Genomic DNA, 72089 nt, shown 5'->3' on the forward strand with positions numbered 1-72089 from the left:
AATGTGTCAACCCCCCGGCATACATACTTATATACATGGTGAAACACCATACACCGCACACATTATATACACGCTAACATTTTTTTTAAATTAATTAATTTATTTTTTTATATTAATATACTGACCCTAACTCTGTCTAAAATAACCCATCACCACACCAGGCCAACACCCCACCCCATGTCCTCTCATGTCCGCTTAGTCCTGGTGTTGGCCTCCACCACCTCATCCTAAACCTCCCACTCAGACCCTCGCCCCATGTCCTCTCATGTTCTGCATAGTCCGGGCCTGAGTAGGAAAATAAATACCACCCCCCTCCCCACTACCCTCAATTCTCCCACCCAACCTTTCTAAACCCCTTTCACTATCCCTCACATATTCATAGCAAAGAAACACCAAAACCAAAACCCGAAAGCACCAAGTTCGCCTCCTGCAAGCCTTTATACTGCCTTTACGTATTAAAAAACAAAAACCTGAAGTGCACTACCACCAGAAGGAAGGAGACAGGAGACCCACCCGACCCCCCCCCCAAAGCCAGGGTCCACCCACGCCGACACATTCCCTATCTCTTCCCCTATCACTTTCCCCTATTACTGTCCCTTCTCTTACCCTACATTTAATCTAGCCCTAAACTTACCCTCCTTTCCTTATTATTCTCCCTATCGCTTCATTTTATGTGCCAAAACGAGGGCGAACCCCCCCCAGACAAGCCGGATGAGCCCCCCCCCTGAAGGCCGATATCCTAAGGCTCCCTAAATGAAAAGCCCCTCCATAAGCGAGAGGCTTTGGGTGCTCCCAGTCTATCGACCTCCAAAGAACGCACCTTCACCAGGTCACCGATGATATTCCCTAAGACCTCATCAACCCTGATGATTTTGCTCTGCGTAGATACTAAACACCGTGCATTCCAAGTAAAGTGCCTAACCACTATGCTAACTAAAAAGGAAGTGTTACGGTCCCTACCACCTAGGTCTCTGAACATCCCATAAGCCCACCCGGCATAGGAGAGGTTGGCTAAGCCGGGCCAGCCGATGGAGGTACCCACCCTTTTATATACCTCTGCATTAAAGGGGCAATGAAGCAGGAAATGCTCCATACTCTCCAGTGTATTGCTACACTCCTCCCGAGGACATCCTCTGTCATCAGTGTTTCTGTACTTCAGATTGCCCCTTACGTACAGTCTCCCATGGAAGCAGCGCCAAGCCAGATCCCAAAACTTCTGGGGATTCCTCACTGAATTTAAAAGTTTTAATCCCTCCCCGAGGTCACTACTTGGGCAGTCTTTGAGTGCCAGGGGCTTCTGGAAGTGGGTCATCAGAACCCTTCTGTCGAGAAATTTTCTCGGCATGGTCCCAATCTCCCACACCTCCAGACCCCACCGGCGCACCATCTTCAAAACCAGGGTGGCATAAGACGGGAGATGCCTGTGGGGTGTACGCAGGTCTTTCACTTGGCCTCCTCTCTCCCATTCCTGGAAGAAGGGCTGAAACCACTCCCTGCAGTAGAGAATCCACCAAGGAGCCCTCTCTTGTCCGAGGTTTGCTAGATTAATCTTAAAAAAAGTCTTCACTAGGAACACCACTGGGTTAACCATACCTAACCCTCCTAGTCTCCTTGGAAGATACGTGACTTCTCTCTTAATTAGGTTAAGCCTGCTCCCCCACAACAGTTGGAAGAACAGGCTATAGACCCGAGCCCAGAGAGGTTCTGGCAAGATGCACACACTGCCAAGGTAGAGCAACATGGGCATCAGGTAAGCTTTGGCCAAATGAACCCTTTCTCTAAGGGTTAAAGACCAACCCTTCCATTGGCCGACCTTCTGGGCAACTAAGTTTAGCCTGCCATCCCAGTTTTTCTTGGGATAATCACCCGTGCCAAATTCCACTCCTATGATCTTTGCAGATCTCCTCCTCCCAGCCAGAGACTCTCACACTTGTCACAGTTAATCTTGGACCCAGATGCCCGCGAGTAACATTCCACTTCTGACATCACCCACTCCGCCTCTGCGAGGAGACGAAGATGGAGACGTCATCTGCGTATGAAACCACCGTCTGGGTGGCTTCTGGCCCTTCCAAACAAATCCAGATCCCCGCCAATGGTCCACGGTCAACCCTTCTAAGAAAGGGGTCAATCGCGAACACATATAGCAAGGGACTCAGAGGACAGCCCTGGCGGACACCAGACCCAACCTCAAAGGGGGTTCCAACCCAACCGTTAACCAGTGCAAAAGTCTCTGCCCCAGCGTATAAGGTCTGGAGCCAATTGACAAACCCACCCGGCAGGACCGACCATAGATACTCATGATTCACCCGGTCAAACGCTTTGGCCTGGTCCAAGGACAGGACGTACCCCTTCCACTGGCCAGAATTTCGCCGCTCCACTGCCTCTCTGACACTAAGGACAGCACTAAATGTGCTGCGGCCTGGAACGGAACAATGCTGGACAGGTGAAAGGAGCCGGGGTGCAAATTTCACCAACCGATTAAACAGCACCTTGGCGAGAACCTTTCTGTCCGTATTGAGGAGCGCTATGGGACGCCAATTCTCAATACGAGTCGAATCCTTACCCTTTGATAGAACAATCAAAGCTGACCTCCTCATTGACCTCGGCAGAGTGCCCGAGGATAGACACTCATTAAACACTGATGTCAAGATGGGAACTAGGGTTCCTTTAAAGGACTTATAGAATTCGGATGTTAAGCCATCCGGCCCTGGCAATTTTTTCAAACCTAGCCCATCAATCGCCAGCATTACTTCCTCTTCTTTGATTGGATCTATCAAAACATTAAGAGAGGAATCCTCTCCTGACTCGGGAACAGTTTCAGCCAGGAAAGCCGACATCTCCTCCCGGTCTGGATCCTGCTTACCCAAAAGGTGAGAGTAGAAGGATCTAACGATCTCCAGAATCCCTGACTTGGATCTCTTCAGGGACCCTGTACTGTCTATTAGTCCAGTCACTATTTTACGACTCACTGACATCTTACAGCTTCTGTAGGGGTCGGGCGAGCGGTACCTCCCGAAACCCCTCTCAAGAACCAATGCGTGCCTATCATACTGACACCTCTTGAGCAACGCTTTCACCCCGGAGATCTCCATCTGGCTCCCTCCGGCCGAGACCAGACGTTCGAGTTTCCTCCTCAGTTCCTGATACAGGCGGTACCTGCTCATGGACCTGAGGCCTGAAAACCGGCGGAAAAATCCTGCCACCCGATATTTGAGCAACTCCCACCACTCTGACTTAGTGCCACCTAGATTCAACAAAGGTACCTGGTCCTGAAGAAATCCTCAAAGGCCTGTCTTATCTCTGCTTCTTCCAGGAGAGAGGAATTAAGCCTCCATATACCTCGTCCCATCCGGAGGGATTCTGCAATGTCCAGAGAAAACAAAATCATACAGTGGTCAGAGAATTCCACCTCAACAACGGACACTGGTGAAGAGATGGCTTCCTCCTTCAAAAAAAACCTGTCTATCCTAGACCTACAACTACCTCTTTGATAGGTGAACCCGGGGTGACCTGGGGTATGCCTAATGTGGATATCCACAAGGCGAGCCTCGCTAGCTATGCTATTTAAGGCCACGCTATCATAGCCCAGTCTATCTTTGGAACCTCCTCTATCATGGGCTCTAACGACAGTGTTAAAATCCCCTCCAAAGATGACCTGTCGACTAGAAAAAAAGGAAAGGCTTAATCCTCATAAAGAGACTTTTTCTGTCCCACTTTGTTTGGGGACCATAGATGTTAATTAGCCTTATTTCTTGTCCCTTCATAAGAACATCTAAAATCAGGCACCTCCCCATTTCTAATTCTATCATCCGTCGGCATTTTACCAGTGCAGTGAAAAGAACCGCCACACAGCTATATGGCTCAGCCGCAAGAGACCAGTAGGAGGGTCCACGTCGCCAATCCCTCCTGGCTTTTACGACATCTGCCAAAAGTGACAGTCTGGTCTCTTGCAAAAATAAAACGTCAGCTTCAACTCGGCTGAGAAAATCAAAGGCTGCAAATTTAGCCATATCTGACTTAATGCTGGCGGCATTAATAGAAGCCAGCGTCAACGGTGCGGGTACCGCCATCCTGGATGATAAAATTAGACGACTTTCTTCTTCCCTCCCCTGTCATGATCTGAAGAGGACCCTCCAGACCCTTTCTCTTTAGTTCTTTTTTTGGAGGTAGTGGAGTCCATCTCCTCCTGGCGGACCCCCCCCACTCACTCACACTCCCATCCTCGTCCCCTTGTCCCAGGTTGACCCCTGCCCCAGAGGCCTTTGTACCTCTCGGGGGAAGGGGTCCAGCACCCCCTGAGACCCCTACCTCGCCCTCCTCCTCACTTTGCTGAGGAGCTGGAAGATCCACGAGGGCTTGGTAGCGGTTGGGGGAGAGCACCAGAGGGGTGCAGATTTTACCTTCCGTGGCCGGGGCTTGGCCAGGTGACTTTGGCCCCCTCAAGATCTTATCCCAGATGTTTTTTTTAGGCTGTACCCTCTCTTCCTCCACAACACTTTCATATTGGGAGGATTGAGAGTCCTCAGCCACTTGCTCCCTCTGGATCCTCCTGACCTCCTCATCCAGCTCAGCGTCCCCAAGGGCATCCGTCTCCAGGGCAGGCTCCGGGTTCGGGCCAGAGGTCCCCCAGTTACCTGGGCTTCCCTCAGCTCCCTCTCCTTTTGCCTCTTCTCCAGCCTTCGATGGTAGGAAGGCTGGAGCCCTTTCCTTGATGTCTTCACTTGCCCTTTTGCCCCGCCATCTCTGCATGCCTCCTCACCCGCAGGAGCCACCCCACTCTCTTCTCCTGCAGGCTTGGCGACCTCATTGACCACGGACCAAGTCACCACACAGGTGACACCTAATCTGGCCACACGATGTAGCTAGATGACCTACCTCCCCACAATGAGCGCATTTCTGCACCGTGCAGGCCGCGCTCAAGTGTGAGGGGTCGCCACACCGGTGACACAGCCTCGGCTGTCCCTGGTAGAAGACCAGGATGCGATCCCTCCCAAGGAAAGCAGAGGATGGACACAGTTTGCCCCAGATGCTTAAGTTTCACCATAAACGTCCAGGCCCCCGACCAGATGCCAAACTCATCCAGATTTTTCCTGGGCATCTCCGCTACCTCTCCAAAGCGACTTAACCAGGTCATGATGTCAACACAAGAAAGTGACTCATTACGGGTGAGAACGGTCACCTTCTTGAGACCATTCTGGCGGGATATTGCTTGTGCAGTAAAATCCCGCCAGCCGGGCTCGTCCTTCACCAGCTCATAATTCCCCCAGAAGACCTCCAGGCCTCCTGGTTGAACAAAGCTGATGTCAAACTCAGCTGAGCCATGAGGGTGTATCAGGGCAAAGATGTCACGTGCCCTGAAGCCCATCCCCAGCAGCAGCTCCACCACCGTCTTTCTGGGGGGACAGATCTCATTGCCGCGCCACTGGAGACGGACCACATTCCTCCTGACCACAGCCTGCCCGGATGCTAGGAGTGGCCACTGATCGCCTCTTTTCTCTCGGAAGGAATCCAACCCGTACCTGTCTATCCAGAAAGATAGGTCCCTCTGCACACCCCCTACTGTTAGGGACTGCTTCCCCTCCCTTAAGGCCTGCAGGAGGCGCTTTTGCAAGTGACCTTCCCCAGGGCCAGAGGACGAGGATGGGTGGGCTGGTGGTCCTCCCCCCACTACCCCAGCATAAGTCCTGCTTGGGGCACTGGGAAGAGGAGCACCAGGCCCCCCCACGTCACCAGCTGATACATTCACCCGCGATCCTACCATTCTCTTGACCAAGCCAGGTTCTTTATTTTTTTGCTTTTCCGTTACCTTTCCTGCCCTGACCCCAACTCCCACCTCTGCATCATGAGGTGCAGCTATGGAGGGGCCGCCAGCTGACATAAGCAGCACCCCCACGCAATCCTCCGCGTCATCGGTGTCCATATCTCTTGCCAGGGCAGGAAAAGACACTCCTTTATCTGCAAAAATATTTTTTCCCATATCTTTATTTTTACTTTTACTTTCTTCATTAACTTTATCAGTGATTTTCCCTTTTGCAGGGCTGCTTTGCAGCGGCCGTTCTGCGCTTATTCTTGCCAGGCCACTCCCCTCCTCTGCGCCGGAGTGGCTGGCTCTGCCCCTTGCAGAGGCTCTGACTCCGCCCTTATCCGAGGCATCGGGTGCCTGCAGACCTATCACGCTGGCTGGTCCTGGTGTGACAAGACAGGCCACGTTACAGGCACCCGACCCACGGGACCGCGCTGCAGCCGATTTCCGGTCCGCCCCCTCCTCTGATGAATGGCTCACCGGTCTCAGGGGCTCGCCGTCCGCCGGGTCTGGGACCACGCCCCCTGCTGCGCTCCGGCTGCCAGCACCGCCCACTTCACAGTGAGCGGCGTCCGGCGCCATCTTGCCCGTCCTCACTTCAATCTTCCCGCTCTCCCGCCCCGACTCCACTGCAGAAGCCGAGGCTGGGGGGTTTGCGGGACCTGCACTCTGGACCAGAATCTCTTCTGACCCGGAGTGCAGGGGAGACCCATGAACATATACGAGCCTCACCTCTTGTTTTAGCCGTCTCTCCTCCCTCTGCTTCTGTCTCAACTTCTTCCTCCTTCGCTTCTCTGCTGCCGCACCTCGCACTTCCTCCTCTGGGGGCAGATCCGAGCCAAAGCTGAAGTTCTCCAAAGACACGTAGGACTCCTGATCCCGTATCTGTGTTAGAATCCTGGGGGGATGCTCCCCCTGCGACCCGGAACTGGACTCTGGCAGGCGTGCCATGTTGGGAGAGATCTCCCCCCTCACCATGAGCTCCCCTGACTCGCGCGGTGCCTCTGAGTCTGACTCACTGTCAGGGACCGGCACCGGCATGCCAAGGGTTTCTCCCACGGTGCTCTCCATGCTGGTCTCCATGCTGGTCTCAGCTGCCTTCTCCTGCTGCTTCCCCCCTCTCTGGCTTGCGTCAGCCATTGCCTGGAATCTATCTTCATTCGAAGACTCCCCCTCCTGCCATTATCATTCCCCTCCGCTCCTCCACCTCTTTCACTTCCCTTAGCAGGGCACGGACCTGTGCAGTGAAATTTGCCCGCCTGCTGCCTGATGACTTGGCTGCCCGCTGCCGGGCCATGGTCAGGTCACCACGGATTTGCTGCAGGGACCTCCCCAGATCTTTGTACTCCTCCATGTGGGCCACCAGACGCGGCGTCTTCTCCTGGCCTCAGTGACCCCCACTCGGACGGGTCCCTGCAGCCTTGTTGATCCATTCCCAGTTGTCCTTCTCCTCCTCTCCTCGCAGCATGCTGCGATGCCCCAACCATGGGAGAGGATGAGGCCACGCTGTTACTGCCTCGAGATGTCCTTCTCTCCCCCAGGACTGGCTCCACTTTCCCAGCCGGCTGGGATGTCCCTCCACCCCCCACTCCGGATGGTGGAGGACCGGGACTCCATCTCCAGATAGAGCCCCCCATCGGGGCACTTTGCTAGCCCAGGCAGGTGTAGTAAACCTGGGCAGATGATAAAGCAGAGTCCCCGGGACGGTATATGCTCCAAGCACAGTGCACCACACCCAAAACACTCCTCTCTCCTCAGAGATCAAGCTCGTTCTGGCACCTGTCTTAGCCTGAATCTACCGCTACTGTCTACATTGGCTCAGGTACCCTTTCTGAACTATAGACATTGCATTGTACCTGTTTGGCAAGCTGCTATCCCGCTACACTGTATGGCCCAGTGGGTCCACACCCCGCGCCCTGATAGATACTATCTACAGATTACATTGTGTGTGGCACTATCTACATATGGCACTGTGCGTGGCACTATCTACAGATGGCACTGTGTGCGGCACTATCTAAGGATGGCACTGTGTGGCACTATCTAGAGGGGAGCAGTATGGGCCCTAAATACGGAAAGCATTGTGTGGGGCAATATTTACAGAAGACATTATGTGTGGCACCATTTACAGATTACATTGTGTGTGGCACTATCTACAAATGCCACTGTGTGGGCAATATCTACAGAAGGCACTGAGTGGGCACTATCTACAGAGGGCATTATATGTGGCACTATATACAGATGGCAAAATGTAGGGCCCTATCTACATATGGCACTGTGTGGGGCAGTATCTTCAGATGGTACTGTTGTGGCACTATCTACAGGGTGAACTGTGTGGGACGCTATCTACAGATAGCGCTTTGAAGATACTATCTAAAGATTACATTGTGTGTGGCACTATCTACATATGGCACTGTGTGTGGCACTATCTACAGATGGCACTGTGTGGCACAATCTATAAATGGCATTGTGTGTGACACTATCTACAGATAACACTGTGTGGTGCACTATCTGAGGATGGCACTGTGTGTGCCACTATCTAAGGATGGCACTCTGTGTGGCACTATCTACAGAGAAGCTTTGTGGGGCACTATCTACAGAAATCTTTGTGTGGGCACTATTTACAGTTGACATTGTGTGTGGTACTATGTACAGATGGCACTGTGCGAGGCACTATCTACAGGTGGCACTATATGTGGCACTATATACAAATGGCAATGTGTAGGGTCCCATCTACAGATGACACTGTGTGTGGCATTGTCTACAGATGGTACTGTGTGGGGCACTACCTACTGGGTGAACTGTGTGCGCAGGAATTTCTGGGCCCCATACAGCCAAGATGTCTGGGCCCCCCTCCACTACCAGTTGTGGACAACGGAAAGTGTGGCGGTCATGTTTGTACGTTATATGCGTTAACCGATTAATGCCCTGGATTTTGTTCAATTTAGCCATAATGTATCCCACTGTATGGCATACAGTGGGCTACATCGCCTGGGGAGTGGAGCTTTCCCACGGCTGGAGTCCCCAGGAAGATCTTCTACTAGCGCTTTGCCCAGGGACTCTGCGGCTGTTCCTTATGTCCATATATGTTAGGCTTCGTTCACATCTGTGTCGGGACACCATTCAAGGTTTCGTCTGACTTTTCCGTCAGGGGGACCCATGAATTGAAACCAAACTGGAACAAACAGAAACCATAGCTTTCCATTTGCATTACCATTGATTTCAATGGTAACGCATCAGTTGCATATGGTTTCCGTTTGTCCCCGTTCTATAAGGTTTCCGTTGTTTTGACGGAATCAATAGCGCAGTTGACTGCGCGGTTTTGATGTGTTCTTTTTAACTGCACCTCAAACGCTACATTTGAATATACCCTCCCCCGCACAAAAACTATAACTAAACTTTTCCCTCATATAACATCTACAGCAAAGCCCCCTATCCTACACAAATGAACTACAAGCGTCTCTTCACACGTCGAGGTCAAATCATGTTTTTTTAAACAGTTTTTGTAAAACTGCTTTATAACCATGTCATTTGCCATGGTTTTGCGAATATCTCTGCAAAAAACCCAAAATCGCAATATGACCGTAACCTGTGAGTATATGCTAAATAAGTTCCAACACAAAAATTATTTAAAGGCTACAGCCGCTAAACTTTTTTTTTTAAATCAAAATGTGTATTAGCGTGTCAGTGTGTTTTGTGCAACTTTTCAATTACATTTTATTCAAAATTATTTTTACTTTTTGAGATACAACTGCTTTATATCAAGTACAGGCCGGACCGGGCAGAACGCCTTAGGGGGAGGTCACCATGATCAGGGATGTAGGCAGGGAAGGAGTTAAGGGAGTTAGGAGGGGTGGTTAGGAGGTAGTGGGGGGCGGAGGTTAGTCGGGCGAGGCTAGGATACTTAAGGGTGGCAGAGAGAAGGGACGCCGCCATTACACCTAGCAGCACAGGAAAGCTTGTCCTGTACTGCTTTAAGCATGGATGCACTACTCACTCAGCTCCGGGCGGCAGTGGCAGAACGTGGTATGGCTTGGCTGGCGGAGGGGCTGGGGCTTTCTGGGCCGCAGTCGGCGGCGTCGAGATCGGCGGTGAGCGGACGAGGCGAGGAGCGAGGGGAGCTCTCTGGTCAGGCGGCAGGAACAGAGGAAGCATTGGTGCTTGGATCCGGGGCACAGGCGGTGATGACATCTCCTCCCCGGCGTCGGTCCCGTCGCACGAGGCCTCCGGAGAGGTTGAGCCCGGAAGTCATGCCGCGAGCCAGGCGCAGGGTAAGGAGCCCCACGAGGGAGCAGGACGGCCCGATCTGAGAGGAATCCTGGAAGCCGGCCTGGCTCAGCGGAGGTGGGGGGGGCAGGCGCCTGTGCAGCGGGGACCGCCCTCTGCCTCGAGACGACGGGATCCGGGATTTGCTGTGGGCCGTGCTGGCGATGATCCAGTCGGGCGACCCGCCTGTCCCCAGGATAATGTCACGGGTTCCAGGCATGTACCACGGTCGGTGGTGACATGGCGGGCAGGTGGGCGGCTACCTGCGGGCCGCGGGATGGACGAGGCCCCCAACAGACGGGCGGAGAGGCCCAGTTCATCTGCGCTAGTCAGGAGCGTTTCCATGGAGGGTCGTGGATGTCAGTCGTGTGGCGCTTGTCCTGGGCCGGCTGGTCAGGACGAAGTTGACGACTGGGAGTTCGGTGACCAAGAGGGACGTCGGGATGGATCCTTCGCCACGGCTAGTGGGGACACAGCACCTTTGCAGCCCGGTGAGTTGATGTCTCCTTCTTTTTCGTTGCCTGCTATATTTCGGTCCCCGGGGGTGGGAGATGGGGGTTTGCTTGTGCCTACGGGGTAGCCGGGGTGTAGCGGGGGGAGTCCTGGGAGTGCGGTTGGCGAGGGGGGGGGGAGATTCGCGAATTGTTGGGTTGTGTGCAGGAGCTTTTGGTGAGATGCGGAGGGGGGGCATTGGGTTCCCCGTCCCCGGTTTCAGCGTGGGTGGGGCCGTCGGTGGGGCCTGCAGTGGTGGATAGCATACCATGTGGAGCTGGGGGGGTGTCTAGGGAATGGGGTGTGGCAGTGTCGGTGCAGACGGAAAAGGATGGGGCTGTGGATGAGGTGCGGTTGGATGATAAGGCGAAGGGCGAGGTCTATGTATGTTTTGAGGGCCCATTGGGGACGAATCTGAAGACGGAAGTAAGGGAAAAAATATGGAAAGATGAATATGTGGAAATTTTTTCGTTATTGCCGTTGGAGAAGTTTAATTTAGATAAAGGGAAATGGTTGGAAAGCAAAAAGGAGAAGGAAGAAAAACGTTGGTATCGGTTGATTCCTCAAACTTTTGTCAATTGGTTGCAGACGTTTGCGATTTTGGCAAGCGTAATAGGACAGAAAACGCCTGAACATTGTTCTGGCCTCTTCTGTTACATGGATGCTATTGGGGAGGCTCATCGAGTTTATGGCGGGCAGACATGGCTGCGCTATGATGAGCAGTTCCGACAGCGGAAGGCGGTGCGACCGGACTTTAGATGGGATAACAAAGATATTGGGTTATGGTTGCGTGTCATGGCTCCGGTGCGATTTGGCCAGTCCTTTCCTGGGGGTGGGGCCGGGTCAGCAGGCCCCTCCTTGGCTTCTGGGGGGGGGATCAGGTGGGGCAGGAGGAAAATCCGGGTTCTGCTGGCAGTTTAATGAGGGCCAGTGTAAGTTCGGACCGGGTTGCAAGTTTAAGCATAGCTGATCCTCTTGCGGGGGGATCTCTCAAGGGGCCGTTAAATGTTTTCTGGAAAGGAAAAGGACGGGGGGCCGGGGGCGCTTGTCAAGGGCCTGACGCCGGTGAAGTGGGAAGAGATGGAGCCCTTCCTAAATAAATTCCCTGATAGTTCCAGGGCAGTTTTGTTATTGAATGGTTTTCAGGTTGGTTTCCGTATCCCTGCCCCTGCACATAAGGTGCCAGGTACCTTTCGTAATTTGCGTTCAGCGTTGCAGTATCCGGGGGTAGTTGTGGATAAGTTTCGGAAGGATGTGGAATTGGGGCGTATGGCGGGTCCGTTTGAGTGTTGCCCATTACCGGATTTAGTGGTGTCGCCGCTGGGGGTGGTGCCCGAGAAGGAGCCGAATAAGTTTCGGCTCATACATCATTTATCTTACCTGCGGGGGCGATCGGTTAATGATGGCATTTCTCCGGAACTTTGCTTGGTGGTTTACACCTTGTTTGATGCGGCAGTGGCGTGGGTGCGCCGTTATGGGGTGAGGGCTTTAATGGCGAAAACGGATATTGAGTCGGCTTTTCGCCTCCTCCCTGTGCATCCTGATAGCATATGGCTGTTAGGGTGTTATTGGGATGGGGCTTATTTTGTAGATCGCTGCCTCCCTATGGGGTGTTCGATTTCCTGTGCCTATTTTGAGGCTTTTAGTTCCTTCCTGGAGTGGGTGGTTTGCGATGTGGCGGGGGTCTCGTCGGTGATACATTACTTGGACAATTTCCTGTGTGTGGGTCCGGCCGGTTCTTCGGTTTGTTCTACTTTGTCGAGCACGATTGAGTGAGTGGCGAGGAGCAGGGCCGCCATCAGGGGGGTATTACTGGTACTCCCGTCAGGGGCCCGGCCACATGGATGAAGAAAAGGGGCCCGCCGGGCTGCCGTCGCCCCCCCCATGGGACTGTTGCCCCCCCACCGCAACGCTCACGGGCCCCCCCCTCGCAACGCTCGAGCCCCGCCCCTAGCAACGCTCACGGCACCCCCTGCATACCTGTTGTAGCTTCACTGGAAGGTGAAGATGCAGCATGTGCTGAAGCTCCGTGTGGAGATCCCGCCCCCCAGCCAGCTCCTCTACACTGCCGAACGGACCTGCAAGCTAGTGAGTATTTTCCCCTATCCTTGCTGCTTCCCATCCCACTGACCCCGTTTGTAGTATGTATAAAGTTGATTAAAATGTTTTTTGGTATTTTTTCGTTTTCCTAGCGTTTTTTTTGCCGCGATTTTCGTAATCGCGGCAAAAATGGCGCAGTTTTGCCGCGATTATATAAAAAACGCGGCAAAACCGCGTGATTTGTGCCGCAATTACGAAAATTGCATAAAAAAAGGATACAAGAAATGAAAAGTGCTGTTAGGCTATATTCTCACAGTGCGGTCAAATCACGTTTTTGCCGCAATTTTGCCAAAATTGTGGCAAAAAAATGGGATTTCACCGCACAGTGTAACTAGACTAAGGCCTTATTCAGACGGCCGCGTTCGGTCCGTGACATACGGAGCGTGTATCGGCCGTATTTCCCAGGCTGACCACAATTCATGGAGCCGGACTCCTAGTATCATAGTATAGTTATCAGTGTTGCTGGGAGTCCCTGCCTCTCCGCGGGAATACTGTCCCATACTGTAATGATGCTTTCAGTACGGGACCGGGGACAGTATTCCGACGGGAAGGGAGGCACTATGATCATAGATAACTGTGATGCTAGAAACCCGGCTCCCTGAACTGTGGTCGGTCCGGGAAATATGGCCGATACACGCTCCGTATATCAGAGACCGAACATGGACGTCTGAATAAGGCCACTTACTTGCCTCCTATTTTTGGTGCGGATTGCGCACAGAAAATTCACTACAAATGACAATATAAGGCCTTATTCACACGAATGTGTTATACGCCCGTGCTACTAGCGTGATTTTCACGGGCGTCGCACAGACTTATGTTAGTGAATGGGGCCGTTCAGACTGTCAGTGAATTTCACGCCGCGTATGTGTGCTGTGTAAAACTCATGACATGTCCTATACTTTGCCCGTGTTTCGCGCAGCACGTACCCATTGAAGTCATTGGGTGCGTGCAAATCTTCCGGGTGACACGCGTGATTCGCGCTACAGCTGGTAAAGAAGAGAAGGGAAACATAAAAGCCCCTCCTTCTTTACTGTGTTGTAACATCAAAACAGAGCATGGTGTGTTGTTGTTTGGCCTAGCAAGCAGGGTAGCCCGCTCTATGAATTATCAAGGCGTCACAAATAGGCTTCTACCTGGCTAGTTACGTTGCGCCTCATGACTTACACACTATTCCTCCATGTTTCACACACTTGCATCCCATTATTCATTTATTTTTTAGGCACTTTACTCATTACTGCCCCCTATATTTCACTCACATTATTACACTTGCACATACACTATTCATTTATTATTTCTTACTACACATCCCATGCACCACATACCACTCCCCTCAAGACTAGTGGGAGTGGCTATTATTATTTAAAGCACCTGCTCACTCGCCTTCATCAGCGTTTCAGACCTGGCTGTGTCCATTTGTAAGTATGGCCTTTTTCGGTGTTTGTGCATAAATGTCCTTGTTTTTATCTGTTTTGTCTGTACATCAGGAGCTTTTCGCTCCAGTTAGGGACTCGCAAGTCTGGGGATCCTTGTCGTGGATTGCGAGCTTGCGTCCTTTTGGCCAAAATGATCACTAATACCCCAGGTATTTTTCATTATTACTTATATTCGCTTCTTTTGGACACAGCCAGGTCTTTGATGCTGGGAGAGCATGGTGTGTTGTTGTTTGGCCTAGCAAGCAGGGTAGCCCGCTCTATGAATTATCAAGGCGTCACAAATAGGCTTCTACCTGGCTAGTTACGTTGCGCCTCATGACTTACACACTATTCCTCCATGTTTCACACACTTGCATCCCATTATTCATTTATTTTTTAGGCACTTTACTCATTACTGCCCCCTATATTTCACTCACATTATTACACTTGCACATACACTATTCATTTATTATTTCTTACTACACATCCCATGCACCACATACCACTCCCCTCAAGACTAGTGGGAGTGGCTATTATTATTTAAAGCACCTGCTCACTCGCCTTCATCAGCGTTTCAGACCTGGCTGTGTCCATTTGTAAGTATGGCCTTTTTCGGTGTTTGTGCATAAATGTCCTTGTTTTTATCTGTTTTGTCTGTACATCAGGAGCTTTTCGCTCCAGTTAGGGACTCGCAAGTCTGGGGATCCTTGTCGTGGATTGCGAGCTTGCGTCCTTTTGGCCAAAATGATCACTAATACCCCAGGTATTTTTCATTATTACTTATATTCGCTTCTTTTGGACACAGCCAGGTCTTTGATGCTGGGAGAGCATGGTGTGTTGTTGTTTGGCCTAGCAAGCAGGGTAGCCCGCTCTATGAATTATCAAGGCGTCACAAATAGGCTTCTACCTGGCTAGTTACGTTGCGCCTCATGACTTACACACTATTCCTCCATGTTTCACACACTTGCATCCCATTATTCATTTATTTTTTAGGCACTTTACTCATTACTGCCCCCTATATTTCACTCACATTATTACACTTGCACATACACTATTCATTTATTATTTCTTACTACACATCCCATGCACCACATACCACTCCCCTCAAGACTAGTGGGAGTGGCTATTATTATTTAAAGCACCTGCTCACTCGCCTTCATCAGCGTTTCAGACCTGGCTGTGTCCATTTGTAAGTATGGCCTTTTTCGGTGTTTGTGCATAAATGTCCTTGTTTTTATCTGTTTTGTCTGTACATCAGGAGCTTTTCGCTCCAGTTAGGGACTCGCAAGTCTGGGGATCCTTGTCGTGGATTGCGAGCTTGCGTCCTTTTGGCCAAAATGATCACTAATACCCCAGGTATTTTTCATTATTACTTATATTCGCTTCTTTTGGACACAGCCAGGTCTTTGATGCTGGGAGAGCATGGTGTGTTGTTGTTTGGCCTAGCAAGCAGGGTAGCCCGCTCTATGAATTATCAAGGCGTCACAAATAGGCTTCTACCTGGCTAGTTACGTTGCGCCTCATGACTTACACACTATTCCTCCATGTTTCACACACTTGCATCCCATTATTCATTTATTTTTTAGGCACTTTACTCATTACTGCCCCCTATATTTCACTCACATTATTACACTTGCACATACACTATTCATTTATTATTTCTTACTACACATCCCATGCACCACATACCACTCCCCTCAAGACTAGTGGGAGTGGCTATTATTATTTAAAGCACCTGCTCACTCGCCTTCATCAGCGTTTCAGACCTGGCTGTGTCCATTTGTAAGTATGGCCTTTTTCGGTGTTTGTGCATAAATGTCCTTGTTTTTATCTGTTTTGTCTGTACATCAGGAGCTTTTCGCTCCAGTTAGGGACTCGCAAGTCTGGGGATCCTTGTCGTGGATTGCGAGCTTGCGTCCTTTTGGCCAAAATGATCACTAATACCCCAGGTATTTTTCATTATTACTTATATTCGCTTCTTTTGGACACAGCCAGGTCTTTGATGCTGGGAGAGCATGGTGTGTTGTTGTTTGGCCTAGCAAGCAGGGTAGCCCGCTCTATGAATTATCAAGGCGTCACAAATAGGCTTCTACCTGGCTAGTTACGTTGCGCCTCATGACTTACACACTATTCCTCCATGTTTCACACACTTGCATCCCATTATTCATTTATTTTTTAGGCACTTTACTCATTACTGCCCCCTATATTTCACTCACATTATTACACTTGCACATACACTATTCATTTATTATTTCTTACTACACATCCCATGCACCACATACCACTCCCCTCAAGACTAGTGGGAGTGGCTATTATTATTTAAAGCACCTGCTCACTCGCCTTCATCAGCGTTTCAGACCTGGCTGTGTCCATTTGTAAGTATGGCCTTTTTCGGTGTTTGTGCATAAATGTCCTTGTTTTTATCTGTTTTATCAAAACAGAGTGTCATAATGATGCCGGCTGCGCGAAAATCACGCAGCCACGCACCATATGCTGATGCCACGCCGAACTTTTGCTCGCGCAAAACGCAGCGTTTTTTGCGCGTGCAAAACTGACAAGTTCGTGTGAATAAGGCCTAAGGCGATATTCAGACCAACGTGTGTGAAATCAGACGTGAAGAACGGCCGATTTGCAGCCGTGCGGGACCCGTTTTCACAGACTTGAGTCTATTGAGGGATCCGGGAAAACGCACAAAAATAGGACATGTCCTATTTTTTTACAGGCCCTTCACACGGTCCGTTAGAACAACGACCATGTGAATAACCCCATAGAAATACACGCAGCCGGGTGACGGCCATTAAAAAAAACGTCCTTCACACGGACGATTAACACGTTAGTCTTAATAAGCCCTAACTCATGTGAATGGGGTTTGTCAAAACCTCATGCACGTGCAGCATTTCACCCCACAAATATTTTTTTTTCAGCTTCCCAGTACATTATGCGGCACAATAAATGGTGCCATGAAAAACTACAACTTGTACCGCAAAAAACAAGCCCTCAAGTAAAAAAAATGATAGCTTTTGGAAGGTGGAGAGGAAAAAACAAAAGTTAAAATCCCAAAAATGGCTGAGAAGGGAAGGGGTTAAGTAAGCTGCATGCCTATTAGGGTATGTTCACACAATTAGCAAAAACAGTCTGAAAATACGGAGATATTCAAGCGAAAACAGCTCCTGATTTTCAGAAGTTTTTTAAGCAAACTCGTTTTTTTCGCTGTGTTTTTTACGGCCGTTTTTGGAGCTGTTTTTCTATAGAGTCAATGAAAAACGGCTCCAGAAACGTCTGAAGAAATGACCTGCACTTCTTTTTCGCGGCCGTTTTTTTACGCGGCCTTTGTAAAAAGAACGGCCCATCGGAACACAACGCAGTTTTTTTCTCATTGAAATCAATGGGCAGATGTTTGGAGGCGTTCTGTTCTGATATTTCAGACGTTTACGGCCAGAAAAACGGCAGAAAATAAGCTGTGTGAACATACCCTAATGTTGGAGAATTGTAACGTATTTCATCCTTTACAATGTAAAGGGTTAATTTGCGGTAAATCCCCAGCAAATTCTGTAACGCACACATTGAGGAATTTGGTGCACAAAATCCGTATCAAAACCGCAGGTAATTCCACAGGTAAAATCTGCACCTAATAGTGCGTTTTTTTATAAGTTTTTAGGTGCGGTTTTTACTTTTTGATGCGGAAATAGCTGCAGATTTTTTTATTTTTTTTAAACTAGTCAGAAACAATTCGCAAGCGGAAACGCAAGATAAAGTGACATGTATCATATTTTCAAATACGCACCGCAGGTCAGTTTTTGTGCAGAAAATGCGACATGTAGATGAGATTTCTTGATCTCATTTACTTTGCTCGTCCTGTATTACACTACAGATTTGGCGCACGAAAATACCCATGACAAATCTGCACGTAATATGCATCGTGTGCATTTGGCCTAACAAAGATTTTTTTTAACTCCCACTAAGGCCCTGTTCACACATGTTGGATTTGATACAGATTCCGATGACATGCCGATGATTCTGCATCCCATGCATATGAGGTTTCCGCAACCCAGTTCACATGCTGCGAAAAATTTTCCACGTGTATTTTTGTCTGCACCATGAAAAGAAATCCACCGCAGCAATAAGTAGCATGCGACTTATATTACATGGAAAAGCCGAGGATGAGCAACTGTGAATGACAATGGGACTTAGGCCTTGTTCACACAGGTTTTTGCAGGCAGAAACATCTGCCTTGAAATTTCTTCAGGCTTTCTCTGCCTACCATTGATGTCAATGGGAGGTAGGAGACGGAAATGCCTGAAGAAAGAGCATGTCGCTTCTTTCTCTCGCGGGAAAAAAACGCTCCGCCTCCCGTTGAAATCAATAGGAGGCGATTTCGGACGTTTGTTGCCGCGGTTTCCGCTGAAAAAAATGTGGCAAAAAACTGTGTGAACAGGGCCTTATTCTCGTGCGGATCTGTACACGCTTGTAGCATCTGCGCCAGGAAATCTCCTACCTTACAGTATAAACAACGTAAACGATCATTCACAGGGCTCCATTATGTCCTTTTAGCCTCCGTCGGGCTGGTAGACGTCGGTTTACCTTATTTTTGAAGGATGAAATGGCATAGTAGACTTTGTTATTCCGGAGTCCCCAGGCAGCATCACGAGTGCTCTACCCGTGGACTTTGTAGCTGGGAAATCTCCTGACATCACTGTCCATATATGTAAAGTGACATCAGAGGATTCTCTAGGGCCGGAATCCCTGGCGAGAGTGTTGCCGACGCTTTGGCCGTGTACTCAGACTTTGCGCAGCTTCGGATGTCACTTTACGTATATGGACATCAGGAACAGCGCCATAGTCCCTGGGCAGAGCGCTAGTAGAAGGCTCCAGCTCTGTTCATGGGCAGTGACTTCAGGAGTTTCCCCTGGGCCATTCCCCAGGCGACGTATCCCACTGTATGCCATACAGTCGGATACGTTTTAGCTAAATAGATCAAAATCCGGAGCATTAACCGGCCACTGCCGGCTCCATGGTTTCCTTCACTGTAATTGACATCGGCACCAAAATCAGTTAATGCGTATAACGTACAAACGTGAGTGCCACAATTTCCGTTGCCCACCCCCGGTAATAGAGGGGGGCCCCAGACATCTTGGCTGTATGGGGCCCAGAAATTCCTGATGGCGGCCCTGGCGAGGAGGTTCGGTGTGCCTTTGGCCTGGGACAAAACAGAGGGGCCTAGCTCCTGTCTGGTCTTTTTGGGAATCACCATTGATTCTGTGAGGATGGAGTGTCGGCTCCCAGAGGATAAATTGGAGGCTTTAAGAAGATCTCCTTGCGCGCATTGCAGTCTTTGTTGGGAAAGCTCAATTTTGCTTGTAGGATTATGCCTATGGGTCGGATTTATAGCAGGCGGCTGTCGGGAGCGACGGCGGGGGTGTCGGCCCCTCATCATTTTATTCGTCTGACTAAAGAGCTTAGGGCGGAATTGGCAGTTTGGTTTGAGTTTTTACATTGTTATAATGGGAGGTCCTTGATCATGTCCCCGGTGGTGGAAAGTGCGGAGTGGGAGTTGTTTACAGATGCGGCGTTCTAAGACGGATCAGGGCGGTCGGGGTAAGAGAGTGGTGTTGGGGGCGGCCAGGGTGGTCAGGATGTGCCCGGTCGCATGCTTTGCGGGGTACAGAGAGGTTTCGTCAGTAATGAGGGGACCGTTGTTGTGTCACGAGGACGGGTCCTTTTGTCCCGGTACCAGTTTACGTGGGTTTTTCAGAGGTTTCTGCGGCAGTTGGGATTGGAGGATTCTTTGTTTTCCCCCCATTCATTTCGTATTGGGGCGGCGACGGAGGCAGTGTCATGGGGGTTGGGGGAGGAGGTGGTGAAGCGGATCAGTCGATGGGATTCCCGTCGTTTCCAGCTGTATGTGCGCCCTCAGTTTTTTGTGATAATAAAGTCTTAATCCCTCCTCTCTTCTCTCTCCCTCCCTCTCGTTTTCTCTCCTCCTCACTGTGCAATCACATCCGTGCCTAGTTTTGTTTTAATCATTTGGTTTTCATTTTCCACGTCCCTCGGGCCGATTGGTGTGGATCGTCGGACATTCGTACGTTCACTGGGGGGCGGAGCGGGCTGATGTTCGTCCGGACGGGCGGCAGTTGGGTTTTCGGCATGAGGAGGTAATTGTGCGGTGGCTGGGGAGTAGAGGGATGGTGTGGAGTCGGGTGTTGCCTAACTTGCATAGGTTTGCGCAGATGGACAGAGCCCCGGATGTCTTGGTTTTGCACATCGGGGGTAATGATTTGGGTAGTCGTCCTTTCCGGGAATTGATTAGGGATATTAAATATGACCTACTCAGGTTGTGGTCCAGTTTCCCGGGAGTTAAGGTGGTATGGTCGGAGATTGTACCGCGTAAAGCCCGGGTCAAGGTTAATAGGGCAGTTTCGGGTTTCGTGGTGAGAAACGGGGGGTCTTCGTGCGTCATTACGACTTCGAGGATGGCCTGGGCAATTATTGGCTAGGTGATGGTGTGCACCTGACGGCCGTTGGGATTGACCTGTGGACTCTGCGCTTGCAGGAAGGAATTGAAAGGGCCCTCTTGTTGGGTGGGGGCTTGCATACTTAAAGGTGTCTAGGTATGTTCGTGTGGCGGATTGGGGGTCCTTAGAGTTGGTGGAAAATTACTGTGGGGGGGGGATTCATCGGGGGGATGGTCCCTCCCCAATTTTATTATGGTTGGTAGTCTGGTCAATTTGGGCTCCTGCTGGGTGGTGTCCCGGGGAGTGGTTGCGGTTTAGGTCAGCCAACTGCAGGTATAACGGTTCCCCTGAGCCAGTAGGGTGACAGCTGGGAGTAAAATACGATGCAGGTGAGCTGTTTGGTGACAGAGTTTTGTAGCTCCAAGGACTCCCCTTCCATTGTTATTATTATTTGTAAATTTTTGTCTTATTCTGTTTGTTCGTAAATAAAATGGCTGCTGTGGCCAAATTTATCCAACCCAGGTGTCCGAGTTTTATTATAGGGACTGGGGGGGTTGGTAAAGGGGATGGCCAATAATGGGGGAAAAGGGAGTGGGTGAAGTAACATGTTCCCGGTAGGAGTGTACGCACTCTACAGTCCCCTGATTAAGTACAGGCCGGACCGGGCAGAATGCCCTAGGGGGAGGCCACCATGATCAGGGTTGTAGGCAGGGAAGGAGTTAAGGGAGTTAGGATTGGTGGTTAGGAGGTAGTGGGGGGCGGATGTTAGTGGGGCGAGGCTAGGATACTTAAGGGTGGCAGAGAGGAGGGACGCCGCCGTTACACCTAGCAGCACAGGAAAGCTTGTCCCGCCCTCCCTCCCTAAATGTTTTGTTCGTCTGTGTATTGGCAATTTTGGTATTTCGCTTTGTTGCTCGTTGTTTTTTCCACAGGTACCGTAGGATGCTGTTGAACGGTTTCGCGATGTCGCAGCAGTTGTATGGCGGATTGGGGGTCCTTGGAGTTGGTGGAAAATTACTGTGGGGGGGGGATTCATCGGGGGGATGGTCCCTCCCCAATTTTATTATGGCTGGTAGTCTGGTCAATTTGGGCTCCTGCTGGGTGGTGTCCCGGGGAGTGGTTGCGGTTTAGGTCAGCCAACTGCAGGAATAACGGGGCCCCTGAGCCAGTAGGTTGACGGCTGGGAGTAAAATATGATGCAGGTGGGCTGTTCGGTGACAGACTTTTGTAGCTCCAAGGACTCCCCTTCCATTCTTATTATTATTTGTAAATTGTTGTTTTATTCTGTTTGTTAATAAATAAAATGGCTGCTGTGGCCAAATTTATCCAACCCAGGTGTCCGAGTTTTATTACAGGGACGGGGGGGTTGATCAAGGGGATGGCCAATAATGGGGGAAAAGGGAGTGGGTGAAGTAACATGCCCCCGGTAGGAGTGTACGCACTCTACAGTCCCCTGATCATGTATACAAAGCAGTTCTATCGTGCGCTGAAACCTGTATCCTTCAGGTCAGTGGGACTGAGAGGTTCAGTTACAGCGGATCCTGCGTGTCTCTGGCACGCAGGATCGAGCTGTTAGGCTGGGTTCCCACGGGTCGAATACGCTGCATAAAAATCACGCAGCGTGTCCGACCTGGAACCCGCAGGACATTCCATCCGAAAAATCGCACCACAATGTGGTGCGGTTTTTCGGATGGAGATTCTCCTGCGCAAATAAGTGCTCATACTTACCCCCTCCTCTGACATCCGCTCCGGCCTCCCTGGATGACGTAGCAGGCCATGTGACGCTGCAGCCTGTGATTGGATGCAGCAGTCAGATGGGATGCAATGTTATCCCAGGAGGCCGGACTGCAGGAAGAAGGACATGATTTAAATTCTGCACCGCAGGTCAATTTATTAACGCTTATGCTACGGGTTTATTTCCGCATCCTCTTTGCTGCTACTGTAAATGCTGCGGAATTTCCTCACAGAATTCCGTTGCGGAAATTCCGCAGCGTTTAGCTACGTGGGAACCCAGCCTTACTGATCACATCGAAATTATAAACAAAGATGTGATCGATAACCGCTTAATCCGACCGCTGTCACTGAACATGTCAGTCCCACTGACCTGACGGATTCAGGTCTCAGAACTAGATACAGCTGCTCTATATACAGGATATAAAGCAGCTGTATCTCAAATAGCAAAAATAATTTTTAATAAAATGTAATTGCACAGTTGCACCAAACACACTGATAGACATTTTTATTAAAAAAAAAAAAAAGTTTTTAAAGGTTTACATAGCCTTTAAACAGGATCCTCTGATATGTCGGACCGCATGTCGGCCGCATTTCCCGCTCGAACACAGTGCAGGGAGCCGGGCTCCTAGCATCATAGTTATGTACGATGCCAGGAGTCCCTGCCTAGCTGCGGGAAAACTGTCCTGTACTGTAATCATGTTTTCAGCATGGGACAGGGGAGACAGGGACACCTGGCATCGTACATAAATATGATGCTAGGAGCCCGGCTCCCTGCACTGTGTTCGATCCGGGAAATGCGGCCGACATGCAGTCCGTATATCATGGACCGAACACGGCCGTGTGAATTAGGCCTTAGGCTGGGTTCACACAAGCGTGTGCTTTTTGCGCACGCAAAAAACTTGGCATTTTGCCTGCGCAAAAGTCACTTAACGCTTTTCGCTCAGCCGCCATCATTATGACACTCCGTTTGGATGTTTGTAAACAGAAAAGCACGTGGTGCTTTTCTGTTTTCATTCATCCTTTTCACAGCTGTTGCGCGAATCACGCTGGTCGCACGGAAGTGCTTCCCTGTGGAATTTGTGGTTTTCACGCACCCATTGACTTCAATGGGTGTGTGATGCGCGAATAACGCCCAAAGAACGGACATGTCGTGACTTTTTTTTTTAGCTGAGTAAAAATTACGCACATGTCTGCACGGCCCCATGTAGCAGTTACAGTTAGGTTCCCCTCCTCCACAAAAAAAACAAAACGTTTTACACAAAATTCCCTCCCCCACATATAGTATTTACAGTTAAGTCCCCCCTCCCCCACAAAAACAATTTGTAAAGAATCCCCCACACATAACATTACAGCTCCCAAGTTGCAGGCAGAAGGGGTTCTGCGTGGCACTGCTCCTCTCCAGCTCTTCCTTTTTCCTCCCTCCCCTGGACCTGTCTTCTGGCTCCCTCCACACGTGACACGGAGCTTCTGTTTCCTGCTCATGCAGCATCTTCCTCTCAGGGCCCCAGCGTAAGTTACTTCAAAGTAAAGATTGGCCCGTTACATTGCAGGGTCCGTTTCTTTCTCCAAGTAACTAACGCTGGGGCCCTCAACTAAATGTTTAAAGTAGCAGATGGGCCCCTTCTTTTCATCCTTGTTGCCGGGCCCCTGACTTGAGTGCAAGCAGTACTGCCCTGATGTGTGTGGGACCCTATCTACAGATAGCACTGTGTGAGATACTATCTTCAGATTACATTGTGTGTGGCACTATCTACATATGGCACTGTGTGAGACACTATCTACAGATCGCATTGTGTGTGGCACTATGTACAGAATACACTGTATGGGCACTATCTACAGAGGGCACTGTGTGTTTCACTATCTACAGATGACACTATGTGGGGCATTATCTATAGATGGCACTGTGCGTGTGGCATCTATTGGGGAGCTGTGTTGGTACTTTTTACAGAAAGCACTGTGTGGCACTATCTACTGGGGAAATTATGTGTGGCACAATCTACAGAGGTACTTGGTGAGCCACTATTTACAGATTGCACTGTGTGAAGAATGATCTACAGATGGCACTGTGTGTGGTACTATCTATGGACGGCACTGTATGTGGCACTACCTACAGATGGCACTATGTTGGGTCATATCTACAGATGACATTTTTTTGGGCACTATCTACAGGGTGAGCTGCGTGTGGCACTATCTACAGACGGCACTTTGTGGGGCCTTATCTACAGATGACACCATGTGGGGCCCTATCTACAGATGGCACTGTGCGGGGCACTATCTACAGGGAGCACTGTCGGTTGTACTATCTGCAGATGGCAATATACAGAAAGTGCCAATGTTATAGCACTATTTACAGGGGGCACTTGTGTGGCACTATCTACAGATGGAACTGCGTGTGGAACTATCTACAGGGTACACTGTGTGTGGCACTAGCTACAGCAGGAACTGAATCAGCCAATATCTATAGATTTTACTGTGTGGTACTATCTACAGATGCCACTGTGTGGGTCACTATCTACTGGGAGTACTGTGTGGAGAACTATTTTCAGACAACATTTACAGATGGCACTTTATAGGGCACTATTTAAAGGAAGCACTTTATGGGGCACATTTTGCAAATAGCACTGTGCGAGACAATATCTACAGATGGCATTGTGCGTGGCACTATTGACAAATGGCACTGTGTAGAGCACTATCTACAAATGGAATTGTGTGGTCGCTAACTACAGATAGCGCTGTGTGGGGCACTATTTACAGATGGAACTTTTTGGGGCACTATCTACAGATGCCACTGTTTGGGACACTATCTACAAATGGCAACGTGTGGCACTAGCTACATAAGGAACTGAATCTGCAAATATCTATAGATGGCACTGTATGGTACTATCTACAGATGCCACTGTGTGGGACACTATCTACAGGGCTCACTGTTTTGGGTACTAATTTTAGATAGCACTGTATGGGACAACATCTACAGATGGCACTGTGTTGTACTATATACAGATGGAACTTTATCGAGCACTATCTACAGTGGGCACAGTGTGGGGCGCTTTCTACAGATGGCTCTGTGTGAGGCACTATCTACAGATGAGATTGTGTGTCGCACTATTGGCAGATGACACTGTGTAGGACACTACCTACAAATGGCATTGTGTGTGTCGCTATCTTCAGATGGCACTGTGTGATGTTCTACTTACAGATGCACTGTGTGGGGCAATACCTACAGATTGCACTGTGTGGTACTAGATACAAATGGCTTGGTGTGGGGCACTATTTAAAGGAAGCACTGTGTTGGCCACATTTTACAAATGGCACCGTGTGAGGTAATATCTACAGATGGCATTGTGTGTGGCACTATTGACAAATGCAATTGTGTGTCGCTATCTAGAGATGGCACTGTGTGGGCAACTTTCTACAGATTGCACAGTTTGGGGCACTTTCTACAGATGGCACTGGGTGTGCCACTATCTGCATGGGGCTTTGTGTGGCACTATCCAGAGGTGAACCTAGCCCCTTTGCTGCCTGAGGCGAACTATAGAAAGGCGCCCCCCCCCCCCCCACAAATCTATCCAAGTAACCACAGCCGGACGTTCTGACTTTCTGCTGAGTTCAGCGGCCCAGCGCGGATGGCATGATGCAGTCACGTAATTGTGCTAGGCCGCTGACGTCAATAACGTGCTATTGGACTGTTGTATACCGCAGGCCTAAACCAGGCTGTGGTCTACGAGAGAAAACGGTGGGGCAGGGAGTCAACGGCCCAGGGCTGGCTGGCACATTTTAGCCTGGAGGCAAGCACACAGCACTTTCCCAAGAGTAGCGGCCCATTTTGGGGGCATTGTGCAATTGCTGAATTTGTCCTCCCTAACACCACCGCTATAGAACTGCTACATATCAATGGAAAAATCTTCCACCAGAGGAAAAAATGTTTCCCAATGGTGGAGTAAAAGAAAGCTTCACCCGAGCATGGGACCTGGTACTCTGCCATGTGGAAAAAATGTTCCCTCTGGCGAAAGACTTTTCAGTTGACAGGTAGCAGAGTCTGAAGGGGAATTATTAGGGTATGTTCACACGACAGCGTCCGTAACGGCTGAAATTATGGGGATATTTCCGCCTGAAAACATTCCCTGTAATTTCAGCCGTAACGGCAGGTGCAGGCGCTTGAACGCCGCGTCCATTACGGACGTAATTGGCGCTGCTATTCATTGGAGTCAATGAATAACGGCTCCAATTACGGCCAAAGAAGTGACAGGTCACTTCTTTGACGTGGGCGTCTATTTACGCGCCGTCATTTGACAGCGGCGCGTAAATATACGCCTCGTGTGAACAGACAAACGTCTGCCCATTGCTTTCTGCCCCGGGGGATCTAAATATAGCTGAAAACGTATGTAAAGGTGAGAGTGACTCACCAGACTGCGTGGGCGCTGAGTTCCCACCAGCCGGGGCGACGGGACCCCCACGACGACTATCCTCCCTCGGCACTCTTCCATCCTCACCCGCCTCCGGACATCTGGGGCCTGATGCCGCGCCGCAGGCTCTACAGCCAACCTGGACTTCCGAGTCGTCACGCGTCGTCAGGGGCCGTCCCGGCATCCTCCATCAGCCGCATCCTCCACAGTTCTCCGCTGCATCGTCGCCGATTGCGGCCTGCGTGACCGACCAGGGACGTCGTCCAGATGACAGGCGGGCCGTCCGACTGGTGCATCGCCAGATCGGCCCGCCGCAGCTCCACGAGGCATCGACCTGGAGACAGGAGGCTTTCCCTCCAGCCTGGGATCCTGTGCTCCTCTCTCCGTAGGGCCCGACCGGCGACCGGGATTCCTCACGGACCGGGACCTCCGCCCCCTAGCGGTGGAAGCAGAAGCCTTGCCCGAAGGGTCCCTTGAGGGGCTCCCAAGCCTGCGCCGAGCCCTGGATAAAGCGTCCGAGCTAAGGCGCTCTGGATGCTCACGTCCCGGCAGCAGACGTCCCCGCCGTCTCCTCCAGCCCTGCAGACAGCTCCAGCTCCGAGACCACCGGACCAGTCCGCCCGAGCTCCTCTTCTAGCCAGGCCATACCACGCTCTGCCACAGCCTGCCGCTAAGGCCTGCATCACGCCTCAGGTCAGTCCCATGTGACAAGGGCTAACCTATTTTAGGCGTGAATGGCGTGAACCCGGCACTCATCCACCTATATGCCCTCGTTAACCTCGCCCCTTCAAAGCCACGCCCCCTTTTCCTTCCTCCCTCTCACCACTTGAACTTTTAACCTCCCTCCTTCTCCCCTGCAACCCTGGTCATGTCTGCCTCCCCCAACCATTTCATGTAGTGTCTGGCCATTTCTTTTCAATTGACAGACAACTCCTGCGATGACTGCAGTGGCTGTCGCTCTTAGATAAAATGGCGCCCGTCTTCCCCCTAGAAGCGAGGGTCGCTGTGGGTCCCTGTGAACCGTGCATGGCAGAGCACAGTTCAAAGCTAAAATGTCTCCAGCAGGAGATAGGAAAGTAGGGATGGGAGCCGACCCTATGCCCTGAGTGCGCCATATAGCACCGGTGTATGTGTCATGCAGAAACACGTACACAGGTGCTAATAAAGATGACTGCCCCATCTTTATTAGTACAAATATATGAATAAATACAGTTACATTAGGGAACATTAAAATAGTTAGAAAAAATAGGCTCATAACTTAAAACACAAAAAAAAAATACAAAAAAACCTTCCTTAAGGGTATGTTCACACTGACTTTTTTGCAGGCAGAAAATTCTGCCTCAAAATTCCGTTTGGAATTTTGAGGCAGATTTTGATCTGCCTGCACGCCGTTTGCCGCGCTTTTCGCTCGTGCCCATTGAGCGCAACGGGCAAAAACGCCGCGAAATACACTTTCTCTGCCCCCCATTGATATCAATGGGAGGAAAGAGATGTAAACGCCCCCAAAGATAGGGCATGCCGCTGCTTTTTCCCGCGAGACGGTTTTTCCGCTTGCAGGAGAAAAAAAGCCTCCGCCTCCCATTGAAATCAATTTAGACCGTTTTTTGGCGCGTTTTCCGACGTGGTTTTGATCATTGGGGGTCTGAGCAGTTAGCACTCCCTGATCACTAAAACGAAACAGCAAAAGTGCTCAGGTGAGCGTTGTGCCGCTTCGTTTCTTATTGGCTTTCGTGTGTGTGTGTGTGTGTGTGTGTGTGTATATATATATATATATATATATATATATATATATATATATATATAGAATCCAAAAATCAGGCAGCACTCCAAAATATAAGCAAGGTAGAAAAAGTGAAAAAGTGACACTTGAAAAAGACTCCTGTGTTGAGCTGAAATGTCGTGTTTTGTATGGACCAATAAAGCACCTTTTTCTACCTTGCTTATATTTTGGAGTGCTGCCTGATTTTTGAATTCTACTACAGCAGGTCTGTTAGCCCTGACCTGGGCAGGTCGGCACCCACATACGATTTACAAGGCTGTGCAGCTGACATTTGGATTTGGATTTTATATTTTTATATATACCGTATATATCGGCGTACAAGACGACATTTTACACCCTTAAAAAAATGTCAAAATTGTGGGGTCGTCTTATATGCCGGATATTGTCTACATTAGGGATGCACGTTGCAGCCGCACAGCTCAGTATAGTACACATGAATGTATGGGAGCGCGGCTGCGGCTGTGTAATTCAGCCACAGCCCCGCTCCTGAGTCATGATAAGTTTGCGGGGTCAGGATGATGCAATGCGGCCAGCGCTGCACTAATGAGCGGCGGCACTGGAGACAGAACATGGCGGGCGCGCTACAAAACACCCCCATGTTCTGTCTTCAGTGCCTGAACTGCTGCTCATTAGTGCAGAGCCGGCCGCATCACCTCATGCTGACCGCGCGCGCACTTCCTGTCAGGAACGGGGCAATGGCTGTATTACACAGCCGCAGCCCTGCTCTATAACGGCGGAGATCAGAGAAACCGCTCATCTCCGCCGTTATTCCCCTGAATGCTGCGATCACAGCTTACTGCAGCAATCAGGGGAAAGTGAGAAGGGGGGATGCCCCTGGATCGCGTCACAGGGAATTCCTGTGACGCGATCGAGGGCCATACCATATATGGGCAGACAGCCCAGGGTCTATTGACGGACCCCAGGGCTGTCTTACCATATTTCATGTTGTTAGGACATACCCAAGTATGTCCTAACAACTGCCTGTGTATTATCCGTCCACAGGTTAATGTACTGGCATATATCTGATATATGTCAGTACATTAAAGTTTAAAAATAAAGTAAAATCAAAGTATTGTTAAATTTTAAAAAAAATACACCTTCACCTTTTTTACAATAAACATTAAAATAAGTCTCAATACATAAAATACACACATTCAGTAATGGCGCGGACAACAATGTTTTTGCATCATTTATGATGTGTACGCTGTAAAAAAATGAAATAAACACGGCTTTAATTCACTTATTAATGTGAGGCGCGAGGTGCGATGAATTTACCCTCCATGTTCCTCACATTAATAGTAATTAACCCCATCATGTACCTCGCACATTAACCCAATATGACTGAGAAACATGATGGGATTAATTACTATTAATGTGAGGCGCGTTTAAAATTCATCACACGTCGCGCCTCACATCAGAAAACGGAAGAATTTTTTTTTTATTACTGTTGGCAAAAGTATCGAAATTGGTATCGAAATCGCAATACTAAATGAAGTATCGGTATCGAAGTCCAAATTCTGGTATCGTGACATCCCTAGTCTACATATTGTCTACACACAGGTTGTGTGTTACCTTGTGAGCCTGCAGTCCGGTACACAGGCTCCCGGGATGCACGGAATCCGCCACGGATCTGAGGGAAACCGGTATTAGCCGCCAGGGAACATCTCTGTAAGATCCTCTGGCCCGCCCTTTCCTCTCATTCCCTGCCTCTCAGATCTCGCGCGATGAAGCAGCCTATCTGCGCATGCGCGAGTTCAAAGAGACAGAGAGTCCTGGGTCCTGCCGCCGATGGCCATAGTGAAGCGCTCCTGCACGAAATGGTGAGTATATCTTAAATTCTATATTTTAAGAGTAAAAGTTGGGGGTCGTCTTATACGCCCAGTCGTCTTATACGCCGACATATACGGTATATATATATATATAGCGCACACACACACACACACACACACACACACATATATGTACATACATACGTTACACGCACGCACACACGCACGCACGCACACACACACACACACACACACACACACACACACACACACTATGGCCTCACCGCACTGGTTAGTTGTGCATTGGTGTATCATTAGGATTCACGGATCCACAACAATTCACCATTATTGGCAAATCCGGACCGTAAAATTACTTGTCTTGAGTTTTTGCGGTCCGGATTTGCAGCCCCCATACGGATCAGTGTAAACCACGGTCGTGTGCATAGGGCCATAGAAATGAATAGATCCGCAAATATGCGGATAAATTACAACTAAGGAAAAAACGGTCAAGAAGAGGCTGGACGCAGCTGCAGGCTTAAGGGAAGCCGACATGACCGTCCTGGTAGGGAAAGGGTTAATGTTATGAGGTGAGGGAAAGTTGAAGGAGCTGAAGGAGGGACGGGGAGGAGTTAAGGGGGACGGGGGGGCCGTTACTGCGCTTCCCGCTGTTTCTCGGCATTGAGCCGGAAGCAGCGGGAGGAGTAACACACAGTAAGCAAAGCTCCCCGTTGCCCGGTTTTTTAGTAATGGCAGAGGCCCTGATTTTAGAGCGGCTGCGTGCCGCTGCTGTGCACCACGGTCCCGGATGGCTGGAGGAGACCGTGGCTGCATTAACGCGGATCCCGGACGCCGTTTCGCCACGCCGGGCACGGCGTTCGGGGTCTGTTGTAATGGACAGGCTCCCCTCCCCCGGCCCCCTTACGAGCATGGCTATGGCGGCGGGGGGGGAGTCGGCAACAACCGCTCCTGCGCTGGGCAGGCAGAGAGCGGTGCCAGGGGTGACGGCGATGCAGGCTGTGTCGACCCGTCCCTCTCGGCGGTCCCGACCTCCAGAGCGCCTTAGTCCGGAGGTAGTCCCGCGGACACGGCGTCGCAGAGGGAGCCCGATCCCGGACGCTGCAGGCCAGGCAGCTGGGAGGACCGCCCCTTCCCAGGCCCTGCGTCCTGGCAGGAATCCCAGGCCGCGACGGGGTCCGGCGGTAAGCAGGGAGTCGCAGGCTGGGCTCCCTGTCACCCCTCCCCCATCAGATGGAAGATGTCGAGAGCAAGGTACGGCCGCCCCGCATGGTGATGTTCCGGCCAGGGGGCAGGCTTCGTCAGGATCGTCTAGACGGGCGACTAGATCTGCAGCGACGTCGAGGCAACAGGTCCGGTCGGAAGTCTGGGTCCCGGCGGTCGGGCGGCAGGTTGCCGGCCCATCGGTCAGCGCGTCCTCATCCCCTTTCCGAAGATGTCGTTGGGAGGGACAGTCGTCGGCGAGAGAAGAATTGGAGGAAGGTGAACTGGACGTGTATCGTCGAGGTCAGGATGGTCCGGCTGACGGGAACACAGCGCCTGTGCAGCCCGGTGAGTGTATAACTCCATTATTGTCTTATCCAGCGATTTTTATGTCGGGTGTCGGCGGGGGGGCTGCTAGCATAGCATCGGGGGCCGGTAGTGGCGCGGGCGGACGCGACGGAGCGGGTTTGGCAGATTTAGTGGGTTGCTTACGGGAGCTGGTGGGGCGCCTGGATAGGGCCGCGGCGCCGGTAGTAACGGAAGTGTCCCCTGCGGTAGTTTGGGAAGGCCCCAGGGATGTGGGATCGTTGCAGGCGCGTCCTGTGGTGGCGGTTAGAGAGGCGGTCGCGGTGTCGGTACAGACTGAGGCACAGAAGGACGGCGATCGAGTGCGCATGGATGATCGTGCTCGGGGGGAGGTGTATGTTTGTTTTGAGGGTCCGTTGGGGGCGCATTTAAAGCAGGAGGTGCGTGATCGGATCTGGAAAGATGAATATGTTGAAATTTTTTCTCTCTTGCCGCTGGCTAAATTTAATTTGGATAAGAGCAAGCGGGATGAGAGTAAAAAGGACGAGGAGGAACGGCGGCGGTATAGGCTTATCCCGCAGACGTTCGTTAATTGGTCGCAGGCGTTCGCCATATTGGCTAGTGTGATAGGGGAAAAGGCGCCGGAAAATTGTTCGGCATTATTTTGTTATTTTGATGCTATTGGGGAGGCTCATAGGGCGTATGGGGGTCAGGCGTGGCTGCGATATGATGAGCAATTCCGTCAGCGGAAGGCGGTTCGGCCGGCGATTCGGTGGGACCAGAAGGATATTGCTCTCTGGTTACGGGTTACGGCTCCGGTTAGGCAGCCCTTTCCCGGGAGCGGTGGCCAGGGAGGCCAGTCTAGTCAGAGTGGACAAAGCGGCGGGGGAAAGGCGGGGTTTTGCTGGCAATTCAATGAAGGCCAGTGCAAGTTCGGGGTCACGTGCAAGTTCAAGCACGTGTGCTCCGAGTGTAATGGTGCATCACACGGGGCGGCAAAATGTCTGCGGAAAAAGAGGTCAGGGAACCAGCACGGGGCTGGTCAAGGGGGTGTCGCCGGTGAGGGTGGAAAGGATGGCCCCTTATCTAAGTGAGTATCCGGATAGGGCGGCAGCTAAGTTGCTTTATGAAGGGTTTAGTGTTGGTTTTGTTATTCCTCCGCCTCCTTATGAGGTTCCGGTTACGCGGAGAAATTTAAAATCGGCTTACTTGCAGGCGGAAGTCGTGTCGGAAAAGTTGTTAAAAGAAGTTTCGTTGGGGCGCATGTCGGGGCCATTTGGGGAGGCGCCGGTGAAAGATTTAGTTGTGTCCCCTTTGGGTATTGTCCCTAAACGCGAGCCCGGAAGGTTTCGTTTGATTCAACATTTATCGTATCCCAAAGGTTCGTCGGTAAATGACGGGATTGATCACGAGTTGTGTTCCGTAGTTTATACCTCATTCGATAAGGCGGTGGGGTTAGTGCGGGCTGCGGGTCCGGGGGCGCTGCTAGCAAAAACCGACATCGAGGCGGCGTTCAGGTTGTTGCCGGTCCATCCAGAAAGCCAACGGCTGTTGGGTTGTTTTTGGAATGGGGCCTTTTACGTGGATCGGTGCCTTCCGATGGGGTGTTCTCTTTCTTGTGCATACTTCGAGGCGTTTAGTAGCTTCGTGGAGTGGGTAACGAGGGGAGTATCCGGGGTCGATTCGTTGATCCATTACTTAGATGATTTTTTGTGCGTTGGCCCGGGGGGTTCGCCGGTTTGCGGTAACTTGCTTCATGCCCTGCAGAAGGTGGCGAGGGATTTTGGGATCCCTTTGGCGCCGGAAAAAACGGAGGGCCCGGTAGCGACGATTTGTTTCTTGGGAATCGAAATTGACTCGGTGGCAATGGAGTGTCGGCTCCCGGCGGATAAGTTGGGTGCTTTGAGGCTGGAGGTGCGACGGGCTTGTAGAAGGAAGAAAATGTCGCTGCGGGAGCTTCAGTCGCTGCTGGGGAAGTTGAATTTCGCATGCCGGATTATGCCGATGGGGAGGGTGTTTGGTAGAAGGCTGGCGGCGGCAACGGCGGGAGTGCGGGCGCCGCATCATTTTGTGCGGCTCAAGGAGGAGCACCGAGCTGATCTTCAGGTTTGGGATGACTTCTTGGGCCAGTACAATGGTCGCTCGCTATGGATGGCCCCAGCGCAGGATACGAGTGATCTGAATATTTTCACGGATGCGGCTGGGGCGGGTGGCTTTGGAGCTTACGGGGGAGGTCCGTGGTGCGCAGGTCAATGGCCGGCTAGCTGGGTGTCCAGTGGATTGACGCGGAATCTGGCCCTGCTCGAGCTGTTTCCCATCGTGGTGGCGGCTACCATTTGGGGGGACAGGCTCAGGGATAAGAAGGTCCGTTTTTACTGCGACAACATGGGGGTGGTGCTTGCCATTAATAACATCACGGCGTCCTCTCCTCCGGTAGTTCAATTGTTGCGACATTTAGTGTTGGTGTGTTTGTCGTTGAACGCGTGGGTGGTGGCGGTGCATGTCCCGGGTGTACGGAATTGTGTTGCTGATGCTCTTTCTCGCTCGCAGTGGGACCGGTTTCGGCAATTGGCCCCGGGAGCGGAACGTCTCGGTTTGGCTTGTCCGGATCATCTATGGGATCTGGTATCGGTCCCGTAGAGCAGCTGTTACAAAGGTCTTTGGCGCGCACGACGTGGAGTGCTTATGCTGCTTGTTGGAGGCAGTGGGAGGAGTGGGTAAGAGAGTTGGGTGATGTCAATACGGATAGAGACAGGTTGGTGGCACTTTTGTATTGGTTAGGGGATGCCTGGGAGGTGGGGTTTTCAGTAGCGAAGGTGAACCGGTTCATATCCGCGTTGGCGTTTGGGCTTAAGTTGCGGGGCTTGCGGGATGTATCGAAGGAATTTCTGGTATCGCAGGCTTTGAAGGGGTTGCGCAGAGGTAGGTTGGAGGCGGATAGTAGAAGGCCGGTGTCGTTTGCTTTGCTTGGCTTGTTGGGCGGTTCATTAGCATCGGTATGTCGTTCTTCAGATGAAATAGATTTGTTTCGGTTGGCTTTTTCGTTGGCGTTCTTCGGAGCATTTAGAATAGGTGAGTTGGTGTCGCCAAGTACTAAACAGGCAGGGGGGCTGAGATCTGGGGAGGTGAGCCTTTTTGCAGATCGGCTGGAGGTATGGTTGCGTAGATCAAAAACTGACCAATTAGGGAAGGGAAAACTGATAGTTTTGTTCGCTCTCCCGGGGTCGGTCATGTGCCCAGTAGAGTGCATGCAGGGTTTTACAAAAAACAGGGGGTCTCCAGATTTGCCTTTGTTACGTCATGTGGACGGGTCGTTCTTGTCCAGGTTTCAGTTTGGAGCTGTTTTTAAAAAATGTTTGACGGCGGTTGGGGTTGCGGCAGGCTCATATTCATCTCATTCCTTCCGGATTGGCACAGCAACGGAAGCAGGGCGCTGGGGGTTGGATGATGAGGGGGTGAGGCGGATTGGTCGTTGGGAGTCTAAAAGGTTTAAGTCCTATGTCCGCCCCCATATGTTGTAATTTTGTTGTTTATGCTTGCGAACGTTATATGGTGGTGCCTAACTGTGTTTTCCGTTTCAGATTCGCCTCCTTGTCTGGTGTGGTTGATGGGTCATTCGTACGTGCACTGGGGGGCTTTGAGGGCGGACGTCCGCCCGGATGGTCGCCAGTTGCGCATTCCGCGACAGGATGCGGTTGTGCATTGGCTGGGGTTTAGAGGTATGTCGTGGAACAGGGTGTTGGCGGAATTCCAGACATATGTGCTGCTTGATAGGGTTCCGGAGGTTTTAGTGTTGCACGTGGGTGGGAATGACTTAGGAGTCCGCCCTTTTCGTGAGTTGGTGCGGGATATCAAACATGATTTGTTGTGTTTGTGGGTATCTTATCCCAAGTTGGTGGTAGTGTGGTCGGACATAGTCCCAAGGAAGCATTGGCGGTTAGCTAGATCGGTGGAGAGAGTCAATAAGGCTCGGATAAAAGTTAACCGGGCGGTGTCCCGTTTTGTGGCGAAGAACGGGGGCATTTGCGTGAGGCATAGGGATTTGGAGTCAGGATTGGGGAATTTCTGGAGAAGTGACGGGGTTCATCTGACCGAGGTTGGCATTGATATTTGGAGCTTGGCTATAGCAGAAGGCATAGAAAGGGCGGTGGTGGTGTGGAGGAACTCACAGGCTTAAGGTGGTCAAGGCCTGTTTCGCGGTGGCGGGGGGAGTCCTTGAGGCCAGTCAGTACAAAATGGTGGGGGGGTCGCATCGGGGGTATGCGTCCCCCAAAAAAGGTACATGGTTGAAGACTTCATCGGGTGTTATCCCTTTGAAGTGGTCTTCTGGTAGAAAGTATGTCACTTGAAGGCTTCATCGGGTGTTATCCCTTTGAAGTGGACTTCTAGTGGTCGGTATATCACTTGAGGGCTTCATCGGGTGTTATCCCCTTGAAGTGGACTTCTAGTGGTTGGAGCCATCTGCAGAGGTGAACGGTGCTTCCGAGCTGGTTTACGGCTGGAGGTAATTAGTGGTTTGCAGATGGCTAATTCGGTGTGTTCTTGAAAGGAACATCTGAAGGGGCTTCAAGGACTTCCTCTGCTCGGGTTAATGTTAACGTTTAATTGTTATTTATGATTCTGACCCATGTTGGGTCATGTGAATTATTAGGAGGAATTCTCTGGTGGATTCCTAACTAGTTATCCGAATGTTTCGGATTTAAATTGTTTTTATAAAACTGTGAAATTAATAAACGGCTGCTGTGGCCATTTCACATCCAACCTCGGTGTCATGTGTCGTTACTAAATGGGGGTGGGGGATAGTATGGTCTAAGGTTAACACACGACTCTACCTAGGCAGGTCAAGAAGAGGCTGGACGCAGCTGCAGGCTTAAGGGAAGCCGACATGACCGTCCTGGTAGGGAAAGGGTTAATGTTATGAGGTGAGGGAAAGTTGAAGGAGCTGAAGGAGGGACGGGGAGGAGTTAAGGGGGACGGGGGGGCCGTTACTGCGCTTCCCGCTGTTTCTCGGCATTGAGCCGGAAGCAGCGGGAGGAGTAACACACAGTAAGCAAAGCTCCCACCCTCCCACCCTTGTTTTGTTACTCCTTAGGTCTTATGTACGTCCGTCTATGAGCGTTGTGTTTTATTTTGTGTGCTTATTTAACATGTTTTTCTTTTTTCCGGAGTAGGTTCTGTTGTCATGGCAGCTGGCGGGGGGAGTCCTTGAGGCCAGTCAGTACAAAATGGTGGGGTGGTCGCATCGGGGGTATGCGTCCCCCAAAAAAGGTACATGGTTGAAGACTTCATCGGGTGTTATCCCTTTGAAGTGGTCTTCTGGTAGAAGGTATGTCACTTGAAGGCTTCATTGGGTGTTATCCCTTTGAAGTGGACTTCTAGTGGTCGGTATATCACTTGAGGGCTTCATCGGGTGTTATCCCCTTGAAGTGGACTTCTAGTGGTTGGAGCCATCTGCAGAGGTGAACGGTGCTTCCGAGCTGGTTTACGGCTGGAGGTAATTAGTGGTTTGCAGATGGCTAATTCGGTGTGTTCTTGAAAGGAACATCTGAAGGGGCTTCAAGGACTTCCTCTGCTCGGGTTAATGTTAACGTTTAATTGTTATTTATGATTCTGACCCATGTTGGGTCATGTGAATTATTAGGAGGAATTCTCTGGTGGATTCCTAACTAGTTATCCGAATGTTTCGGATTTAAATTGTTTTTATAAAACTGTGAAATTAATAAACGGCTGCTGTGGCCATTTCACATCCAACCTCGGTGTCATGTGTCGTTACTAAATGGGGGTGGGGGATAGTATGGTCTAAGGTTAACACACGACTCTACCTAGGCAGGTCATGTGCATGAGGCCATACTGTACGTATGTACATACACACTCTGATACATACACAAAGATATATATGTATATATACACACACACACACACACACACACAGTACGTACATTACATACTCGTGTGTGTATATTATATATATATATATATATATATATGCACACACACTAGACACACATACAGTACATACATTACAAATACAGTACACACTACACATACAGTACAGACATTACATCCTCACATATATATATATATATATATATATATACATTGCACATACAGTACACACTACACATACACATTCCACTTACCTTTTGTGCAGGCTGCTACCTATATGGATCTTCTCTCGCCATGCAGGGAGACTCCAGAGAAAATCAGGAAGAGGTCGTGAGTCCATGGATTTCCCCTGAGCCTCTTCATGTCGGCAGCAGTGCAGTGCAGACACGTGCTGCACGCTGCACTCTCCGTCCCGACACTGACACTGAGCAGGATCATATTACAATAGGGACAGGAGAGTGGAGAGCAGCGGCGGAAGTGGGGGGGGGGGGGGTATTAAGGTGGCACAGGAGGGATGTTTTCTTAAGGAGGCAGCACATCTTGCAGCTGCTAATAAATGGTGTAAAGTCGGCCAGCAGCTCTGTAATGCCGCCCCCTCTGACACTCTGCAGTCTGCTGCCTGAAGCAAGAGGCTCAACTCGCCTCATGGTAGTTGTGGCCCTGGCACTATCTACAGATGGCAATGTATATGGCACTTTCTACATATTGCACTTTGTTGGCACTATTTACAAGGGCACTTTGTGTGGCACTATCTACAGAAATGCTATGTAAGGCACTGTCTACATATGGCACTGTGTGTGGCACTATCTAGAGACAACATTGCGCGTACTAGCTACCGGGGAGACTGAGTGGGGCATTGTCTACAGATGGCACTGTGTGGGGCACAATCTACATATGGTACTGTGTGTGGCACTATCTACACGGGGCACTATATGCGGCACTATCTACAGATGGTAGTGTGTGGGATACAACCTACAGGGGAGTTATGTGGGGACCTGTCCACAGATGGCACTGTTTGGGCACTAGCTACAGATGGCACTATATGGGGCTTTGTGGGGCACCATCTACAGATGGCACTGTGTTTTTCCCTTTTTACAGATTGCACTGTGTGTGGCACTATCTACAGTGGGCATTACGTGTGACACTAGCTACAGGGTAGACTGACGAGAATTATCTACAAAATGCACTGTTTGGGGCATTATCTAAAGATTTGCACTGTGTGGGGCAATATCTACAGATGGATCTGTGTGGGGCACTATCTACAGGTGCTTTGTGGGGCACTAATCTACAGGGAGCACTGTGTGGGGCACTAGTTTCTGATAGCACAGTATGTTACAACATCTACAAATGGCACTTTATGGGGCACTATTTAAAGGAAGCACTTTGTGGGTCACATTTTACAAATAGCACTGTGCGAGACAATATCTACAGATGGCATTTTGCGTGGCCATATTGACAAATGGCACTGCGTGGGGTCACTGTGTAGGCCACTATCCACAGATGGTACTGTGTGTGGCACTATCCACAGATAGCACTGTGTGTGGCATTATCTACAGGGGGCACTATATGTGGCACTATCTATGGATGGTAGTGTGTAGGATACAATTTATAGGGGAGTTGTATGGGGCACTATCTACAGAAAGCACTGTGTGGTCACTATTTACAGATGACATTGTATGCGGCACTATCTGCAGATGGCACTGTGTGTGGCTTTATCTACAGGGGGCACTGTGTGACACTATCTACAGAGACAATTTTTTCCCCACTATATAGATGGTACTGTGTATGGCACTATTCACATATGGTGCTATGTGTGGAATTATTTACAGAGGGCACTGTGTGGAGCACTATCTACAGGGGGCACTGTGTAGGGCATTATCTACAGATATCACAGTTTGGGGCAATATTTATAAATGGAACTATGTGTGTAGCGCTATATGCAGATGGTACTATTTGTGGCACCATCTATAGGGGTTACTGTATGTGTCACTATCTACAAATGTCACTGTGTGTGGCACTATCTACAGTTGGCACTGTGTTTGGCACTATTTACAGGGAGCACTGTGTGTGGCTTAATCTACATATAATACTGTGTGTGGCACTATCTACAGGGGGTACTGTGTGTCACTATCTACAGACACTATGTTTGGCACCTATAGATAGTACTGTGTAGGGCACTATCCATATATGCTGCTGTTTTTTGTATTATCTACAGATGGCACTGTGTGGGGCACTATCTATGGGGGCAATGTATGGTGCATTATCTACAGAGAGCACTTTGTGGGGCAATATTTACAGATAGAACTGTCTGTGGCCCTTTCTACAGATGGTACTATGTGTGGAACCATCTAAAGGGATGATATGTGAAGGAAAAAAAGAGGAGGCGGAGGAAAACAACGGCGCTCCTCTAAGGTGATATTGTATAGAAAACGATTGATGCAATGTAAGTTGGTTTACTCACCTAATCATGTTGTGCACATGTAGGCTAACTGCTTCACATATATATAACTCTTTTTGTGGAGTCGGCTGCCACACGCTGCTATCCCATGGGTAGAAGCCTCTATACCCGGGGTAAACGAGAACTGGAGATTTGAAGAAAAAGGTTGCAGCTTCCGGGACACGGCGCCATTGATTTGACTACTCACCGGTCTGGCACCGTGACCCGGAAGCTGCAACCTTTCACTTCAAATCTCCAGTTACCATCTAAAGGGGGCACTGTATGTGGCGCTATCTACAGATGGCACTGTGTGTCGCACTATCCGCAGTTGGCACTGTGTGTGGCATTATCTACAGATGGAACTATGGGGTCACTGTCTACATTAGGAGCTGTGTGGGGCAGTATCTACAGATGGAACTGTCTTTGTGAGACTATCTAGAGGGGAGCTGTGTGGGGAACTGAGTGGTGATCTATCTGCAGATGGCACTGTGTATTGCACTGTCCACAGGTGTCACTGTCTGTGATACTACGTACAGATGGCACTGTGTTGTGCACATATTCAGGGGGCACTGTGTGGGCACTATTTTTAGATGGCACTTTGTGGGACAATTTCTACAGATGGCACTGTGTGGCACTATTTACATATGGCACTGTGTAGGGCATTTTCTAAATGGGGCACGGTTTGGGGCACTATGTACAAATGCCATTGTGTGGGCACTATCTAAAGATGGCACTGTGTCTGTGTGGCACTATCTAACGAGGACACTGTTTGGGGAACTATCTTCTGATGACACTGTGTGGGGCACTATCTACAGGGAGCACTGTGGGTGCTACTATCTACAGATGTCACTTTCCATAGATTGTACTGTTGTGGCGCTATCTACAAGGGAACATCTGTGGCCCTATCTACAGAGATGTTATGTGTGGCACTTTCTACAGATGACACTGTGTGTGTAACTAACTACAGGGTGCACTGTGTGTAAATATCTACATACAGCACTGTTTTGGGCTCTATCTACAGATGGCAGTGTTTGGGGCACTATCTACAGATGGCACTGTGTGGAGCACTATCTACAGGGTGCTTTGTAGGGCATGATCTGTAGGGGCACTTTTTCAGATAGCATTCTGTGGGACAACATTTACAAATGGAACTGTGTGGCACTATTTACAGATCACACTGTGTAGGCAATATCTACAGGGGGCACTGAATCGGCAAATACCTATAGATGGCACTGTGTGGGGAACTATCTACAGATGGCACTGTGTGGGTCACTATCTACAGGGGGCTTTGTGGGGCACTATCTACAGGAGGCACTTTGCAGGGCACTATTTATAGATTATACTGTGTTCGGCACTATCTACAGGGGGCTGTGTGTGGCACTAACTACAGATGGCGCTGTGTGTGGCACTATCTACAGTTGGCACTGTGTGTGTGTGACACTAGAGGGGAGATGTGTGTGGAGCACTATCTACAGATAGCAGTTTGTTACGGACTACCTATCGAGGTATTATGTGGAGCACTAGCTACATATGGCAATGTGTGTGGGTCTATCTACTGGGAGCACTGTGTGTGGCACTATCTACAGATGACACTGGGTGGGGCACTATCTACAGATGGCACTATGTGGGGCCCTTTTTACATATGGCACTGTGTGTTGAACTGTTTACATATGGTATTGTTTGGGGCACTATCTGCAGATGGCACTGTGTGGGGTACTATCTACAGGTGGCACTATTTTGGGCACTAGCTACAGATGGCACTGTGTTTGTGGCACTATCTACAGATGTGTGGCACTCTCTAAAGATGGCACTATTTATGGCACTGTGTGTGGCACTAACTACGGGGGCACTTTGTGTGGCACTATCTGCACTATCCACAGAGACACTATGTGTGGCACTGTTTACAGATGGCACTGTGTGGGGCACAATTTACAGGGGTATTGTGTTTGGCAGTAGCTACTGGGGGCACTACATGGGCTACAGACTACACTGTGTTGTGTACTCTACAAATTTCACTCAGTATGGCACTATATACATGAACATTGTGTAGGGCACTATCTACAGATGGTACTGTGTGTGGCACTATATACAGATGGCACTGTGTGTGGCACTATCTACAGGGGGAACTGTATTTGTCACTATCTACAGATGACAGTGTTTGCTATACTATCTACAGGGCTGTTGTGTGGTTCACTATGTACAAAAAAGAACTGTGTGGGGCACTATGAACAGATGGCACTGTGTGTGGCACTATCTACAGATGGCACTTTGTGCTGCAACAGCTACAGATGGCACTGTTTGTGGCACTTTCTACAGCCTCCCTGCTTCTACTCCAGTCAAGTCGCACTCCACTACGTTGCTCCCTCATCAATAAGGTATCAATAAAGGTATACTCTGATATATTGTGTTATTATCCATAGCTTTACAGAGGACATGTCATTTCCCAATAAATTTTAATCTGGCGCCATACCTTTATAGCTGGCTTCTCCCTGATTCCAGTACAGAATATTTAATGATTGTAGTTGCCTCAATTATATAAAATCTTTAATAATGTACAAAAAAAATTTAAGTTTAAAACAAAGCCCCTTTTCCAATTTTTCCCCTAAAGAAAAAAAACATAATAGTCATTGCCATATCCGTAAAAGTCTGAACTATTGAATTATGACTTTATTTAATTTGCCAGATAAAGGCAGTAGCAAAAACTTCACAAATACAGAATTGCTGTTTATTGGTCACCTCGCTTGCCAAAATAAATAAAATAAAATGTTAACAAAAAGTCATATGTATCCAAAATTATACCAATAAAAACTACAATCTGCCCTGCAAAAAGACAAGCCCTTACAACGCTTCACTGATAAAAAAAAACAAAAAAAACCAGTTATAAATATTAGAATATGGCAACACAAATTATTTTTTAACAAAAGCAGTACACCATAAAAAACAATATAAATTTGGTATCACCGTAATAATAGACTGCCGTTTTTACCTCATGGTGAGCGACTGAACAACAAAGGCCAAAAAACTATGGAACAATCACAGTTTTTTTTTTTCCAATTTCACTCCACACATAATGTACTTTTTTCTTAGTACTTTTTTCTTAGATTCCCAGTTCATTATACTAGTATATGGTACTTTAAATGGTAAGATTAAAACTACTACCGTACCGCAAAAAACATATGGCTATGTCGATAGAAAAATACAAAAGTTATGGCCCTTGGAAGGAGGGGTAGAAAGAACAAAAACTAAGAAGATGAAAAATGGCTGCAGCTCCAACAGGGTAATAAAGATTTATATTTTTAATGGGATATCGAGCTCAATATAATTTTTTGTAGGTTATATATATTATGGAGCAATCTGTCAAATACGTATTGATTGGTATTGGACTAATAATTGGTTTAGGGGAGTCATCACAATACAATTATGTGATGCCTGGAGTCGTTCACTAGACTCAGAGAGCATGACATGCATATCAGTTCTAACATCTTTTTGTTTTTACATGGTGTATTACATATTTTTTTTTATAAATCAACTTATAAGCTCACTGCAGTACGCAGCAGTGACTGAGTTAAAAGTGTCGGAGAGGGTGTTCCATGGTCATTTGCTTTCTGGCATAAAAGGGTGAATTTCAATAAGAGTATGATGGAAATAGGAAGCGGCGGGTCTTGTTTATCAAGCGTCTGCCTCCAGTCAAAGTCTCCATTTAAAACTCCTGAGTATATGCCGACAGGATCCCACCCCCCCCTTCTGTTTGCTTACCCGCCATCAACAGGGCTTCTGTAGGAAGCCTCCCTGACTCACCTGGCACAGGAGACATTGTGCACATATGTGTTATAAGAGTACATACGTATGTGCCCATCTTAATTTGTAGTCACACTTGGATTTTATTTATTCGGAGTTGAAAGTATTCCACATTTTCCAATATATTCTATAATTACATTACGATTACCTTTTATGTGTAGAAAAGTGGAATTGCTCTGTACAAATCACTCTAGAATTAAGTTATTTAGCAGATTCAAGGTCCCTTATTTTTCCTATCACTGTGTGTCTATCTGTGTCATAGTAATCCCAGTGTGAGTTTTTTCACCACTATCTGAAGTTATTGGTTCACTCTTGTTTTCTTTTTTCATACCAAGAATATTTATTCGGGGCAGTGTAATCTCTGTGATTTCTGTGAATTCTTTGCTTGCTACTTAACTCTTTCTGAGTTGTAGACATTATGAAAATCCTCATATAAGTTTTGCGTTTGTGAAAAAGTACCAATCACTATATGAAAGTAACTTATTTTTTTTTTTCTTTGCCTAAATCTGTTCTACATGTAAGTATGTGAATCTTTAAATGATATCTTATTGGTGGGAAGTGCCATCTTTTCTCACCTTCCTTTCACTGCCTGCAGGCTCTATGTAAGGGCAAGTTCACACAAAGATTTCTGTCAGGCAGAAAAAAAATCTGCCTCAAAATACCTTCAGGGTTTTTAGGCAGATTTTAAAATACCGGCGGTTTTTGGCATTTTATTTGCCGTGTTTTTTTTAGGCATTTTTTTAAAATAAAGCAAAAAGCGCGGGCGGTTTTTGGTAAAAAATACAGCCACCCATTGATTTTAATGGAGGGAACTACTCCAAGAAAGAGCATGCCAATTTGTTTTTCTTGAGTGGTCAAGAGCAGCTCGGGGAAAAAAAAAATGCCTCTGCCTCCCATTGAAATCAATTGGGGGTTGTTATGGTGTTTTTGGCATGGATTCCGTGTCAAAATCAGTGCCAAACAACTTTGTGTGAACTGAGCCTAAGGCCACGTTCAGACTTGGCAGAATTTATTCCGCTGCAAATGTTGGTGCAGATTCGGGGGCAATTACGCAACGAATCTGCACCAACATTTGCATATTTGACAGGTAATTCAGACGTTGCAGATATCACAGCGGACTTGCCACCGATTTCAGTTTTTGCATTGCAAAGGCTGAAATCTGCAGTGAATTTCCGCTTCTCCGCAATGGAATGAGCATGCTGCGGAGGGAAAATTCTGCACCGCAGCCTAAATTACGCAAAGTAATTTTCTGCACCGTCTGAACTAACTTTCCTAAAAACATACAGAAAGAAATGAAGAAAATGACTGCTGCAGAATTCCACTGCGGACTGTCCGCAGCGGAATTCAACAGCAATTCCGCCACGTCTGAACTTGGCCTAAATGTTGACAAACTTCCTCAGTCGCCAAAACATCTGTCCAGGGTGGAGGACCGAAAGCTGCAGCAGTATCTATCCCGCAGTGTCTGCGTCCTGAGAGAAGGAAGGGGGAACATGGGGGCGGTCATTTTTGCCACAACCTGTTTGTGATACTACACAGGGGAGTGGAGGAGTAGCAGGAGGAAGACGCCTGGTTGGCTCAGCATACACAAGACAATTCTTACATCACACCAGGAAGGACCCTCCCATTCAACAAGCATGGAAACAGAGAATGAACATTTAGGGTATGTTCACACGCAGTGTTTTCAGACGTAATTCGGGCATTTTACGCCTCGAATTACGCCTGAAAAAACGGCTCCATTACGCCAACAAACATCTGCCCATTGATTTCAATGGGTTTTACGGTGTTCTGTTCCCACAAGGCTTAATTTTACGCATCACTGTCAAAATACGGTGCCAAAAAAGACGCCCGCGAAAAAGAAGTGCATGCCACTTCTTGGGACGTTTTTGGAGCCGTTTTTCATTGACTGAAAAACAGCTCCAATAACGTCTGTATAATACGCTGCGAAAAACGCGAGTTGCTACAAAAACGTCTGAAAATCAGGACCTGTTTTTGCCTGAAAACAGCTCCGTATTTTCAGACGTTTTTGGTCACTGCGTGTGAACATACCCTTACAGAAATGATGATGAGGGAAGGAAAATACCCAAAGGATGCAGTTTGGATTCTTCAGAAACAAATCCTTAACACTTATGAAGAGAGCCTGAGGGTATGTTCACACGTGCACACGAAAAACGCCTGCACGTCCGTTACGGCTGAAATTACGGAGCTGTTTTCAGGCGAAAACAGCTCCTGAATTTCTGACGTAATGGCATGTGCAGGCGTTTTTCGCAGCGTCCATTACGGACGTAATTGGAGCTGTTTTTCTATGGAGTCAATGGAAAACGACTCCAAATACGTCCCAAGAAGTGACATGCACTTCTTTGACGCGGGCGTCTTTTTTACGCGCCGTCTTTTGACAGCGGCGCGTAAAAAAAATGACCGTCTGCACAGTACATCGTAAAACCCATTCAAATGAATGGGCAGATGTTTGCCGACGCTTTGGAGCCGTATTTTCGGACATAATTCAAGGTTAAAACGCCCGATTTACGTCCGTAAATAGTGTGTGTGAACTCAGCCTAAAAGTGCTTAATTATGGCAAAATCTCAATTTTCAAGCTTAGGGCTTCATTAATGCATTTATGTTTTGCATGATTTATACTTTAATATTCTGCTGGTTCTAAACAAAAGGCAATGGATTCTGTGCTTGATAGTTACAGTACAATACAGCTTGGCACATCCCAGGTGCCAGGTAGCCATTGTGCTTATTATGTTGCCGCTGGCACGTAACTTTTTGGGGATGGAAGTTTTATTGCCTGGTCGAACCAACTGGCTCCAAAATTCTACAGTAATTTGTCTACTCCTGCAGTAACATGAACCACATTCCTCTGCATTCAGATGTGTAACTCCAAAATGTTGCCCTATCTGTCAGTTCTCTACTGAATCTCTGTGCCTTAAGAGGAGAATGCACTCTCGCTATGATGTGCCACATACCATTTCAAATTTTGTCAACTGCCTCTCACCATCTCATTAGCTATAGACTTCTTGAACTCCATGACTGTAGTCAGAAGTAGAATGTTTCATATTTGCATGGAGTGACTCTTTTATTTCACTTACAGTCACTGTCGCTTAAATAGTTACTCCTGTACATAAGTAGTTGGATGCATTTTACTTTAGAGCACATACGGTATGTGAACACTAATGCAAAAGTTACAGATTATATCTTCTGCAATAAAAGCAGGAACAGACACCAACAATGCGCTGGTTTACTCCGTGTGAAAAGTGCCAGGTGTCTCCAAGGACTTTAAAGAGGCTCTGTCACCAGATTTTGCAGCCCCTATCTGCTAATGCAGCAGATAGGCGCTGCAATGTAGATTACAGTAACGTTTTTATTTTTAAAAAACGAGCATTTTTGGCCAAGTTATGACCATTTTCGTATTTATGCAAATGAGGCTTGCAAAAGTACAACTGGGCGTGTTGAAAAGTAAAAGTACAACTGGGCGTGTATTATGTGCGTACATCGGGGCGTGTTTACTACTTTTACTAGCTGGGCGTTGTGTATAGAAGTGTCATCCACTTCTCTTCACAACGCCCAGCTTCTGGCAGTGCAGCACTGTGACGTCACTCACAGGTCCTGCATCGTGTCGGCACCAGAGGCTACACTTGATTCTGCAGCAGCATCAGCATTTGCAGGTAAGTAGCTACATCGACTTACCTGCAAACGCCGATGCTGCTTGCAGAATCATCTGTAGCCTCTGGTGCCGACACGATGCAGGACCTGTGAGTGACGTCACAGTGCTGCACTGCCAGAAGCTGGGCGTTGTGAAGAGAAGTGGATGACACTTCTATACACAACGCCCAGCTAGTAAAAGTAGTAAACACACCCCGATGTACGCACATAATACACGCCCAGTTGTACTTTTACTTTTCAACACGCCCAGTTGTACTTTTGCAAGCCTCATTTGCATAAATACAAAAATGGTCATAACTTGGCCAAAAATGCTCGTTTTAAAAAAATAAAAACGTTACTGTAATCTACATAGCAGCGCCTATCTGCTGCAATAGCAGATAGGGGTTGCAAAATCTGGTGACAGAGCCTCTTTAAGGACATTTTTATTAGCCATTATTCTCATTGCCATCAGTCTAAACAAGTATGAGTCCTGCTGCTAAATAGATATATTATCCAACAAAGAGTTTATAATGTCTCATTATATCCATGTAACCTGAAGTTCTGAAGAAGACAAAGGATAATACATAAGAGACCTGTCATCTAAGCTGATTTAAGGAGTAAAGTATGTAATGTTTCTTTAGCAGCCTGTAAGCCTGTCATAACAGCAGAAAATCAATGACCATGTACTTCCCTACTCTACTTGCAAAAGACTGGAAAACCACAACTTCAAAATTGTTCTTGGCAGTGTTAAATATCTTGCTGATTCACAGCAGTGTTTGCAGACCTGCTGCTGTGCAATAACTAAGCCTAGTTTCTTTACTACATTGGGAGAACCACTGAAGACTCCTGTCTGGTCAGGTCTTCTATGGAAAAATAGAAACTGCTGCCGGCGACTTTACTAATGATGTCCTTATATAAGAACATATTTTAAGTCATATAATATACAATACATTTGGTTTGGAAAGGGGGCTGAGCAGGAAGTCTGTATGTTGCTACTTGAGACAGTAGCATTCTGGCAACTTTGTACAGCTCACCGTGTGGTATATAATTGACACATTAACTTTACTTTGTTGGTAATACCAGCTTTATATTTTACTACTTTTGCACGCTTATGTATGTATACATATATGTATGTATATATATATATATATATATATATATATATATATATATATATATACAGTGAAGGAAATAAGTATTTGATCCCTTGCTGATTTTGTAAGTTTGCCCACTGTCAAAGTCATGAACAGTCTAGAATTTTTAGGCTAGGTTAATTTTACCAGTGAGAGAAAGATTATATATAAAAAAAAAAAGAAGAAAATCACATAGTCAAAATTCTATATATTTATTTGCATTGTGCACAGAGAAATAAGTATTTGATCCCCTACCAACCATTAAGAGTTCAGCCTCCTCCAGACCAGTTACACGCTCCAAATCAACTTGGTGCCTGCATTAAAGACAGCTGTCTTACATGGTCACCTGTATAAAAGACTCCTGTCCACAGACTCAATTAATCAGTCTGACTCTAACCTCTACAACATGGGCAAGACCAAAGAGCTTTCTAAGGATGTCAGGGACAAGATCATAGACCTGCACAAGGCTGGAATGGGCTACAAAACCATAAGTAAGACGCTGGGTGAGAAGGAGACAACTGTTGGTGCAATAGTAAGAAAATGGAAGACATACAAAATGACTGTCAATCGACATCGATCTGGGGCTCCATGCAAAATCTCACCTCGTGGGGTATCCTTGATCCTGAGGAAGGTGAGAGCTCAGCCGAAAACTACACGGGGGGAACTTGTTAATGATCTCAAGGCAGCTGGGACCACAGTCATCAAGAAAACCATTGGTAACATATTACGCCGTAATGGATTAAAATCCTGCAGTGCCCGCATGGTCCCCCTGCTCAAGAAGGCACATATACAGGCCCGTCTGAAGTTTGCAAATGAACATCTGGATGATTCTGAGAGTGATTGGGAGAAGGTGCTGTGGTCAGATGAGACTAAAATTGAGCTCTTTGGCATTAACTCAACTCGCCGTGTTTGGAGGAAGAGAAATGCTGCCTATGACCCAAAGAACACCGTCCCCACTGTCAAGCATGGAGGTGGAAACATTATGTTTTGGGGGTATCTCTGTATCTCTGCTAAGGGCACAGGACTACTTCACCGCATCAATGGGAGAATGGATGGAGCCATGTACCGCCAAATCCTGAGTGACAACCTCCTTCCCTCCACCAGGACATTAAAAATGGCTCGTGGCTGGGTCTTCCAGCACGACAATGACCTGAAACATACAGCCAAGGCAACAAAGGAGTGGCTCAAAAAGAAGCACATTAAGGTCATGGAGTGGCCTAGCCAGTCTCCAGACCTTAATCCCATCGAAAACTTATGGAGGGAGCTGAAGATCCGAGTTGCCAAGCGACAGCCTCGAAATCTTAATGATTTACAGATGATCTGCAAAGAGGAGTGGGCCAAAATTCCATCTAACATGTGTGCAAACCTCATCATCAACTACCAAAAACGTCTGACTGCTGTGCTTGCCAACAAGGGTTTTGCCACCAAGTATTAAGTCTTGTTTGCCAAAGGGATCAAATACTTATTTCTCTGTGCACAATGCAAATAAATATATATAATTTTGACAATGTGATTTTCTGTTTTTTTTTAAAATATAATCTATCTCTCACTGGTAAAATTAACCTAGCCTAAAAATTCTAGACTGTTCATGTCTTTGACAGTGGGCAAACTTACAAAATCAGCAAGGGATCAAATACTTATTTCCTTCACTGTGTATATATATATATATATATATATATATATATATATTATTATTTTTTTTGTGTTGTCACAATTGTTCCCGTCTAAGCCTTGGCAGCTCCTGAGCGGGGCAGTTAGGGAGCAGGGAAAGTCTCCATCACTGGTGGGCGATCTGATGACCAAAAGTAATACTCCCAGTAAACGCTAATATAGCGACTAAATAAGAGAACAAGAAAACGTATTTTAAATTAGTTTTAATTACTTATTTAAATACTATAAATATTACAGCGCCACAGAGGCCCCCTGTAGATAGCGCCAGACAGACCCCCTGTAGGAAGCGTCACACAGACCCCCTTTAAATAGCGCCACACACAGCCCTACCTATAGATAGCATCACACACAGACCCCTGTAGATAGCGCCACACAGTCCCCCTGTAGAGAGCGCCACACAGAGACCCCGGTAGATAGCGCCACACATATCCCCCTGTAGATAGTGCCACACAGACCCCCCTGTAGATAGTGACACACGGACCCCCTGTAGCCCTGTAGAGAGCGAAACACACATCCCCCTGTAGATAGCGCCACACAGACCACCCTGTAGATTGTGCCACACAGACCCCCCAGCCACTTGATAGCACCACACAGACCCCCATGTAGATAGCGCCATACAGACCCCCTGTAGATAGTGCCACACAGATTCCCTTATAGATAGTGCAAAAAAAAAAACATTGTACTTACCTTGCCCCGTTCCTGTGATAGACAGAGCGCTACACTGCCTCTCCGGCGGGTCATATAGGCTGCAGGCATAACGTGGCCTGCAGCCTATACAGGGGCATAGCTAAAGGCTCATGGACCCAGATGCAAAGGTTCTTCTTGGGCCCCCCACACTTCTCATGGCCGATGGCCCGCAGCTTTCAGCTGCATCGCTGGGTCTCCTAAGTGATCCAACAATGCAACCCTATAGCTATGGATAGGATTAGATACAGTGGCTCAGCAGACCGTATCACACATAATAGAATTAGATATAGGGCCCAGCAGACTGTATCACACATAATAGGATTAGATATAGGGCCCAGCAGACTGTATCTCACATGATAGGATTAGATACAGTCGCTCAGAAGACAGTATCACACATGTTAGGATTAGATATAGGGTCCAGCAGACCGTATCACACATTATAGGATTAGATACATTTTGCTCAGCAGAGAGTATCACACATGATAGGATTAGATATAGGGCCTAGCAGGGGCGTAGCTAAAGGCTCATGGGCCCGGGTGCAAGAATTCAGCTTGGGCCCCCCTACCACTCCACAACACCACCATCATCATTATCATCAGACCCCTATGCATGCCTATGCCCAGACGCTTTGCCCAACAGCCCCCATAGTATAATGCCCCCACACAGTATAATGCTCCCATAGCTGCCCCCACACAGTATAATGCTCCCATAGCTGCCCCCACACAGTATAATTCCCCCCCATAGCTGCCCCCACAGTATAATGCCCCCCCATAACAGCCCCATACGGTATAATGCTCCCCATATCAGCCCCCATACAGTATAATTCCCCCATATCAGCCCCCATTCAGTATAATGCCCCCATCTTATCAGCCCCCATGCCATATCTGCCCCCCATGCAGTATAATGCCCCCCATGCAGTATAATGCCCCCATATCAGCCCCCATGCAATATAATGCCCCCCCATCTTATCAGCCCTCATGCCTTATCAGCCCCCCATGCAGTATAATGCCCCCCACACAATATCAGCCCCCATACAGTATAATGCCCCCATATGTGCATAATAAAAAAAATAGCATAATTACTTACCTATCCCCGTTCCCACGTCGGGTGGAGGATCCTTCGCCTCCTCCGGTCTGTGCTATGAGTGACTCAGCGCAGACAGGCGCGATGATGTCAACACATCCTGCCTGCCTGCGTCGAGCCGCTCAGGGCACAGTGAATGCTGGATCAAGAAGATGCCAGCTCCTTGCTCCAGGATTGAATGGAACCGGGACCTCGGTGAGTGACTCGCGACCCCCCGGAGGTCTTCACACGAACCCCCAGGGGGACGCGACCCACAGTGTAGGGATGTCACGATACCAAAATTTGGACTTTGATACAGATACTTCGTTTACAGTAATACAAAAAAAAAGGTCTTTCGTTTTCTAATGTGAGGCGTGATGATGAATTTTGAATGTGCCTCACATTAATAGTGATTAACCCCATCATGTTTCTCAGTCATAATGGGTTAATGTGTAAGGAACATGATGGGGTTAATTACTATTAATGTGAGGCACATGGAGGTTAAATTCATCACACCTCGTGCCTCACAATAAGTGATAGAAAGCAGTTTATTTTATTTTTTTACAGCGTACACATCACAAATAATGCAAAAAAAAACGTTGTGCAGGTTATTACGGCCGCGCCAATACCCAATATGTGTATATTTTATGTATTGAGACCTATTTTAATGTTTATTGTAAAAAAGGTGAATGTGTGTTTTTTTATTTAACATTACTTTGTTTTTACTTTATTTTTAAACTTTAATGTACTGACATATATCAGATATGTGCCAGTACATTAGCCTGTGGACGGATAGCACACAGGCAGTTGTTAGGACATACCTCAGTATGCCCTAACAGGAAATATGGTAAGACAGCCCTGGGGTCCTTCAATAGACCCCAGGGCTGTTTGCCCATATATGGTATGGCCCTCGATCGCGTCACAGGAATTCCCTGTGACACGATCCAGGGGCATCCCCCCCCCCCCCCTTCTCATTTTCCCCTGAATGCTGCAGTCGGCTTTGATTGCAGCATTCAGGAGAATAGCGGCGGAGATGAGAGGTTCCTCTGATCTCCGCCGTTATAGAGCGGGGCTGCGGCTGTGTAATACAGTTATCGCCCCGCTCCTGACAGTAAGTGCGCGCGCGGTCAGCATGAGGAGATGCTGCCGGCGCTGCACTAATGAGCGGGGGTTCACGCACTAAAGACAGAACATGGGGGTGCCATGTTCTGTCTTCAGTGCCGCAGATCATTAGTGCAGCGCCGGCCGCATCACATCATGCTGACGGCGCGCACATGTCAGGACTCAGGAGCGGGGCAATGGCTGTATTACACAGCCGCAGCCCCGCTCTCATAGTCATGTGTACTATACTGTATTGTGTTGTATTGTGAAGTTTGCGGTGGAGAGAGGAGGGGGGGGCTGTGATTTAACGGCCCCCCCCCCCCCCTCTCCACCGCAAACAGCACAATACAATACATTACAAGGCATCACAACACATTACATCACAATACATTACAACACAACACAGACTGCAGCTCACCTGGAGTCCTCGGCACCGACTCTTCCACTCCACTGTCCGGAAGACGTGTCACGTGACAACACGGTCACATGGTACACTAAGTGTACCATGTGACCGTAACCGGGAAGTGCCGGCTTTACGGCAAAGAAGATTTTTTTTGGAAGCATACAGTATGGCAACGGGGGCCCGTGGGCCCCCCAGGCTTAGGGGCCCGGTCGCAAGTGCGACCGCTGCGACCCCTATAGCTACGCCACTGGGGCCTAGCTCTCTGACATTGCAGCTCCAGCGCTGGACCCAGGAAAGGTAAGTATAAGAATTATTTTCCCTTTTTATCTGTTACTAATTATTTTTATGTGTTTGTCTTTTTTTACAAGTTCGGTTGTTGAACTACTTCAGATTCGAGGACTGCTTTGATAACTGCATTTTTTTAAATTCTCAATAAAATAGGTAACGCGGATTGTGTGTGGGATTTTTATTTCAATAAAACTTTTTATCTATTTCTTTGCATTTTTTTTAAACTTTATTACTACTACCTTAGTAATGGCCGGTGGCTGATTGACAACGCCCATTACTAAGTCTGGTCTTAATGTTAGACATGAAGAGGCTAACACTAACTCCCATTATTACCCTGTTACCCACCGCCACCAGGGGTACCGGGAAGAGCCGGGTACGATCTAGTACCGACCATCTGTAGTGACGGAGGGGCAATGGGGCGGCCGCAGGCTGGTATTATTAGGCTGAGAAAGCCCAAAATCAGTGGCCCTTCCCACCCTGGCAAGACTAGCCTGCTGCTACTGTGTTGTATCTGGCTGGTTATGAAAACGGGGAAACCCCACATCGTGCTGTCCAATTATTTATAAAAAAAATGATGTGGCATCCCCCCCATTTTTCATAACAAGCCAGATACAACACTGCAGCAGCAACCTATCATTACCAGAGTGGGAAGGGCCTTTCCCAGCCTAATAATACCCGCCTGCGGCCACCCTAGTACCCGTCCATCGGGTTTCTGTTGTTTTGCATTGTCGACTGCGCTATTGATTCTGCCAAAACAACGGAACCTGTTCACAACGGTGACAAATGGAAACCATTAGCAAAGTTTCCATCACCATTGAGATCAATGGTGATGCAAACAGAAGCTAAGGTATCCGTTTGCCTTTCCGTTGAAGGGTTAACCCGACAGGACCCCTCAATGGAAGGGCAGCAGTGATGTGAACAGGGCCTTAGATACCTTAGAGCCTTAGGGCCCATGTGCATGTATGATACTGTTTGTTGGACCCTGTATCTAAGCCTAAGGTAGCCTTAGATACAGGGTCCAGCAGACAGTAATCTTATACAGTATAAGCTGGGAACCTGTATCTAAGCCCAACACACATTAAAGGAGTTGTCCAGTCCCTAAACATTGATGGCCTATCATCAGGATAGGCCATCAATAGCTGATGGGTCGGGGTCCGACTCCTGGGACCTACGCCAATCAGTTGTTTTGAAGGGGGTGCAGAGCTCGTACTGTGAATCGCTGATACGTCCGTGTTGGCGATTCAGTGTGAGAAAGTGACCGGAATGAAGGGGACGTAGCGCTCGTACAAGCTCTGCACCCCCTTCAAAACAGATGATTGGCGGGGATCCCGGGAGTCAGACCCCGACCCATCAGCTTCAGCAAGACAGTGGTAATAAACTTACCCTCCGAGTTTCGGGATGTTGTGCGCAGCGCATAGCGTCATGACGTCATGCCCTGCGCACAACGCTGTTATGTCCGGACCTCCGGAAAGAGGGAGGGTAAGTACTGTCAGTCACTATAGTAACAGGGGCCCGTGTAGTTTATTACATATGCCCCAGTTACTATAGTAACTTTTCAATGATTTGGTGCGGGGGGCACTGATAGTATTACGCCACTGATAGTATTAATTTCTATGTGCGTCCTGTGGACGCACATACAAGTGAATATGGCTGTCGCTAGCACCAGAGCCCCCACTGCATCCGTCCGCCTCCCAACATTGGTACGTGGGCTTTAAACTTTACTGAATGGGTGGACTGTGGAAGGTGCGCGACCGCGCACCTTATAGGGAACACTGGTTATCACAACTTTTTTTTACTGCCAACAGAGCTTCATGAGGGCTTATTTCTTGCACGGCGACTTGTAGTTTTTGTTGGTAACATTTACATTACTTGTTACTGCTTTTTTTGGGAGGAGAGATAACCAAAACACATAATTTAAATAAATAAATTCTGCCATTGCTTTTTAGATTTTTTTTTTTTACTGCATTCAGCATGTAGGATAAATAACATTTTATTTTAATAACAATGTATTATGCTTGTCAGTGTTAGGCTTCCTTCACATCTGCGTTGGGTTTCCGTTCATGGTTCCGCCAGACCTTTCCATCAGGGGAACCAATGAACAGAAACCAAACGGAAACCATAGTTTTCTGTTTGCATTGTTTTTAATGGTAACGCTTCCATTGCTAATGGTTTCCGCTCACATCTGTTCTGGAAGGTTTCCATTTTTTCGGCGGTATCAATAGCGTAGTCAACTGCACGTGAGAATCTGTCCAATTAAAAATAAGCTTTCTTTGAAGGGGGCTAAACTTGTATATCTAATAAAGATAACAAACAAAGAAAGACTTTGTGTGTGTGTGTTTTTTTTATTATTATTTATTTAATCTCATTAACCCCAAGCAACTTCCTGTTCTCCTCACACTTTTCCAAGGCAAATTTATTTATGTATTGAAGTTATGTTTTTTGACTAATCATGGTTCTCTCTCTCTCCATGTATATATATATATATATATATATATATATACACAGTATATATATATATATATACACAGTATATATATATATATATACACCGCATTCCAAATTATTATGCAAATGTTATTTTTCGCTGATTTTCCTAAATAGTCGATGCAAATGACAGTCAGTATAATCTTCAAGCCATCAACCGTTGGAGTATAATGCGAATTTTATTGAACAAATCTCCTAATGATAACAGATTTTTTTTAGAAGTAAAAAACTCAAAATGCACTGTTTCAAATTATTATGCACAACAGAGATCAAAACATTTAAAAGGTTGTAAAGAGAACTAAAATCGTAATTTGTTGAATTTGCAGCATCAGGAGGTCATATTTACAGAAATCAAAAGCTCTTTCAATCAAAAAAACTTAGCAGGCCAAGTTACATGTTAACATAGGACCCCTTCTTTGATATCCCCTTCACAATTCTTGCTTCTATTGAATTTGTGAGTATTTGGACAGTTTCTGTTTGAGTATCTTTGCAGGATGTCAAAATAGCCTCCCAGAGCTTCTGTTTTGATGTGAACTGCCTCCCACCCTCATAGATATTTGCTTGAGGATGGTCCAAAGGTTCTCAATAGGGTTGAGGTCAGGGGAACATGGGGGCCACACCATGAGTTTCTCTCTTTTTATGCCCATAGCAGCCAATGACACAGAGGTATTCTTTGCAGCATGAGATGATGCATTGTCATGCATGAAGATAATTTTGCTACGAAAGGCACGGTTCTTCTTTTTGTACCACGGAAGAAAGTGGTCAGTCATAAACTCTATGTACTTTGCAGAGGTCATTTTCACACCGTCAGGGACCCTAAAGGGGCCTACCAGCTCTCTCCCCATGATTCCAGCCCAAAACATGACTCTGCCACCACCTTGCTGACGTCGCAGCCTTGTTGGGACATGGTGGCCATTCATCAACCATCCACTACTCCATCCATCTGGACCATCCAGGGTTGCACGGCACTCATCAGTAAACAACACAGTTTGAAAATTAGTCTTCATGTATTTCTGAGCCCACTGCAACCGTTTCTGCTTGTGAGCATTGTTTAGGGGTGGCCGAATAATAGCTTTATGCATACTTGCAAACCTCTGGAGGATCCTACACCTTGAGGTTCGCGGGACTCCAGAGGCACCAGCGGCTTCAAATACCTGTTTGCTGCTTTGCAATGGCATTTTAGCAGCTGCTCTCCTAATCCTATTGATTTGTCCGGCAGAAACCTCATTATGCCTTTATCTGAACTAACCCATCTGTGCTCTGAATCAGCCACAAATCTTTTCACAGTATGATGATCACGCTTACGTTTTCTTGAAATATCCAATGTTTTCATACCTTGTCCAACGTATTGCACTATTTCACGCTTTTCGGCAGCAGAGAGATCCTTTTTCTTTCCCATATTGCTTGAAACCTGTGGCCTGCTTAATAATGTGGAACGTCCTTCTTAAGTAGTTTTCCTTTGATTGGGCACACCTGGCAAACTAATTATCACAGGTGTCTGAGATTGATTTCAATGATCCAATGAGCCCTAAGACACAATACCATCCATGAGTTTAATTGAAAAACTAATAATTAAATGTTTATGACACTTAAATCCAATGTGTATAATAATTTGGAACACAGTATATATATATAAATATTTATATATATATATTTATATATTTGTTTATATATTGTAATGGCCGGGGTAGGGAGACGGACAGGTGAGCCCTAATCTTCCCGCCACTCAGTCCCTGCCTACTTGCACGGCCCGTACAACTGGGCGACGGTCCCTACGCTCAATAAGTGCACAACAGACAAACAGACAAAGGTACACAGAAGCTAAGGGAAATGGGGCAGTTGCCCACGGCAACACCGTGAGCAACAAGAGAAGTGAACGAGCCGAGTCAAACCAGGAGTGTACGAGGTACCAAACGCAGAGCAGGAGCGTAGTCAGTAAAGCCAGGGTCAAATTGAAGCAGAGGTCAATAGTACTAGCAGGAACAGCAGAGCCAGGAAACCAGACAGAATCACAGGCAAAGGAATAGCAGGAAATGAAGGTATAAATAGACCGAGGGTGGGAGCTAGCTCCGTCTGGCCAGGCTGTGATAGGTTCTCCCACTCCTCAGCCTACCAGCCTGAGTGGTAGCAGATCGAGTCGCTCTATCAGACTTAGGAGCAGATGCATGCTGATTAACCACAGGCTTCGACACAGAAGCTGTCTCTGGCAGATCCTTTAAATATATATTCCATATTTTTAGAGGAAAAATAGAGAGATGCATTGGCGATGAGAGCCAGAGGTTACTAATATACAATATTTATAATTTGTTTGGGGCGTGAAGATAACTATAAAATCTACTTGGGTTGGGTGAAGCTGTGGGATGTGAAGAAGGAGACTGAGAACAAAAGGTAGGGAGTATGAAAAGCAGGCAAGGAAAGCACATGTGAGGTTTACTGGGCTAGGAAAAGGATACTAAGGGTGGGAGGAAGAAGACACGTAAGATCAAGGGGCGGTGAAATGGAGAGTGAAAGTCAAAAAGACAAAATGCTACTAAGGGAGGATTTACACGAACGTGATATACGTCCATGCAACGCGCGTGAATTTCACGCGCCTCGCGCGGACCTATGTTAGTCTATGGGGCCGTGCAGACAGTCCGTGATTTTTCTGCAGCGGGTGTCCGCTGCGTAAAACTCATGACATGTCATATATTTCTGCGTTTCTCGTGCATCACGCACCCATTGAAGTCAATGGGTGCGTGAAAATCATGCGCAGCACACGGAAGCAATTCGCGCAACAGCAGTCAAAAGTATGACACACACGCTCATGTAAATCTGCCCTAAGTCTTATGGGATCTATAGTTTAGAGTGTCACGTGCTCAGCTTATAGACCGCCCCATTACAGGAAGTACAGACTTTTTCAAGTGCAGGAACAAGACCTGTTACAGAGTGGAAAAGAATTTAATTATCAACTCCAAAATGGCGGGGAGAACAAGAAACACATGTAAAAAGGATTAAAGGTATTTTTTTTTTAACTTCACCAGAAAACCCCTTTAAATCCTGCTTAGTAATGACTTATTTCTTTATATACTGTTGTCTCATCCATATGTCCTTTTTGAGCCTATGGACAATAGAAGAAATGCTATTTTTTAGGGTTGCCAAATAAAGGACAACATATGGAAAGGAGTAGACTTCTTACTTTAAGTTAATTTGGAAGTTTAGTGATTGCATCACAAAAAACTAAAAAGATTAAATTGCTGACATTTTGAAGTCAGAGATTTCATATCAGTGAACAGCAGTAATGTGTGGTATCAATAAGCTGTACATGCTTATTACATTGCATCCTTCTTTTCCTCCACCTTTTTGCCACAGGCAACCCTTAATGAGAATATAACAAAGTATTGCGATTGCCAAGGTACTTTAAAAGTGCCTATAGTTTGATCAAGAGCCATTTACAGTACTAAAATTGATGTTCTGCGGTGTCTACAAACAGGCTGTGGAGGTGCCAAATGTTAAATAGCTATCTGTGCCAGTCAAGAAAACACACACCTGGCCCTTTTGTAACAGTTTACATCTAATTAAATAGTAGGGTTTAAAGAATATTTTATTTCTAGAGGTTATTTCTATTCCTGCTTACTAATTATTAAATTTTTTATTAACTCAGAAAATTTTAATGTACTTATTAACATTATTTCATGACTGGCCTAAGTAGAGTCCTGTGCTGATTGATCCTATTAACCTTTTATTCCCCTTTCCCTTCCCATAAAGACACGTGACAACCGAGGTTGGATGTGAAATGGCCACAGCAGCCATTTATTAATTGTCATTATTTTTAATGCAATTTAATCCGAAACATTCGGATAACTCCCTTAGGAATTCGACCAGAGAATTCCTCCTATAATTCCATGACCCAACATGGGTCAGAATCATAAATAACAATCAACATTATTAACACTTAACAGAGCAGGGGAAGTTCTTGAAGCCCTTTTAACACCGGATTTCCTTTAAATTAGCCATCTGCAAACCACCACCAACTCTTTACCTCCAGCCGTAAACCAGCTCGGAGGCACCGCACACCTCTGCAGATGGCTCCAACCACCAGAAGACCACTTCAAAGGGATAACACCCGATGAAGCCTTCAAGTGATATACCTTCCACCAGAAGACCACTTCAAAGGAAAAGGCCTTGACCACCTTAAGCCTGTGAGTCCCTCCAACCACCACCGCCCTCTCAATTCCGTCTGCTAAAGCCAGGATCAATTCCAACCTCGGTCAAATGTACCCCCTCACCCCTCCAATAATTCCCGACTCCTGACTCCAGGTCCATGTGACAAACACAAATGCCCCCGTTCTTGGCAACAAAAACGTGACACCGCCCGGTTTACCTAACTGCAGGCTTTGTTCACCTTCTCGGCTGATCTCGCTAAACGCCAAATCTTCCTTGGAACTATGTCCGACCACACAGTCACTAGGTGAGGATAAGATGCCCATAACACAATAAATTGCACTTAATTTCCCGCACCAACTCCCGAAACGGGCGCACCCCCAGACATCCCCCAGTGCCCAAAGATTATCCCAAAAGCCCCCCCCCCTAAACAAGGGCGATGATCTGAAAAGAAAACAAGCACCTCATCTGAAAACAATCAAAACACCATTACCCACACCCAACAAATGAGGGCGCACGTAAGCATTTTTAACATCTAGCGCCAACTTGATACTCTGACAAAATCTAGCCATTCTCATGACGGAGTAATGGCGCCTCCGGCACCCCACCGCATGGCTGAAACCAACCATAAAAGCAACCGGACACATCACCGACCCCAGAAGGGCAGAACCCTACCGACCCACTTGATCAGTCTTGGACCGCCGCAAACAACTCTAGTCTATCCCCCCACAGACCCACATCTGGGTCACATCTTGGACACCTCCTGGAAACATCCTGGAAACCCCATGATTTAAATCAAAACGCCCCACCCGCAAAAAACTACTCCCTTTTGCCAGGGAAAAACTTTTTAGATACGCTTTACCTCGAGTTAGCCATCTGCAACCACCACCAACACCTTACCTCCAGCCGTGAACCAGCTCGGAGGCCCCGCTCACCTCCGCAGATGGCTACAACCACCAGAAGACCACTTCAAAGGGATAACCCTTATGAAGTCTTCAAACCATGTACCTTTTTTTTTTTTTTTTGGGGGACGCATACCCCCGATGCGACCCCCCCACCACCTCCCCAACATCCCCCAGTACAACCATGCTACCAACCGGTCCTTTTCCGTACTGATGTTACCCCAACTCTTGCCCGCTCCTCCCGCTGCTGCCAGCAAGCCGAACAAGTGCTACAAGTCACCCTAGCCAGCGACCGCCCCATCAACCGTTCCCCGGTATCGAAAACCCGATCCCAGACATGCTCCGGGCAAACCAAACCGAACAGCTCCACTGCCGGTGCCAATTAGCGAAATCGATCCCCCTGCGAGCGAGAAAGAGCATCAGCAATACAATTGGAAACCCCTGGTACCTGCAGCGCAACAACCCGCGTGTTTAAGACAAGCCACCAAAACTAGATGACACAAAACTGAAACCACAGGTGGAGACGAAGCTGATAAGTTGTTAATTGCTAACCCACCCCCATATCATTGCAGTGGGACCGAACCTTTTATCCCTGGGCCTGTCCCCCCCCCAAATGGTCACCACAACCACCCTGGGGAGAGCTCAAGACGGGCCATATTCCGCGTAAGACCCCGGTCACCCAGCTATCCAGCCAGTTCCCCGCACACCATTGACCTCCTGCCTATGCGCCAAAGCCACCGGCCCCGCCACATCAGTCAATAGCTCCAACTTTCCCATATCATTTACTGGTGACATCCACAGCGATCTATCGTTATATTGTCCTAGGAACGCATCCCCGACCTGCAGATCAGCCTTTTGATCCAAACCAATCCTCCCAAAAATTAGCGGGATGCCAGGATACCCGCCGTTGCTGCCGCCAATCGCCTACTAAAATTCTACCCCTTTGCATAATCTGACAGGCAAATCTCAACTTCCCCAGCAGCTACTGGAGATCGCGCAAAATGATCTTCTTCAATCGTCAAGCCCGCCTCACCTCCTACCGCCATGGCAGTAATTTCTTTCCTTCAGGAAGCCTGCCCTAAATTGCGACTGAATGCATTTCGATCCCTTAAAACAAATGGTAGAAACCGGGCCCCCGGTTGTACCAGGCGCCAGAGGGATTCCAAAATCCGTCGCAACCTTCTGCGATGAATACAATGCGTTACCGCAAACAGGGGAACCGCTAGGGCCGACGCACGAACTCATCAAGCTAATGTATTAATAAATCCACCCCATCTACGCCCTTCGTCACCCATTCCACGAAACTACTAACTGCTTCAAAGCATGCGCCAGACCGAGAGCATCCCATTGGAAGCCACCTATCGACATAAAAACCCCCCGTTCCGGAAGCCAACCTAACGACCGGTGGCTCTCTGGATGTACAGGCAGCAACCGGAACGCTGCCTAACGGTCAGTTTTTGCCACCGACCCAGGCCCCGCCTACCGCACTAATGCACCGCCGTGTCGAATGACCCGTAAACAACCGAGCATAAGTCGTTATCTATCCCCTCATTCACGTACTATCCCCTGGGAAAGCGAATGCTGAATCAGCCGGAATCTATGAGGCCCCGCTTTTGCCCAAAACCCAAAGGGGAATACCACTAGATTCTCTATCGGCAACCGGCCCGGACCGCGACCCAACGACACTTCCTTCCAAAGTTTACCCGAGCCGACCGCCGAGTGCAAATAAGCCGATTCAAGGTTGTAACGGGTAACCGGAACCCCGTGTGGAGGAGGAGGGATAACAAAAACCACACAAAACCCTTCGTAAATTATGCTAGCTGCACCCCTATTCGGACACTCACTTAGATACCGGGCAATCCTTTTCACCCTCACCGGCGCCGCCCCTGGACCAACGGCAGAAGACTGAGGGCCCGGCCGCCTACCTTTCGCATGCCTTTCCCGGCCCACTGCAAGGACCCGTTGCGCTCCGCCCAGACACGCTCAAATCTACACGTGGCACCAAACTTACATCGGCCATCGTGAAATTGCCATCAGAACCCCAACTTTGACCCAAAGCCCTGTCCGGACTGACTAGACTGACCACCTTGCCCACGCTCCCGGGAAAGGACTGCTTAACCGGGCCGCAACTCGTAACCACCGCGCAATATCCTTTTTGATCCCCTAATCGCCGACCGGACCGCAACCAAGCCTAACAAAAGAGGATAGAGGCCAGTCAACCTCTAGGACAAAAAGACAACACCGATAAGTGGAGACTGCCATGTTTTTTGGTAGCGACGTACACCGTACAATGCCCCTGAACAATCTACTTTCCCCCCGTACGCCCGATAGGCCAACCCGATGGCATACCAATAATAAAACAACGCCGAGCAATTTTTTGGCACCTTTCCTCCGATCACGCTTGCCAAATAGCAAAACTTGGGACCAATTGACGAACGTCTGCGGGATAAGCCTATACCGCCGACGTTCCTCTTCCCCCTTCTTACTCTCATCCCGCTTGCCATTCCAAAATGACTTTAGCAAGTGGCAGAAAAGAAAATTACCACGTACATTGTCCTCCAAATCCGGTCACGGACCTCCCCCCGGGGACCCCGCTGGAACTACAGGCGCCGCTGCCCTATCCAATCGCCCGACCAACTCGCGCAAACACCCCACTAAAACTGTTATGCATCGCGCGCCGATACTTCCGCGCTCGCTGCCCCCACCCCCAACACCCGACATGAAAATTGCTGAATACGGTAGAGTAAGAGTTATACACTCACCAGGCTGCCCAGGCGCTGTGTTCCCGCCAGCCGGAAAATTCTGACCGCGTTGCGACTCATCCAGCTCCCCCATCTCCCAGATCATCTCTTGCTGCCGATTGGTACTCGCACCGACATCTCCGCACAGGGATCCAGGCACGCTGGCAGATGAGCCGACAACCTGCCGCCCGACCTCAGGGACCCAGAGTCCCGACCGAGCCTGTTGCCGCGTCGTCGTCGCCGATCTTGACGTCCTCACCGATGCTCTTGAGGAAGCCTGCCCCCTGGCCGGAACATCACCATGCGGGGCGGCCGTGGACTGCATGCCGAAAAACTGCCTCTGATTGTGGAAGTGTGACAGGGAGCCCGGCCTGCGACTCCCTGTTAACCGCCGAGCTCCGTCGCGGCTGGGGATTCCTGCCAGGACGCAGGCCCTGGGAGGAGGCGCCCGTCCCAGCAGCCTGGCCTGCAGCGTCCCTAAGGGCTCCCATTGCGACGCGGGCCCGCGGGGGCCACATCTGGACTCCCCCGATCAGGTGGCGGGACCTCCGGGAGCGGCGGGGTGACCTAGCCTGAGCTACCGCCGCTCCCCTGACACCCCTGCTTTATCGGAGCAGGGGCAGTGATCCTCACCTCTCCCCCCACCGCCCTGTGACCAGCGTCTGAGACAGGGGCGGGGGAGGGGAGCGCATCCCTGCGGGACACAGAGCGCCGGGCTCGGCGCGAAGACGGGCCCGCCTGAAAGATCCGGGCCAGCGATCAGGTAAGCCGGAGCAGGGGAGCTGATTATTTTACTTGCTGCTCCTCCCGCTGCTTCCGGCTCAATGCCGAAAACAGCGGGAAGAACAGAAACACCCCCGGCTCCTCCCCACTCCATCTCCTCCCTCTCCCTGCCTCAACTAACCCTCTCTTCCCCTATTGGCTGTCCCTCCTATGACAGTCATGGAGGCTTCCCGTTAAGCCCTCCGTGCTGCCGTCCAGCCTCTTCTATAAATAAGCGCACTCTGAGCTATAATGCGTCCCCAATACCACACATAAATAGCTTCAAAAGTTGGTTCTGTGAACCTCTCACACTCCATGAGTTTCACAGGCCTGTTGTCCTCCATCCTTCGCCCCATTCCTATAGTTTCCAAAGGGAACACTTCTAGTCTCTGTCGCTGCTTCTACAAATACCCTCAGGGATCAAACTTCAGTTTTTCCTCTATTATTCCTCGCAACAGATGCGTCAGACAGATGAGCACTATTCGTGCTGTGTCCAATTCTCCTGTCCCAGGTTGATCTTGACAGTCCTATACAGAGTAAATCGGGGGCGGATAATAGAAGATTGCGTGGAACCAGATAAGAGAAACGTCTCACTTACTTTAATGTTGCGCTTACAAGATAAAAACATGCATAAAAGCATATCAAATTATGAAATTGTCACATGGAATCTGGAGGTTACTTGACGTGAATCGCCTGCGTGCAGGCGAAGCCGGTCGGTTGCCCTCCAAATTTTATGTGAACCCACATGGAGTAATGAACTTTTCAAGCTATTAAGACTTGTCCACATGTAACGGAATTGCTGCAGAAAATTTCGACAGCATTTTCGTTAAGGGTTTGTCCACACGTAGCGGAATTGCTGTGTATTTTCTGTCTGGAATTGCAGAACACAGTAGCAGCAAAGTGGATGAGATTTAACAAATCTCATTCACATGCTGCGTAAAGTTTCTGAACAGAAATTCACCTGTGGTGCGTATTTTTTGTACCGGAGCATGTCAATTCCTGTAGCGGAAATTGGACAGAATTGCTGCGTTTTTCAGAATAGATATTACCATCTCTCAACGTTGATTAAAAAAAACGCAGCAAAATCCGTAGCATTTTCTGCAGTAAAAAAACGCAGGAAATTGTGCGGTTTTTCCGCAGCAAAATTTCTGCTACTTTCTGTGGAATTGCTGCAGAAATTTTCTGCAGCAATTCTGTTACGTGTGGACAAGCCCTAAAACTAGCAGACATTCCGCTGCGGAAAAAGCGCACCATTTCCTGTGTTTTTTACTGGGGGACTACCTGGGGGACTACCTACAAGGGCCTGTGTAACACTATATACAAGGGGGCAATGTGGCACTATCTACAGGGAGCACTGTGGCATTATCTACAGAGGGCACTGTGGCACTATCTACATGGGGCAGTGTGTGGCATTATCTGCAGAGTGCAGTGAGTGGTATAATCTACAGAGGGCAATATGTGGCATTCAATTCATCAGTTTTTAAAACGGACAGGTTAAAAAACCGATGCAAAACGGGTCAAAATCGATTGTTAAAAACAAAAACACGGCCCGGAACAGAAATGGAGCGGATGCAAAACGGACCAAGACAGAGTTTTTAACGGCTAAGGCTCTATTCACACTACGGGGTCTGAGTGTCGGCCGATAAAAATGTCTGTTTTGGTCTGTTTTTCTCTGCTGTTTTGCATATGTACTGCATCCGTTCCGTTTCTATTCTGGGCCGTGTTTCCTTTTTTAACGACTGATTTTGACCCGTTTTGCATCCATTTTTCCCCTGTCCATTTTAAAAATGGATGAATTTCATTTGTCAATTTTTTCCACACACTCCCCTCTGTAGATAATGCAACACAGCCCCCTGTAGATACTACCATAGCCCCCTGTAGATAATGCCACACACTGCCCTGTATAGATAATGTCACACAGCCCCCTGTAGATACTGCCACATGCCTCTGTAGATAAAGCCACAGAGGAACCCAGTAGATAATGCCACACAGCCCCCTGTAGATACTGCCACAGCCCCTATAGATAATGCCACACACTGCCCTCTATAGACTCCAGTAGTTAGTGCCACACAGCCCCCTGTAGTTAGTGCCACACAGCCCCCTGTAGGTAGTACCACACAGCCCAATTGTACATAGCCCCCCATTGATGGCACCTCCCCTTTCAGGGACTTCTCCTGGTGTGGAATCACCGGCCACAGCGTTGGCCGCTGTGGCCGGGGCTTCCACTTCAGGAGAAGTGCCTGACATCACAGTCCATGTATGGACAATGATGTCAGGGACTTCTCCTGGAGCGGAAGCCCCGGCCACAGCTTCGGCATTGCAGGGGCCAAATATTAGGGATTCCACTTCTACAGAGAGCAAAAAAAATCTCCTTCTCCTCCTTACATTCACTTTGCACTGTGAGGAGGGGAACAGAGTGAACGAGAGGCAGAAGGCACTGCCGTCACTTGATTACATCCAAGTGCCCAAAATAGTTGGTTCATGTCAGAGAGACAAAGTTGGTAGTCATCCCGGCAATCAGCAGTTACATTCCACTTTAGCAGTAATAATGGTTCACCTCCTTCTGAGAGGGTAGGCAAAGTGGTACCCCCTCCATTTTACATATGTTGAAGATGTAGAAAAAATTTGCATTTTTCCTACAGTACAGTATTTATGAAAACAGTTTCAGGATAATAGTGGTAGTGCAGACATAGTTGAGCTGTGTTTATGCTATTAAATGTGCAAATTTCATATTTAGCATACCTATAATCTGAACACATCTGCCTCTGAATTCCTTCAGGAATTTTGAGGCAGAATTTAACTGCCTGCACTTTTTTTTTTCTTTTTTCATGGCGTTTTTTGATTGCAGCCATTGAAGTTGATTAAAGGGCCGCCGACCAAAAACGCAGCAAAAACTCTCAGAAACAGTTTTTTCTGCCTCCCATTGATTTCATTGGAAGATCAGAGTCAGAGGTGGAAATATTGGCAAGAAAGGATGTGCCGCTTTTTTTTCTGTGAGCGTCCAAAAGCTGCCCGGGAAAAAAACACCTCTGCCTCCCATTGAAATCAATGGGGGGCGATTACTGAATCTAACGCGGTTTTTGCATCAAAATCAGCACCAAAAAAGGCTGTGTAAACTGACCCTAAAGTTGGGTTCCCACAGTGCAGATATGCTGCAGATTTTGCATGCGTTTTTCAAGTCAACAGAAGAAATATATAAAGAAGGGCCTTACAGGTCTGCTCTCCTGAATCGAATTCTGGTTTTGGCTTACAATATGCAGGCAAAATCTGCAGCAAATCTGCACTGTGGGAACCCAACTTTAGGAATGTTTACTAGACTGATCTTGTTGCCTTCATTGTACAGACAACAGATCCATGCCTCATGCTGTCATTTCTTTCTTATTAACACTGACTAATAAGGGTCGTGTTTCAGTCATATGAAAAAATACACAACAACAAAAACAATTAAAGAAAATGTCTGACCTTGGCTAATTGTTGTTCATACATCTATTCCCATTCCAATATTGACAGCAGACGTTTGGAAATTAATGAATAAACTCATCTACACTTTCCTGTCTCTTTTGTATATGTGAATGAGAATGATATACTTTAATTGTCTAAGTATGTGGGAAGAATAGGTTTTTTTTGGTGTGGCGAGAAGGCTCATTACTTTTTTTTTTTACATAATCCAATGTGAGTCAAATGAAGAAAAATAAACCAAAGACTTTAGGACATGCCAGGATAATTTAGTGTCCCTCCAATTTTATTCTCCCATCGGTCATGGAGAGACGCTAGTGTATGCTGAGTGGTACAGTTGTGAGGCAGCCATACGATGCTTGGAGAGTATCGTGCATGGGTCCTATTAATTAGAATAGGACACGTGCATAATATTCTCTGCGTATCATACAGTTTCCTTGGTAATTGTGCCGCCCAACAGGCAAAAGTATGTTTTTCGTCAAGCCAAACTTTATGCACATTGTCTAAAAGGTGTTTCTATCCCTGTGAAATGTGGGGTCCAAAGGCAAGGATTGTGAAAAATACTGGAGTTGCAGGGCTTTCTACAATACCAAGGGACATCTTCAATGGAACTTTGGATCATCTAACGGGATGCCAGGTTGCCAAAAATGGCAAATAAGGGAGATGGAGGTGGCATTAGGATCTGTACCTTTCTCCAAAGCTCTGGCAAAAAATATTAGGATCCCCTTTTTCAACCACTTCGGTTAGAGTCCTGTTACTTGACTGATACCAGAACTTATGTGTTTGTAATTGACCCTCTGCGTAAATATCACGATAAACCAGGGAAGGAAAACTTGGAGCAGGTGGTTACAGGTAGTGTTGCAATGGGGAGTCTTGTAGTCGACTGTTGCAGCACCAAAGGATATAGTAAATACATGGTCGATATTTAGTGGGGTCATAAGGGAGAGTACAGTAGCTAAATTCAGTATAGGGGGCACAAACTATAAACAAAGTCAAAACTTTCTGCGGTCAGTAAAGAAGAAAATTATCAATCCAGGCGAGGTACAGAAGTGTCACAAATAAACCATGTAGTCGATAAATTTAGGTCAAGTAAAAGTCACGAATACCATGCGCAGGAACAACAGAGTAAGAGCAAGGTACTGGGTAAATGCCTCTATAAATGGCAACTTGTGGACTCTAGATTTAAATAGAGCGCCCTCTTCTCTATCTGGCCGAGCACATTTTTCCTCAACCTGATTTCCCTGCCCCATCCCTTTTTTCTTTCCTCCCTTTTCTAGTCCCCTCCTCCCGCCTTTTTCCTGAATCTTTTCCACCCATTCTTTTATTATTATTTTTTGTATGGGAATGGAAGAAACACTTCCGAAATTGCTTATTGGTCTAATTTTTACAATGTTCACTGCATGATTTAAATGGCATATTGACTGCATTCTGCAGGTAATTATTATTACGGCAATACAAAATTTATATGTATTTTTTTATGTTTTACTAGTTTTGCACTATAAAAACTTTTTTTTATATATAAATCATTTGTTTTTGCTGACATATTTTCAGAGCCATAACTTTTTTATTTTTACGTTGATGTACCTGTATTAGGACTTGTTTGTGGGACGAGTTGTATTTTTCAAAGGCACTATTTTGGGGTACATAATTTATATATTAAAAATTTGGGTTGGAATTATTAAAAACCATCAACCGTTATTTTTGCGTTATAAATTTAGGCCATTTATCGTACAGCATAAATAATGTGTTAGCTTTTTCTATGAGTCAAGATGATTTAGGCTATACCAAATATGTATTTTTTTTAGGTTTTACTACTTTTGAATAATAATAGCACATTTCATGAAAAAAAAATAGTTTTTGTGCCTACGTATTCCAAGAGCCATAACTTTTTAATTTTGCTGTCAATGTAGCCATACGAGGGTTGTGTTTAGTGGGTCAAGTCAAATTTTTAACAGAAAGATTCTGGGGATTCATATAAATTAATGGTTAGCCTTTATTAATATTTTTGGGGGTGGAAATAGAAAAAAGCAATTAAATAAATGTGTTAACTTTAGGCTATGTTCACACACTTACTAAAAAAAAATTCTGAAAATACAGAGCTGTTTTCAAGGGAAAACAGCTCCTGAGTTTCAGACATTTTTTAAGGAAGCTCGCGTTTTTCGCTGCATTTTTTACAGCCTTTTTTGGAGCTGTTTTTCTATAGAGTCAATGAAAAACGGCTCCAAAAACGGCTCAAGAAGTGACATGCACTTCTTTTTACGGGGCGTCTTTTTACGCGCTGTTTTTTCAAAACGACCGCGTTAAAAAACGGCCTGTGGGAACAGAACGCCATTTTTCTTAGTGAGATCAATAGGCAGATGTTTGGAGGCGTCCTGCTTTCGATTTCCGTTTACGGCCCGAAAAACGTCTGAAAATGAGCCATGTGAATATACCCTTATTATACGGGTCCTTACTTTTTATTTTTACTGTGAGCACTTTTTTTTTCTGTAAACTTTAGTCAAATGTATATACTAATTTTTTTAGTCCCTCTAGGGAACTTCTCAATATGATTGTTTTATCGCTTCTAGAATGCTTTCTGTTTACTTAGTATACCAAAGCAATATTGCCTGTCAGTGTAAAGGCATGGCCTATTAAGCATATAGCCATTGTAAGCCTGGGCACCTATGACAAGCCTCCGGCTGCCATGGCAACCCATCGGTGTTCTACGACATGACAGAGGGAGCCCCCTCTAAACCCCATCCAAGAGGTAGCCTCTTGGGTGGGGTTAAATATCCTGGACCAGACTTTTGTCTAACCACGGCTGTTGCAGCGGGATGTTTGTTGTATGCTCCTGGGACTGTGTCATCCAAGGGGCATACCATTATGTTCTATTGTGATCAAAAGATGTAATGGTATGCCCATTTGCGGGAAGAGGTTGATGCTTCTTGTATTCCTCCTTGCCGGTGTTGAGAGTTAAAGGGGTTATCCGGGGACCAAAAATTGCAAAAATTGCATTACATTAATATTTTTATGTAAAAATAAGTCACTAATGTACTTTAATTTAAAATGCGGTACTAAATCGTGCAGTTCAAACCCGGTGAATTGCTCCGGGAAGTCCTGTAGCTTTTGTAATATTGAGAATGTGCGGACCGTGGAGAGTGGACAGTGACGTTGGCAGCAGTGCTGGAGTTCCCGGGCAGAGCATCAGCTGATGCTCTGCTCGGGAACTCCAGCGATTGGAAACCCCTGAAGTCACTGATGGGAGCAGTGGTGGAGCCCCGAGCAAAGCGCTAGCTGATGCTCTGCTCGTGTACTCCAGCAATAGGCAACATTACGGTCATGCCATTGATAACACGCCAACACGAACAGCTTAGTAAGCAAGCCCTCAGTCACGTGGGGCCGTATCGGCATGTCATCATTATTAGAAAAGCTACCGTAACCCCCAGGAACAATTCACTGAATTTGAACTGCACGATTTAGTACTGAAATGTTAATTAAAGGGTAACTAAACGTTTGACAAACTTCTGACATGTCATAGTGACATGTCAGAAGTTTGATTGGTGGGGGTCCAAGCACTGAGACCCCCACCAAACGCTCAAACGAAGCGGCAGAAGCGCTCGTGTGAGCGCTCAGCCGCTTCGTGTCTGTCCTGCTTTTTCCTGAAATTAATGTATCTGAGTACGGGCTCAATAGAAATTTTCCAGAAAAGGCCGAACAGACACAAAGCGGTTGACCGCTCACGCGAGCGCTTCTGCAGCTTCGTTTTAGCGATTGGTGGGGGTCTC

The sequence above is a fragment of the Rhinoderma darwinii genome, chromosome 2 (assembly GCF_050947455.1).
Source record: "Rhinoderma darwinii isolate aRhiDar2 chromosome 2, aRhiDar2.hap1, whole genome shotgun sequence".
NCBI classification, from domain to species: Eukaryota; Metazoa; Chordata; class Amphibia; order Anura; family Rhinodermatidae; genus Rhinoderma; species Rhinoderma darwinii.